The sequence below is a fragment of the Rhamphochromis sp. 'chilingali' genome (genome assembly GCF_963969265.1).
Source record: "Rhamphochromis sp. 'chilingali' genome assembly, chromosome: 22".
Taxonomy (NCBI): Eukaryota; Metazoa; Chordata; class Actinopteri; order Cichliformes; family Cichlidae; genus Rhamphochromis; species Rhamphochromis sp. 'chilingali'.
Window position 1 is genome coordinate 24,001,632 of NC_137950.1, and position 72,089 is coordinate 24,073,720.

At 40.5% G+C, this 72,089-nt stretch overlaps 2 protein-coding genes across 2 annotated transcripts in view; both read right to left on the reverse strand.

Moving 5' to 3' along the window:
* Positions 1-5,978, reverse strand: part of hs3st3b1b (heparan sulfate (glucosamine) 3-O-sulfotransferase 3B1b) — a 20,307-nt gene extending 14,329 nt beyond the window's left edge. Inside the window, exon 1 of the mRNA XM_080872985.1 lies at positions 5,099-5,978. Coding sequence (XP_080729111.1) covers positions 5,099-5,679 — 581 coding nt within the window. The 5' untranslated portion in view covers positions 5,680-5,978. The remainder of the gene's footprint in view (positions 1-5,098) is intronic.
* A 3,584-nt stretch (positions 5,979-9,562) lies between these two features.
* Positions 9,563-44,388, reverse strand: cox10 (cytochrome c oxidase assembly factor heme A:farnesyltransferase COX10). Its single transcript, XM_080873785.1, has 7 exons — positions 44,266-44,388; positions 42,878-43,020; positions 42,296-42,692; positions 40,147-40,271; positions 17,104-17,174; positions 13,090-13,322; positions 9,563-10,602 (listed from the first exon to the last, which is right to left on the reverse strand). The coding sequence occupies exons 1-7, from the start codon at positions 44,294-44,296 to the stop codon at positions 10,169-10,171; spliced, it is 1,434 nt and encodes a 477-aa protein (XP_080729911.1). The 5' UTR covers positions 44,297-44,388; the 3' UTR covers positions 9,563-10,168.
* Between the last annotated feature and the right edge of the window lie 27,701 nt (positions 44,389-72,089).

Consider the following 72,089-nt stretch of genomic DNA (forward strand, 5'->3'; position numbering starts at 1 on the left):
TCGTTCAGCCCTACACGGAGGCACAGTTTCAAACTGCTTGTTTTCACGTTGGCCACTGCTATTGAGGATTTGAGCAGAGGATGTGAACCTGCTGTCAGCTGTACGGTTGGCTGGCCGGGCGCTCATTCCCAGAGGAACTGTGGAGTTCCAGGAATCAGGAAACAATCAGAGGGCCAAAGTATCTAATCATGAATCTGGCATTGTCTTTACTGCAGCTCCATCTGAATGAGAGCCACTTAAACTTTCAGTACTTGATTTTTATCAAACACAGTTTAAAAATAATGTTTTTTTTTAAGTCTTCCTGTACATAACTCAGTAGGTTTTCTGCTGTCGTGCGATTGTTTATGAAGCGTTGTAAGATCCCCTGTGGGGCTTGTAGCTTCCAGCAGCTTTCTGTAGCTCTGCAGATGGTCAACACACAGACCCTGTCAGCAAGCAGACGTGGGTCTGACCTCAGTCAAAGGCTCTTAACCCACCTCTACACATTACCTCCAATCAAGCCTGACCAATCAATACTGGCTATCCCAGAGGGGTCAGGCCATGGAGACATTTGTGTATGATGTCTGACAGTTTCAGTCTTCTGTGACATCAACTGAAGATTATTTGTGGTTTCACAGCTGAGCCTATTACAATAACGCTGTATGTATTGAATGAACAACACTTCCACGTACCCACTGACTTTCCTTAAAACATCCCGTGTATGCAAACATTAGCACTCGATGTTTTGTTGGTCAAATGATGCTCTATAGAACCAGGTGGCCCTTTTGGCCATTCAGAGGAAGAAAGGAGGGTGAGGTCAGTGGCAACAGAAAGTGGATGGGTCACCTACATGGAAATAGGAGCTCCCCTGTGGCGAGCAGATAAAGGACGTGCACCCATCCAGAACCGTCTCTGACATGGTCAAGAGATGCAGTCTGACTCCACCTCAAGAACTAGCAGTGGGGGTAGAGATAAATAACGGCTTTCAAACAGTGCAGACTTCCGCAAGCATCCTAAGTCTGATAGAGGAACTTGGTTTCTTTTCATTTTTTTTAAAGGAAGTTCCCCTTTCAACAATGCTCCACTTGTCCTTTTGTGGTGCTGTAAGTAGCTTTTACTGACACTGCTTTTTAAGTCCGTTTACCTCCACGGTGTTTTATCACAGACTCGATACAAAGGTTGACCAGCGAGACATCCTGCTCAGGGAAGGCACCTATTCAGACAGAGCAATCTCTACAGAACTGGAATCACCTTTGATTGCAAATCACATGAAGTGTGCGATCCAACTGTTATATTACTTTACTTCGACACACCACTTCTTTAAACTCACAACCAGAAGCAAACCTTTTTAAAAATTCTCATGCGGAGAACAAACAGCTGACAGCCTCTGATAGGTTCTAATTAAAACGAGCTTAGTAATAGCACAAGTTAACACCACAATATGAAAACCTATGACACATACCACTATATGGCCGTAAACTATGTTACTGCACCCTGCCCGACATGTGTACAGCTTCTCGTTTAATGCTAAAGCCACTCCGAGGGAGGAGCGACAGCGTCAACAGTGCCTGGGCCTGACAGTGAGCTAAGACCAGAGCCCGCGACACGACAGCAAAACCACAGCACAGTAATTACATATCAAAGCCCCTTCATAGCAAATACGGCTAAATGGGATATGAAGAGAGCAATATGCACCACAGACTGACAGGGCGGGATGAGGACTGTAGTCAACAAGCGTTAGGAATAAATAAAATACTGCAAGTTGAAGAAAACAAAGTCGGTGTGGAAGGAGAGAGGCCTTCAGCTAATGTGCATGAGTTAAAGCATGTTTCAAGGTGACATACAAGATCATACAAACTGAGGGAAAAAACTGATTTAAGCTATTCGCAGTTTCTTAAAAACTTCAATACAAACTTCTATAAACTCTCAAAAAAGCCAAACCACTCCAACTTTTTATGAGCGTTCCTGTCACTTCTCTCTGATTGTTTTATTCCATCAAGTGAAACACAGTTACAAACGTTTGCTTGCTAATTATCTTTGTTCTACACCAGTCTGTGAAAAATCACACAAAAATGAAAGTGGTTAATTTAAAAAAAGCACTTGCACTGTTTTCCCTGTGCTTATTCTTTGGGAGCTATTAGTTTTTTATTTTATGAATGACCTTACTGCAATTATGCCATTAATGTGTGTGCTATAGAGAAGCATACATGTTTTTAAAATTATTATCAGATAACACCGGTTTCGCTTACACTACTCCAGGGAACAGGTGCAAATAGAAAATAAAGAACCAATGTTCCTCTTCACATTCAGTCACAGTGGCCTGCTTAATTCTGAGTCACTCTTTCTGTGTGTGTGTGTGTGTGCGTGTGTGTTCGTCGGGGCTAGTTCATGCATGACCTCACTGCGAAAATGTGTACCTCCTGATACAAGGACCCCTCGGTCAAAAGCATGAATCATGTGTTTGTCTTTGGCACAACTAAAAACTGTCAAAGAACATCAGAAATCCACAAAAGGACTTGTTATCTCCACCTCCTTTCATTTTGAAACTTCTCTTCCCGCTGCCTGCCCGAGTCTTTTCTGCTCTCTCTATCTCTCTCTGCGGCTGCATTTACTTGGTGGAATTCCAACGCTAAATGCGTGCCCATTGGGGGAGGCGAGGATGGTGCAAGCTAGTTACAATGGTGCATGACAGGGAGATTGTGCAAATCAACAAACAATGAGAGGTACGTTACACAACTCAGACACAAACATACACACATAACTGTCTCCATAAATGACCATGATCTCTGATCACATTCCCACAGAAAATATTTCAATGCCACACAATTTTGCTTCTGTCTGGAAAATGTCAGTATTCCCCTCCCAAATTGCCAAATCGTCTCCAGTATTTTATTCTAATGGGACAGTGAGGGGGATCAGCAATGAATTAAGTATAATTTCCCTTCTCTGTCCATCCTCACCCTCGAAAAAGAAACCCTTTTTTTCACTACAGGGACTGCTTACACCAGCTGTTTCACTGTAATGTTCACTCCTCACTGCAGTTCTTTAACAGAAGTATTTCATAACAGGTTTTGCTGTTACCAATCTGAATGAACTTGAACAAAAAGTTCATGGATTTTTGTTTAACATAAGCGCTGTTTAGATGTGCCTCCAAAGCATAAAATGCCTTTATCACAAAAAATAAAACACATAAAAATAATGTGGAGTGTACACTGCTCCAGTGCTGTCGAATAGCTTGTGTTTCCAATGCAAAATAATCAACAAATAATAAAATTCTATCACAAAACCTTGAGTCCTGATTTCTTTACATGGTTTTGAAAAAGTATTGAATTTCATAGTCTAAAAGCTGACTGTACTTTTTCACATTTCCCCATACAAGAAAAGTTGGGCATGCAGTCGCTGGAAGTCAGTTAAATAACCGCCTTCCCAAACCAGTTAATCTGGCTGCAATAAATCAATGATTCTATCAAAGCGAGCACATGAAAAACAAATCACAAAGACGTGATCACAATTTAAAGTGTAAAATCTTTTGATGAACTTTGCTTTTTTTATATTCATACAAAACTTAAATACAAAAAATAAATAAATAAAGATGGTAATTAACCACATTGGGTAAATGTTTTTGAAAGCGTGATTATAACGTAAACAATAACATTGTATCTGTAGGTGTCATTTTATCAATTAGTAAATGATAATAAATCAATAAAATCAGTTGACCATTGGTAAATGAACAGCTGGAACTTTACCTGCATTTTAAAAATAGCTTAAAAAAATACCTGAGCACTGATAAAAATAAGATAAGTAAAATATAACTAAAACGAAACAAAATATGTGTAAAACTAGTATTAGAATATATTTTTAAGTCTGTCTGTGCTGTGACCTGCCAAGTATGGTCATTAAGCTCAATAGTCCCTCAGCTCCTTATATTAACACTTAAGTGACCAGGATAATCTCAGACTGGACCTCTGAAGATGGTAAATGGCTTTTGTTCTATAAAGAATCCTTTCATTGTCTTTTACATGCCATTTACTTGCATTAAGCCCATTGACATAACAATAGCTGAACCCCTTTCAGAGCAACAAACACTATTAGGTAAAATATTCCACGGGACAAACATGTAATAATATTGAGATTTTTTAATTTTCCAAACCTGATCTAACAAATCAACTGATTTTTTACCTTTTTCTTAACTGGGTCTTAACACAGTGAGGTTGGTCAGATTTTCTTGAATTGCGCTTCAAGACTCTTTTCATAAGGCGTTGTAGCTGAGTAGTCTGAAATTTGTCCGTATTTGCTCACTATAAGCGAAGGAGAAAGGTCGGTCAGGACCTGACTGTAGCCCGTACAAACGTAATAAATGAGAAATAATTTAATTAAAACCTCTCCTTGGTCGTAAAATAACACGACTCAATCAAAGAAACTGGAAAAGTAGGTTTGAATCTGACATACAAGCCTGAGTACGCATCCCCGTGGAGGTGCAATATTGCACTGTGTCCAACAGAGATCACTGCACATCGCAGAAACACGCCAATCTCACCGTAATCTCTATCAGGCTACATAATGCGCTTTCAATTCTTCGATTCTTTCAAAACAAAATTACGCACGCGATGGAAGGGGAAAAAAGCAAGCCATTAACCCTCAAAATTAACAGTTAATTAAAAATGCCTAATCTGTGCTGCCGACATCCAAAAGGACGTAAACATACAGAACAAAGCGGAGGTAACAACCCGTGTGTTTATTTAAAGGTTTAAGTTGTGAAATAAACTCAAAACGTGCTGGATAATTGTTAGAATTTGGTGTGCTTTGGTGGGCTCCAAATGAGTGACATATAAATCAATTTATGAGTAAATAGATTAAGCTGTGTTTAAAAAAGAAAAATGACTTAAATGTTGTTGGATTGAAAAATGAACAAGCTTACAAAAAATTGTGTGCAACCTCTAAATCTGACGCACTTTAAAGAAAATCTACAGCCTTTCCGACCCTTGTTTGTCTGGCTTACTAAATAAATTCAGCATCGCTGTTCTGCACTGCATTGCAAATTCTTTCGTACAGTTTCTTCCCCCGGAAAAGTGTATTCGCCCTGCATCCAGATAAACAAACGCCCGGTGATTAGTTTTACCTGTACCACTCCAGCCCGTTGTCATAGTTGCGGTCGAAGAAGTGAGGCTCCGCTCCCACGGCTCTGATGTCAGGATGGACCCGGAGAAACTCCAGCAGAGCCCGGGTCCCTCCTTTCTTCACCCCGATGATGATCGCCTGCGGCAGCTTCTTGCTCCCGGAGCCGTTGGAGAAGCTGGACATGGCGCTGGGCTCCGGGGCTCTTTGGTGCTCCCCGTGCATCTCGTCCCAGTCTTCGGCTCTGTCAGAGTCCAGCTCGTTATTGAGCAGGTCTCTGGACGCAGCGGTCCTGATGGACGGCTCCTCATAGTCACTCTCTATATCCTCCCAGGGCTGCGGTTTGGCTAGCAGTCTGGACACCAGGCCCGTCCTGCTGCTCTCTGTCCTCTTGCCCACCGCAGAACCAGTCTCCTTGCCCCGGTAACTCTCCACGACCAAACTTGGCATGGTGGAACAGTAGCCCACGCATGAGTACAGCATGTATACCCAGATTAAAAACATGATGCTGAGCAGTATTAGTTTCTTCTTCACGGGGCTGGACCAGAAGGCATACAGGTTGTGGAAAATCAGGCTATATTCCATAAGCCTTTCGGTTGAAAACCATATCCCAGCGGCGCATATTGCCTAACTCACTCCCGGTGGCACCTTTGCAATCCTTGCAAAATTAAGCACATGCTCATGAAAAAAACTAAAAATAAATAAACCCTACAAATAAAACAAACAAATAAACTAGCCTAAATAAAAGCGGATGGATCGGTGCATCCAGGAATGAGAAGGCATGGAGGAAACGATAATCACAAGGGTGCTTAAATTTGGGGAAAGTGTTGAGTTGCGACAGGCGCAGCACAGCCCCGCGTGAGCCTCATCTCAGGTTTGCACGAGCTCCTGGGTGAGCGCGAGACCTTATACAGAGACGCGCGCGAGAATGACGGCGGCAACGGCCAATAGCCGCGAGGGAGATAAATATGCAAGGCTTATGTTGATACAAGCCGGCCAATCAGGTGGGAGCATGGGCGAGTCCGGCCGTGGGATCCTGGGTATGGAAATGAGGCGTGTGTGCGGGACTCTGCTGAGAGTTTGGAAAACTTTCACACCGGGCAAAGAGTTCAATTAGCTGAAGTTTTAAATGTTTCACTCATCGTTCACACAGTTTTTTCCCCCATCTATTTTCAAAATGGTTTTTTTTTTCAACTACGAATTCCAAAGCTAATGTTGTCAGAAATATGAAAAAATGGTGGTGAAAAAATGTCTATAGGCTACATAAACAGTGCAAAAATAATCTCAGTTCACAAACCACATAATTTGAATGACACAGACTGTGAGTGAATGCGAAGAAATGAGGAGGGCACAGTGCTGGCGGTTAGAACTGGAAACAGGAAGCGTTACTTCATTATTTAGTTGATATTTTGTACATATTATCAAAAATTTCAATCCTCCCCCCCCATAAAGAGCAATAGAACCTATTAACAATGACATACTAAATAATAACAACAACAACAACAACAACAACAACAACAACAATAATAATAATAATAATAATAATAATAATAATAATAATAGTTAGCCTATAACTCCCAGGTATATTTCCTTTGTATTAAACGTGTGTCTTAATTGGATTTTTTTTCGCGCATTACAATAACTTTGCTTAGTTCTCCAACTTAGTTTTGCAGTTTTTTCAGTACTCAGCACGTTAATTAACGATGCAAAGCAGGAAACAATACTTCGATAATCCAACATGAGTGCTCTCCCGGGCTTTGTTATTCTAATATCCTGCTTCTGACAAAAGCTTGAGAAGCAGAAAATCACGATTTTAATCTGCATTTATTAATCTTTTTTTCGTGTGTTTATTTATTTATTTTACTTTTAAAGAAAGTATGCCATGAAGGTGTCTTTATTAATTTATTCTTGAAAAAAGTATCCCTCGCATTAATGTAGGCAAACTTTTAAAATATAGTTTGTTTGGAGAGGTTTTTTGGTCATAGTTCAGCCATCTTCCAAACCAAGGCATGCTTTTTATTTTATTTATTTATTTTTTATTATGATTTTGTTTTTTTATCTGAGAACTTCCAAAGCTCAGCAAACTCAGAAAATAAAACGCATCGAGTATCGGAAACATGCATTAAATTTTCATTTTAGAGAAAAAGAGAGGAGAACAGGGACACCGAGTGCTTTTCGATTGGAGATGACTCAAAACAGATCGATGATTTAAACCTCGCGGTATTTTAGCCCCTTTTATGAAACAGCCAACCCACTGATAAACTATTGTGGGGTTTTTTTAATGATTTGTGCAGCCTTCTTTTTCATGCGTGTTATTACACACGAACAAGCACGATTCATTTCCCCCCCCCCCCCCCCCCTAAAGTTTTGACTGCAAGAGTCAAAGCCACGTCGCAACAACGGCCTGAATTGTAATAAGAACTGAAGATAATATAATCATCCCGAGCCCGCAACGTGACGCACAAACAGAGCATTTCTAAGAGCAGATCTATTTTTTTAAATATATAAATATGAGTAATTTTCCTGGTGGAAAAAAATATGGCATTGCAGTAAAAGGACCTGTTGCTTGTGTTGATGCTCCACGGCGAGTTTATCGTAGCCTACTGAATATTTTCTCCCCATGGCATCAGAGTCACTTTTTACTCTAATAGCATATTCCTGCGGGGACTTTTTGGATGTAGTTTTACTGCGCTGGATTTATAGTTTCACTCTAAATATTTCTTTAGGATTAATGCAGCTATTTGGATTCTGTTTTGTAACAACCAACCTTTGAAAAGAGGCCAGAGGTCATCCTTCATCCTGAGATTTCTGCGCTTGAAGAGTATGAAGAGTCCTGGAATCCGAGCTGTTGCACAGCATTTCCCTCCTCCTCTGATCCGAGTCTCAGTCTGGATATGAAAGCTTTCTGCACCGGGCTGGACTGCAGATTGCTGCTCAGGGAGTCTCCCCTGTTTACAGATGCATATTTCGCTCTTCACTTTGTTGACTCTGGCATGAAAGCTCCCACTCGCGCTGAACTGGCAGATCACATGAATGATTTAATGGCTGATATCAGCAATGGGGAAGAAGAGAGACCTCCATGTTTTTATGCATGGAGAGGAGTGAAATAAGGGAGAAGAGTACTCATAAAATATTGTTGACTTATAAAATAATAATAGACACAGCCTTTTTTGAAGTTTTTCTTCATTCTACATTTGAGTAAATGTGATAAATCTAAAGTTTAAAATGCCCCGTAACATAGGAGTCAGCTTTTATGTACTCTATTATGTAATATAGGAGTCAGCTTTTATGTAAAGTATTATTACTAACAGAAGCTTGTGGTGTCCTTGGAAATCAAATACTTAAAGAGCTGCTCTAGCTTCGCTTTAGACATCTTAATTCTCCTGCTTTGAACAGTCTTTTCTTTTTTTATGTCTACTGTAAGTTTTACCACAATAAAGTCTCCTTAAAGCCACCCTCCATTAAAGCTACAGCAATTAAACCCTACAGAACTTACATTATTGGATACAATCAAATATTTGAAATTATATTTAAGGTGACACACAGGAATGAAAAAAAAAAAGAGTCGGGCACATATATAATTTTGCTGAGAAACCAATAAAGTTCTTTTAAAATCTAGCTAGTAGGTTTATTTTAATTTTCTGCAATTTTAAATAGCTTCTATACATTTCCTCCTGAGAATGAACTTTCCCTAGATTTTCAGTGGTAATTACTATGATTTAAACAAAACATTTTTCTTTTCCTTTTACCTTAAATCTGAAGAGAAACTCAAAAACTGTTCTATACTCGGAGCAACGGCTGGACATAATAACACAAAAAGCAATAAGACTTCAACTATCTTGCCTGATGGTACAAGGCGAGGTTCACCACTCGATCTCTATATGAACACGTGTAAACCACAACAGGCCATCACTTTGAGCCGTGAGGTTTGGTAAAGACATTCAATCTCCACACAGGTTGTGTGCTCCCTCACCCCACCCCAACTGTAGCAGCTGGCTCAATCGCTCTCCTTCAGCCCTCTGATATGAAACTCTGTATCCGGTCAGGCGCTTTACGAGGATGTCGAGCCGTTTCAGGTCTCTCGGCCACGGCTAAATCCTACAGCCCCCTTTTATGGCAGGAGGATGGCAGCGAGAGGAAGGGGGCACTTGTTTCACCGACTGCGGTGATGGAAATGTAACCAAATACCAAAACTAGGGGTAAAAGGCGGAAGGGGAGCACATGCTGACTGACAGGTGCAGAGGTGGTCTGCTAAATGGAGCTCATTGGAGGGATGGCGATTTGTTCTGAAAGTGAGCATACCCACTAAGGCTTTAATTGAAACCTAAATCCATACATCATGCAGGCAGCAACACCTAACGAGGTGTGCTAGCAGTTCGTGTGTGTTCTTTAAATATGTATAGAGAAACCAACTGCATGCACAGTTATTAACACACAGTAAATGATGACACAAAAGACAGAATCACGATCATGGCGTATTTATTGTCAGAGAGCATTTGCCCTTGTTCCTTACAGGGGTGAAAGCCTTCCCTTTGTTTTGGTGCAGGCAAACCATGTGGAATTAAAGCATCGTGTTAACGAATCGAGACCCATCAGTGTAAAAGCAAAACGCAACAAGGCCTATTAACCGTCAAGTATCAGGGATCAAGTGAAAGTCGAGCAAAAATCGACATAACTGCTATGCTGCAGCTGCCGGATAAACTTTGATTCGTCCTGTTTTTATACACACTGACTGAAAATAAAACATTTCGTTTGATGATTTGATTTTTGCATTTGTACAATTTATACTCTACAGTATGTCAACATCAGTCATGTAAAAGAGAGATCAACTAGTGGGCCCCGTTATAAATAAATACAGAATATATATATAAAGTACACACACATTCAAATGATTACAACCTGATGTAATAATTCAGTGTGTTTTCTGTAATTCAGCTACCGCTTCCAGCTCATGTCCTGATATGAAGTCAGCACCGATCACATTCCCATCCAACTGAAGTAAGACACTAAAGGAGTATTGTGGTTAAAATGAGGGTCCCACAGCTGTCTTTGATGTCATGGGTTATCTATGAAATTAGCTGGCTGGAAATGTGAGGGGTAAAAAGGCCCGAGGTAGAGCGGCGCCCTCCTGATTACTGCTATACTTTTTACAAGTGAGTGCCAGCAGCAGCAGCATGGGCAGGTGCCAGAGGCTGCAAAAGAACAGCTTTCGGGCGCTGCTGCGGTCTCCTTTGTGGTAGAACCGGAAGGCCAGGTAGCTGATGTACAGGTTGATGGGTAAGGAGATGACGGGGAAGGTCCAGGTGGTGACATCCAGCACGGGCGCTAAAGTTGACAGACCGATCAGACCGAGGCTGTGCCGTAGGGCCACCCGCTTGCACATGGCAGGGTGGGTGACGGACATCATTCGATAGCCACCACGGGAGTAGTCTTCCCTCAAGTTCCAGCTGAGGGCGTTGAAGTGGGGAAACTGCCAGCTGTACAGGAAACCACCCAGCAACAAAGCACCTAGACGGAGTGATGGGGGGGGGGGTGAGAGAGACATGAATGTTTAACTGATGCGGTGCTTATTTAATTCACACTCAGATTACTCAATTGTGGTCAAGGTGTAAAATAAAACCACCTATTTTTAATCTTAAAAAAGCAATAAGAGACAGTACTTCCATGCACTTTATTAGGTACACCTAAATGTACTTCCAAAACACCGGGTGCTACTCCTGTCAGCTAAGAACCGGAAACTGAGACTACAGTTCAAACGGGCTCATCAAAACTGGACATCAGAAGACCGGAAAATGTTGCCTGGTCTGATGAGTCCCAATTACTGTTGTGACATTTAGATGATTGGGTCACAATTTGGAATGAAAGCATAAATCCGCCCTTATTTCAGCTAGACTGGTGGTGGCGGTGGTGTCATGGTGTGGGGATATTTGCTTGGCACACTTTGAACCCCTTTACTACTAAGTGAGAATAGTTTAAATGCTATGGCCTACCTTAGTATTATTGCTGAGCATGTCTAAAGGCCTAAAAGCAAAAATGGGTCCAAACCAGTACTGTATTATTTTTTAATGGCTTTTGCGTAAAATATATAAATAAATAAATAAATACAATTCTCATTTACAAGAAAACAAACATTCAGGCCTACGTCTAAAACAGAAACGAAGCTAACGGTTAATAAAAGAGAACAAAAGTGGTTTCTTTTTCTGCTTAGAGGCAGCTTTTCTCATAAGTATTATTCCATTTTGTCATAATTAGTGAGTCAAACCAGAAGAAGAAGTGCACAAACTGACAGGAAGGGAAAATACTTGATCTAATTCCCTCGCCACAAGACTTTGTTTTAGCGGCAGTGGCTTGTATTTTACATCCTGCACAAGTGTTTAAAAAAATAAAAATAAAAACATAAAAAAACAGACCTGTGGGTCTTTGTGCTTTCTCAGCACAAAACACAGTACAATACAAATTCTCTCTATGAGGTTAAGTCCCGTGATAAAAGAGAGCAACACACCTTTGGTATGACTATGAACGGAAATGAGTGCACTTTACTTTGAGAGGTCACGTAACCCCTTAAATAACTCTGGCCTATTTATTACTTCATGATGAATTACTTCAAACTAAAAGTAAAAAGACAGAAAAAACCCCAATAAGTAGAACAAATGTGAAGACGAACATTTCTAAGACAACAGAGCAGCAACATAACACCACATCTCACAAAGATGTCATAACCGAACACTTGATGTGTCACCAAACATGCTGAATAACCTGCTCGGGTTCCATCTTTCCAACATCTTCATTTAATACCGAATTCATTTGACACTTTGCATTTAAACTCCACACGAACAAAAGCACTAATAATGCTACAGGGGCCCTGGGCATTATGTAAATCGAGCTTTATGTGCTTTAAAATCAGGCCCGGTCTCACACTAAAATAAGTTAGCACAAGAGCTCAGCCACATGATCAAATTACCTACTGCAACAAATAATTATTTTCATCAAGATTTATGTAGTTCATGTAATGTTATTAGTATTATGAAGGAAAACTAGCAAAAAGCTATATTTCAGAAGCTCAAATCTGTTGTTTTGGGGCATTCTGGTTTAAATGGATGTAAGTGAAGCTATAATTTTGTCACGACTAAAAAACTTAGAAGACGGCAGTCCGGGAAGCCATGTCTGTGTACTGTATATGCAGCCTTTTTTCCTACAGACTGGCTGAAGACACGAAACAGCACGCGCCTTTAGTTTGGAATAACATGCTGGGTTTGTATCGCATCACAGTTTGGCACGAGTGAAAAGTGAACAGTGACGTTATGACAGTAATACTGAGGCGCAGTATGGGTTTCATTGTGCAGTAAGCCTGCAATTAATCTTTTAATAATTCCTCGATTAATTATTTAGTTATATCAAATGTCCCATAATGGGGGGGGGCATTATACTTGAGATGTTTTCAAATGACTTGTTCCATCCTGTTCAGCTGTCTAAAACCAGAACATATTTGATTTACAATGATATAGAGCAGAGATCTGCAGTAAATCGAAATCACATTTGAAGAGCTGTGTGTGCAGCAGATATTTGGCATCTGTGTTTGATAAATCTATTCAAGCTGCAGGTTTTCCTACAACTAACTTTAAAATGTCTACACTAGTATCAAAAATACAGATGCGACCTTTGACCTCGACTAAGTGACGGGATCAGAAGACTCGCTTATGCTGTTAGAGCATGTCGGACGACAAATCAATACGTGATGAAATATCTGCAGAGAGGAGTGGTCTCTACCAGGCTTGCAACGCGTCCCTTCATTCGGGGACATAACAGTGTAATTTTGAATATTACAACTATGTGAATCATATTTTCTGGGCTTCTTCTGGAGTCTCCAGATTTCACCCCAACTGAACACCTATGGGAAAGGTTGTAATAACAGCACCTTAAAAATGATAATATGGGTGTTATTTAAGAAGGGTAAATATGTAAGAAGCTCAGAACAGTACAATGCTACATTCATACCTGGCTCCAGACAACCTGTGGCCGCAGTCCAGCCCATCACAGGAGGTATCGCCCCCACAACGGCACCCACCCACGTGTTGGTGATGCTGAGTCTCTTGAGCGGTGTGTAGCAACAGGTGTAGAGAAAGATGTTGAGGGCGCCCAGGAAGCCTGTCAAGGGGTTTACTGCCAGCGTGAGCAGAGCGACTCCTGGCACTCCACAGGCCAGAGCAAAGGACACTGCGTGGAGGGGGCTGATATAAGGAAGGGAGACAAACAGAGAGGGAGTCAGCTATATCGACTATACAAAGCTCAGGTGAAAGCATGGGAACAGTGTGCTGATAATGTTTCCTAGGTCTTTCTAACAGACACCAGATAAGACAATAATAGCTTCAAATGTTCAGTACAGACACACGCAGACCCGTGGGGGCCAGCAGTCAGCAGCCGAGCATGGCTGAGTCTCAAAACGGGAGGCATGGAGGACACTCATCTGATAAGAGTTTGTCAGGGATAAAAGTAGCGCCGCAAGATGAAGAGCATGTGCACGCACCAGAGATCAAAACTAGCTGAAGGAAACCACTGTGGCTCAGGCTTTTAGCTGGATGAAGGCTTCCTCCTCCTCTTCCTTCACCCCTCATCTTTAACTGAAAGCAGCGATGGCAACGTCTGGTTCAAATTCACCAGTAAATGCTTCATAAATTAAAGAGGGAGGAGATTAAAATCTTGACCAAACGCAGGCCTTTTTCTTCAGAAAGCAAACGGGGCTTTTATTTTGGTGGTGTGGCCATACAGGGGGATTGGAGCATTAATGTGATTAGTGGTGTTATGTCTTTTTTATGTGGGCTGAGATGGGGCCGTGCAGGCTGGCTTTGGGCAGCTGACAGCCTGGCTCTGGGCTGGCTCAGTGGGGGTCAGGGAAGGGAGTGCGTCACATGGCCTGAGGTGGGTTTAGTGTCCTTTGCTTACAGCTCGACACAGCCGCAGTCATAACGTCAGGCTCTTAATGTCAATACAGAAAGCCCAACAGGTTTCCTTTTGGTTAGACCACAATCAAGGTCATGGATCCAAATGTAAAACACCCATAAGGTTGAAGAAACAAGATGAATCTACTTAAAGCCCTGTAATCTGTGAAGCACTCAAACGGTCAGAGAGCGCAAAGTAAACTGTGGAAAGCAAACCTTCTCTATTCAAGCCTGACCAGAAATAAAGCGGCTTGAGGGACTGGTGTAAAACTGGAAACTGAATACAGATTTATGGAACCTTCTAAGACTCAACACCACTCACATATTACTAAAAACAGCCTACTGATCCACTGACATGAAATCTGCCACAAAAATCTCAAGAAAACATTCAAAACCTGTTTTTCTTACTCGTTTTGTTGAAATTTACACACAAAAACTGAATATTTAGTTGAAAAAGCACTGAGGGTGACTACGCTTCAGTTACCTTGCATTTTACTAGCATTTAAATAAATGTAATACTGTATACTGTTCTGTAAATATGATTAAATTACTCAAAGTTTAGTTCACGTTACTGAAATAGTTGTTTGATAAAATCTGTTGGTAAAACTGAGATGCATTGATGGCTTTATAAAAGCTAGTAAGTATTGTTTGACGTCCTGGTCACTTGCTTGTCCAACAACACTTAAAACTATTGAAAACATTTATAAAAGAAGTTTAAAAATACTTGACAAAAAACAGACTTCCCACCACCACTGTCATGTGTTAAAAAAACATAAATTACTGAACTTCAATAACTTAGTGAAACTTAAAAGAGTGTGTTTAATATATAAAGTCTTACACTCCCTTGCTCCACCACCACTAAAGCAGTTCATTAGGCATAAAGAAAGCTCAGACAGGACCACTCGAGCTTCAATCCGAGGAGACTTGTTTATACCCCACAGACGGACAGCATTTGGGCAGAACGTCCTCTCTGTTAAGGGAGGCCATCTGTGGAACAGTCTTCCTCAACCCATTAGAGAATGCTCTACACTCAATTTGTTTAAGGCAAAGGTTAAAAACTGGTTATGGACAAATCAAGTGTGTGATCATGTAGGAGTTGTATAGTTTTAATGTTTTATTTGGGAACAGAATGGTGTGTATGTGTAAGTTTGGTGATGGAGTTTTTATTATGAATGAATGATGAATTTTTATGAATTATTATGTCTATTTTTTATGCTTAAGGACAACAGATGGAAATTAGCCCTTGGCTATAATCTGGTATCTTTGCATTCATGTAATTTTTTTTTACATTTATGTTCATTAACATGCACTGTCCTAAATAAATAAATAAATAAATAAGTAGTCTCAGATCCATTAAAACTTTGAACTTTGAAACTCTGAAATCCCACTCTGACTTAAGTATGTGCTGATTTCCACACTGTAACCAACTCTGGTTGTAACAGTTGCAATCTGAATTGCTCTCCTTAGAGATACTCAAAATGATCTACTGCCTCACCACATCTGGAAGCCTCAAATTTGACAAGACCACAACTAAGAGAGGGTGACTGTCATTCACATTTCCAAAAAGAAAAAAAAAAGGTGGGAAAGATGATATACTAGTATTGTCCTGATGTAACACAACAAACTACATCCAACACTGACATCACACTAGGCGGAGCAGGTTTTGCAGTAAGGACAAACAAAGCTGGGTAACACAATTTAACTCATACAAAGCGCTTTCCTAAAGGCAACACAGAGATGTGTAAAATGTGGCTTCCTGATGGCTTGTTTGACAGGACAGTCCGGCCTGCAATCTGCTCTCTGTCTCCACACGAGATTGTATGTGTGAATGAGGAGAAGGGAGACGTGCTAGAAACAATGAGCAAGAGATGCAGCTATTTTGTGAATCTCAGAGACAGACGTACACCTCCTCTTGTCAAACGAAGGCTAAAAGCCAGAGAAGAGAGGCTGTGTTTAGACAGAGGGAGAGCACTTCCAATAACCACCTCAGCAGCACCAGTACACTTTTAAACAGCATGTCAATGGAGAATTCCTTAAACTGGGATGAGATAGCTGTGGTGTGGGTGAAGAACCAGTCATGGTACTAACAGAATCTTTAGTTAAACAAAAAAAAAAAGATCGTGTGGACATTCAGTCTATATTTAGAGAGCTGCACATCAACAGGTTGCTTTATTTCTTGGGGAGCTGTTCATCCTGTAAGAATGAACGGCAAATGAGGCAATTTCCTGGCAATGATAATGGTTGAAGAAGACCTGTAGTCTGTTTGGGTTTATGCATCAGTGAAAATCCATGTGTTTGCCTGCTGCTTAAAGGTGCTAGTCTTTCAAAAGGGGCAAGCAGAGACCAGCATATCCAGTCACTGAGTAAGATTTGTAGGAGCGTGGCAATCCACATAGTTCACTGAGCACCAAAACAGAGGTTATCTGATATCTAAAGAGCAGAGGTAGCACAGTGAGGGTGGTTAGGTAACCTACACCTCATCTCAACCTCATCACCCTCCTTTCCAACCTGCTGACAAGTTCAAATTACACCTGACAGGTGGAGAGCAGAGGCTCATCAGTGCTGGCATGCATTTCTCTTCCTGGCAGCTAAGGTCTCTCTACATAACAGCTATTGCTCTGGTTCAACACCACAATAACTCAAAAAGGAAAGCTGGAACTGAAAGGTGTAAATTAATATGTGCTACTGTTTTATTTAAGCAGTAATCATCATATCGCCTGCAAGTGCGCAGAGGCTCTGACATCACAAGCTGCTAGATCACGTTTCACCCCAGGAAAAGTATCCAGCTAAGGCACAAGGTAAGGATCAGGTCAGTGAGCAAGAAAACAGTAACACACTTTGTCTTTCACCCAGTGAGATGTACAAGAGTTAGTCAGGGTGGCTGAGCAGCTGTCACACAGTGTCGCTGCACTAAACTCAACCCAAACTCGTGGTGAAGCTGGTGCACTTCACTCCTCATGTGCATTCTCTGGCAATTTGTTTTACAGTCTTTCTAAAAGGATAAAACGTACCGATGGTAGTTCTATACCAAATCAATCATACAGTGTTTAATATGCAGGAAGGAAAATATTACCTGATCTGTCCTCTGACGAGCGGACGGTTCTTTGTTCTGTTCATGTTGGAGTCAAAGGGCACCTCGAAGTACTGTGGAGACAGAAGAACAAGTGGGTTAGTGCAGGAAAGTGACAGTCAAGTTCCAGATACAAGACACCAGACAAGAAGAAACAAGGAGGAGCTGTCCTGTGAGACATTATCTTCTGTACGGCATGCAGCGGAGAATATTTATCAGTCTATGAAATGAGAACTTTTGCAAAATGTTTAAGGTAAATTCTTGCACACTTTCTACACTGCAATTCAAAAGATGCAGTTTGTCAAATTAAAATGAGTTTTCAATATATTGTTGAGATGCAAAGGTTGGGCTGAGACCCAGACAAACATGTTTTTATTTGTTTTTTAAGTCAAACATTATGCAGATGCAAAAAGGAGAAAAAAAAAAGCCTAAACCCCATACTGGTTAAGCTTTCACAGAAATGTACATAATATAGTGTGCCTCATAGAGCAAACATGGGAGACTTTCACTGTTACTGCCAATGTCAGCCTTTCTACTGCAGCATAGGAACAGAACCGATATGATGGGACCCGCTTTATGTACGGTCATAGCAACTCTCTGAATCGAAAGCTCACACTGCATTTTAAGAGTAAATGGACTGGAGGTGGAAGGTGGAGGCAGTGAGCTAGCTGTTGGGTGGGAGGTGGTAGTGGTGGGAGTGTTCTGGGATACAACTATGTGAAAAACTACTTATACTCCCGTTTTATGATCTGCTCTGGAGGAGTAAGCTTCAAAGTGCTCCCATGAGATTGGCAATGTGTGACTAAAACGCAAACATATGGGGTGCTTAAATGCAGGAACTGGCTAATCTGTGTGTGCGCGTATCTGTGTGCAAGTGAGAAAATGAACATACGTGTGTGTTTCTTGTCTGATAAAGCATCTGACTAACGAAAAAAGCAGATAAAGCATGTGAACTATGGAATATCGACGTCCATCTCTCCTGATATATGTTTCACATAAAATATCTAATAAACAGATAATCCACTTTTCTCATCTTAAACCCCAGTTACCAAATTTACTGCAGTCATTAAAATCATATCATAAAAAACATTGGAGGAATGTGCCACCCTTGGTATCATATAGATTTTCTTTTCTAATATCATTAGGGAGTGGGCCACACCATCAATCTCTGATACAGAAGATCTCTCATAATAGACAACTGTAATTTGGAGTAAAAAACACTGATGGAAAGATCAAACATCTTTGTGGTCCCCTTACATCAGTTTGCACTATGTTTGGTGTTGGGAGGCACACTAAGCCATTCAGATGAGGGCTGCGAAATGCTACACACATGTCAAATAGTACAATATAATACAAGTACTTAATTTCGCCTGTTTGCACATGATACAGCTATTCTTTAGTCACAATTTTACATCCCATCTCAAGATAAAAGAACAAAACTGGAACTGAGGGTAAAGTTTAGCTCCTTATTTGGATGCAGTTACTGCTAAAATTGCAATGCAATAAAACTGTCCAATAAAAACGTTTAACAGTCAAGAACAAGTTTCTTACACTTGGATTAGGCCTAGTCTGAAACTCAAAAAAAGGGACTTGGACTATGCTTAATCCATGTCTGGGAAACTGAGCCTATAATTAATAATAATCCATCTTCATGCACTCAAAAGAAAACTTCTGTCTTCTGTTTTCCATCTTTGTTTCAGCTTTACTGGTCTGCTTGGTTTTGGACTGTACTAGGCTATGGCACAGCTGCGTATGCTGCTGTAGGACCCGAAGGCCCAGGCCAAGGTGTTAATTCTATTTCCTGGGTCAGGAAATGCGTCAGGTCAGGGGCCGCATGAGAGAGAAATGCACTTTGCGGCCAGGCTAGAACATAACAGGACTGAAGCTGGCCTCAGGCAGGCCCAGGGCCAAGCTCACTGCAACACTGCTCACATAAAAAGGACCCACTTAGTTTCCAATAACATCATCCCACTTGGTTTAAAAAAAAGAAAAAAAAGCACAAATTCTGTGCACAACAGGACTGTCTTTTGTTCAGCCACAGGCGTAACAACACACCTGTACTGTACATATGAAGTGAAGTAAATTATCTCTCTCCCGTTGCTTGGATCATGCTGTCGTGCGCATTTGCAGAGACTGATACGTAAATGTCACGCGGCCGATCCTGTTCCGTGAGCCGTGTTGTCATTTCACAGTTTGTCCAGTCCTGCTCGTGTTCCTCCCTCTCTGCCTTTTAAGTCGAATTGCCTCATCTGGTTCGCATTAGCGGCCTTCACAACCCATGTCATTATTTCCGCCTAACATCGCCATGTGTTACAGTGGTGGCATTAAAATAACTGGGCCAGTTGTGTTTTGTGTGTGTGCGCGTGTGCTGCTACAGGTAGGTCCCGAGTTTGTAATGATTTGTAATTGTTGACAGGTCTTCAATTACACCGAGACCTTGATTGTGTAATTAACTGACTGTGGATGACGGTTATAGCATTTAGAAACCGTTTCAAACTCCACTTTAAGACCAGAGTAGGGTTTATATTTAAAAATAAAAATGTGTTTAGTGGCGAGATATATAAAAATACCCTGCTTTGAATAAAAATGTATGCCCCCCAGATTAAAAAAAAAAAAAAAAGTGAAAAGAAGAGTGTTGATTGTTGTGACAAGGTTTGGAAAGGACTTTGATAGCCTCTTTTTATTTTTGGTATGAGCAATATGCTAATGCATAAAGTACATTTTGAGCTGTGATGCATGTGGACAAAGCCTCAGAAGAAGATATAAACAGATCTTTGAGTTTTTGGGGGATTTTTTTGTTGTTTTTAACCTCATGCAGCTCTGCTCACATCACTCACTGATACACTATGACGTCTAATTGAAACGGATGGTTTCTGTTTATTTTAAGAGCGCCACTGTTCACTCATCATTCATTTCCTGACAATGCTGAACAGTGTAGGAAAATAGGCCATTTATAATAATCTGCGTAGCTGCAACAAACAAACTGCATCTTTAGCTCCAGCTAAAGAAATGACTAAACTGACAACATTTCCAACCCTATGGATCAGCTTAGGGATATACAATAAAAGACTGGTGTAGGACCGGAAGCTATGGACATGAGTGCTGCTTTCAATTATGAACGCACACGCACACACAAAACCCCTAACTGTAGGGACAATTATCTGCCAGACGATGAGGATGGAGAGCAGGAGAGACCAAAGAGAAAAAAGGCAAAGGAGAGGGGGTGTTCAGCTGCCAGATCCTTTGAGCTATCAAAGACAGAACGTGATCCACCGCCAACCACCAGGGCTCAATTGATAACAGGCTTGGGGGAGGCATTTCCTATTCTTGTGCAGAAGTGTATCTGTTTGATGACTGTAATTTAAACACTCAGGCAGCATAATTTAAGGCCATATTTTAACAAAATGTGCAAAAAAAAATCCTTTCATGAAGTTGGCCTGTAAAACAATTAAGAAGAATGAACAACAGAGGACAAATTTAGATGTTAACTGACCGCTTACACATCTCTGATCTGAAAGCAAAAACAACAATAGGAAGTGCAGCGATGGTTAAGAGAGGAGTGCTACAGTAAGTACACTCTGTTTACTCAGGAGGCAAAAGTGTGCCTAAACACAGACACAGGGCGAAAAGACACAACTAAGCAGCTGTATGGCTTTGGCTCACAGAAACATCAGCTGGCCATCAACAGCGTCTCCCTCTCTTGTTCTGGCGAAAAAAACCCAGGTGCACGGGTAAGCCCAACAATCGCAAGTCATCACTTATCAAGACTGTCACCTGTTTGCGCACTGCAGTTGAATAGCAGAGTCAAACATCCACAGGGGTGGGTGGTGCTCCGCTGCATGCGAGCCAAGTCTACTTTTAAAAAAAAAGAAGAGAAAAGCATCAGAGCTTTTAAAAGCCCTTTCAGCACCAACTGTGAACTGTCTCTGATCAGCCACTTGACAAACAAGCAGCCAAAGATTTACATAGATTAAGCTTTCCTCAGAAGTCAATTCAATGTTTCTGGCAGACGTTCGTGATGTTTGGAAGTCAAATGAAAGAAAGGAAAAAAAGCAGACAGGGCATGCGACCTGACTAGTCACAACACTAAACAATGGTATGGAAGATCAAGGTTATTTCAAGGGGTTTCCACTTCTAGCGAATGAGCTGTGCTGTCACAAAAAATGCAACTGAGAGGCAAATAAAGTGGCTTGGAACTATTTGAGTAATGCTCTAATTTTACACTGCTTCCCTGAAAAACCTGTTATACACTGCCAAAGTACTTATTAGTACTGCAAAGATGAGCCTTTTGTGAATGTCTGTGAGGACAGCAAAGCCTCGATACAGATGGGTTGTTGGTGGTTTATAAGTGGTTGGAAAAAAAAGGTAAATGAAATGATTCCTCTATATAGCACTTTTCTACTCTACTTGAGCACTCCAAGTGCTTTATACAACATGCCATTCACCATTCACACAAGCACTTCTATCTAAGCGCTTTCTTTCCAACATTCACACACATTCATACTTGGAGTTCAGTGTCTTGCCCAAGGATACTTTATGCATGCAGACTGCATCAGCCAAAGATCAAACCACCAACCTTCCGATTAGTAGATAACCTGCTCTACTTCCTGAGCCACAGCCCGAGGTGGCAAAGGAGACACACCACAAGAGACAACTGTCCTAATATGAATTCAGCTACACATGTTCAGCTAGAGAAAAGATTTGTTTCCAGAAAATGTAGATGCAGGATTTTCTTTAATGCTAAAAAAAAAAAAAAAAAAAAAAAAAAAAAAAAAACTGCTTGAGAAGCGCAGCACTTTTAATATTTGCGTCACCTTAGGGCATCTCCCTTACTCCATTTCTGTATATAGCAGTATTTAGATCACACTATCTGCAGTGAAAGGGAAAGATAAAAATGTCTTCCGGAGTCTGGAATGCTGCATATGAACAGCTGGCAGATGTGTCTGAGGCTCTTCATGTGATCAATGGCGCTAGACGAGCTTGTCTGATTAAAAACAAAAAGCTCTAATTGCTTTCCCTCGTTACACGTATGTGTTCAGAATTAGACTATTAGCTTTAGCCTTCTAACAGCATGCAACTACCTGAAATGAAACATCCCATAATTCTTAGCTTTCTGAAATCCAGCCGCACTCAGTGCTGCTGTATAGCGTAGTCTCTTCCCACGCACCACTTTAAAGACTGCAGTACTCTGTCTGGCCAAAGCGTGGATCACGTCTCCCTTTCAGCTGTGTGCTGAACCCACACCTCTTCCAGCTCTCTTTATAGTGGTCTGTGTGGAGCTGTTGGCAGCGGTTCAGCTGGCACAGCATCCCTCTTGATTAATGGGCCGAGTGTGGGACAGTGAAGCGCTAAACTGTCCCCATGTTAATCAGCCAATTAATGCCGGGCAGAGCTGCATTACCTCTGCCCTGCCGATAATCAGTCCCGTTGCCTGTGAAGATATGGGCAGGATCTGGGAAATCTTACTGCAGGGCAGAGGCATGCTGTACTCAGTGCCTGGAGCATGAAGAAGGATGGAGTGCTGCAACTTTAACAAAAAGAAAGAAAGAAAGGAAATGCAGGGGATTTTTCATACATGTTTTTCTTCTAATTCATTTGATCAAAGGAGGGTTTGACAGCTGCTGCTTTGCCTCCAGAAGGAAAGTTTTTGCTGCACAACTAAAGATGAATGAGTTATCCATTTCTGTTGTGCGCAGGAGACCGGTTTAAGCTGCTAGGACCCAGCATTGTGGGAATATGGGTTTAGAAGTGATGCCATAGTTCATCTTACTTTCCCTGCGTGTCATAAACTATCAATATTTTCATCTTTTACACTGTATTATGACTAGGCCACAGTGCCTCCTAGTGTGAAGGAGGGCTCAGATTACAAGACTGACTCTTGCGGGGAGACGTTGAAGAGGAGAAAACCTTTGGGATTAAAGCATCCACTCTCACAAACAGATTTCAGAAAGAGTGCATAGCACCCAAGATCAGTAAACTTGCGATTTTAGTGATACGTTCAGATCATTAAAATATTATACAATGTAAAATCCTTAAACTTGGACTTACGGCTCTATCCTTTGATGAATTTCCCAGTAGTTTTCCAAGTAGAAAAGTAGGAAGGGGTCGGTATAATTTCTCACAGAACTAGATATTGACCACGCTGGGTGAGATCCTTACTTTCACTCTACAGTACACACACCTATGCAAACAAGGGGAATGCCTTTGGAAAGCTGGCCAGCCATATCGCTAGTCTCAGCTTGATAAGTTAACATTCTTACTAATGAGGGTATTTCAGTCCAGTTTCTGATTACCATTAACTTTGGGCACACTTGACTGCTTTCTATTCAGTCTCACAAAGTGTGGGAAAATAAAATAGTGAAAGCTGAATTCATAGAACTGGGCTGTGTGTGTGTGTGTGTGTGTGTGTGTGTGTGTGGGGGGGGGGGGGGGGGGGTCGTCTTGTTTAAAAAGAAATAAACAGTCCTTTCCGCCATCAGTGTGCATTTGGAAGTAACTGTGAGGGTGTGACTGACATGACATGCAGTTTGAAAGCCTCTCAACAGTTCGGGTGCAGTTGAAAAAGAGACATGTGCATGACCATGTGTATGTTTGAGAGAATGTGAGTGTTTAGATTTTTCGTCCGCAGCTGTGTCTGACCACAGGAAGACTGGAATGAGTGTGAATGGGTGTTCGTGTGTGTGTGTGTGTGCGTGCCTGCTTCAATATGGCTCAGATACGGCTCGATCTGGAAGAAATACATGCTAGGAAAATAGAATAGGGAACGGACACATATGAAAGCCCTCGCTCTTCTCTAAAACATGACAGAAGCCATCACCGCCTCTGATAGATTTGTATTTGTGGCAGTGACCTGTGGTAAAATCCATTCTTCATCTCTAGACAGGCTCATTCAACAAGCCTTTCAAATCAAAATGAGGACGAGAAGAAGACAAGGCTGGGTATAGACCTTTATTTACAGCCGTACTTCCCTATTTACCCATAGCACTGTGGGTGGAAGATGATAAGGGTTTTAAAGAAAAACTTAAAACTGGTCACATTTGTGAAGAAAAGGCAGGATGTATATATATATTTTTAGTCTTTTATACATTTCTTTTTATCTTTGTTGGAATAGAACTTTGGAAAGAGGACAAGAAAGGTGAGAGGAAGAGCAGGGGAAAGACAGGGCCGGGCTGGAACCCAGGCCTCTACATTCACCTTACAGCGTATAGGTTGACAGCTATACCTAGTTAGCCATACCAGCGTCAATATGTTTAGCATAACTCAACTGCTACATACGTGCTTATAAACCACAAAAAGTTGTGGTTGTCAGTCTTAGATAACATCTGGCAGCCCCCCCTTTTCAGTTTGACATTTCTAAAGCGACAGGAAACACAATAGGAAAAAGCTGAACTATGTGTATTTGGAGGCAGAACATATGCAGATACACGCAATGCAAGGGATCTGACAGTAAACAGTGGCAAGAAGCAGCGGGACTAAATTATTTATCCGTGAGTGACAATCTTGTTTGCTGGAGCAAATAGGAGGAGAGCGTGTAAACAGGGTAACAAAGTTCCTGTCAGAGTCTGTCCTCCTCCACTGCCAGAGCTTTACCCCCGAGACCCATCCCTTCTCACTGTGTCTCTCTATCTGTGCCTCCTCATCTCCCTCACTATCCTCTCAAGTGGAAAAGCAACCAGTTAGCATCTTGATGGGTTAGAAGTGAGCTGTCAACTATCTGTCCTGTGAAAGCAACAAATATTCTTCCTGTCAGGATGTGGCACAACACAACTTGTAGAGTCTATGAGCCCTAGCACAGGTTCTCAAGGAGAAGTTAAAATCATGACTGCAAAAATGTGTCTAATTGTCTAACTGTCATCGAATTATCAGCAAATGTCAATTTACAGGCTTTAATTTTTACTAGGAAAGGGGGTTTAACATGTCAACTGGTACACAATATAAAGAAACCCTAGAATGAATGCTGCATAAACACTTGGCTGCAACAACTACAAAGCTGGTTAACCAAACAGACAGTATATCTGCTCATCAGCATTCAATTTTAGTCTTTTAAACTAATTTAAATGCTGTTTTTTTCCCAAAAAATCTGTCAGTATGTCCACGTGAGACAACCAGTCACTAATTAGGTGTCATACAGTAAAAGGCCAGATATGAAACTACTGTGCCTGACTCAACAATTGATTTGAATTTGAAAAAAAAAAAACACAATAGCATTAAAGAGCACAGAGTATGGATAATAAATTAAGCTGTGTTCAACATAAACACCTTTTTTTCCAACTCTGCTCCAAGCTATCTCAATGACCATATAGTTCATCTACAGACTAACTTAGTTAAGCTACTTGTTAAATTAGTTCTGCGATCATTGTGTGAAACAACTGAGGCATGAATGGGATCAGCTAAAACACTTGCTAATCTTCTCATTTAAACCATGGGTGGTATATTGAAGTATTTTAGTGATACTTTAATGTAAAAACACTGTCTCTCAAAATTACTTGCTATTCAAGGTTAACTTACTTCAAAGGTGAACTGATAAATGGAAACTCCATCACTATCTGAGGGCCAGCAGATGGCCAATCAATTTGCCAAGTATTCCTTTTTTACTAGCCCTGGGCCACTAAACCAATGGTTAAGTTAAAAACTGTAAGTCAATACCTATCATTAAAACCATAATGTTGAATAATAGTATTAATAAAATCCCAATGACACATTTAAAAAAGTGCCATTATGATTGTATGCTGGTGAAAATCAGACCCATATTTCCCCTACTCACCCTGTCTCATGGTAAGCAATTATTACCCCTATTACCGGGTATCATTAGTACCAATTCCAGCCTATAGATGTTAAATGTTTAATTCACTGGATCTGATACATTTTGCATGTAATGCACACACACATATAGGGTATAACCACCTAAGGGTACTTTTTTAGATGTCTATCATTCTGAAACTCATTACAGTTGAGTGGGTGTAAAATGAATGGGAACACAGCAGCTGCTACGTCCTTCTGCTTGAATGAGTCGCTACAAGGTTATATTAATGGTGCAGCCTTTACAGTTAAAAGCCCTTTTTTATGCATTCACATCTTTTGCTTTGGAAGCATGTAGGCACGCATAATCAGACACAGATAGACTCTTTGCTGAATTAAATCTGAACAATCAAGTGAGCTCTCTTATAACACAAACCGCCATGAGCATTAATTTAGGGGAACGTCTATGACAACAAAGCCTTAATTACAGAAGCCCCTTCAAAGCAGAGTTATGTTATGGGGGCTACATTGAGCGATTACACCAGTTTTGTTTGTGGGATGAAAAAGTGATGCTTACGGGCGAGACTAGAAAGAGAGAAAATGGTTATTGCGATGTACAGCAACACGCAATCAAGTGATATTATAGTGTAGAGATGATAAAAAAGCAAGTTTGATTTCACCATCCCTTTGTGATTCCCAGGTGAGGGGAAAACAAAAAGTGTTACCTCATATAAGGTGTTGAAAGAAATGAATGGAGACGTCAAAGCCTGAGCAAATATGTACGTATACACCCAGGGACGCACACTTTGAACTGTATTGTAAGCAGTAATCAGCAGTTACTACATGACAGAGTCTGCTAGGCTGCCGTGTCATCAAATGCCCAAAGATCCTTTTAACTATCACACACCCAACACAGAATAATAGCTTCCTCGGGTGAGAGGAATGACGGGTGGAGGATAAAGAGGTGAACTGACGCGTCTCTAAAATGTCATATCCGAGCACAAGCATGACAGACTTACTAAGTCTTGTGTCTGCCCTTGCAGTGCTACCACCCACATAAATCGTAGCATTTGCTGCGTGGCACTAGATACATGCCCAAAAAAAGCCACTTCAACTGCTTGTTAATGCAAACATCTAACCAACTTAATGTATTTAGTCATGTAGACATAGTTTAGACAACCGTATGAAGGTCAAACGGAGCATTTTGTCCCTCGCAAACACGCTCAAGGTGTGCAGACCATTGTCAGTAAAAACGTGAAAATGCATTGTGGATGCCAGAGCTCAGAGGAGATTGGCCAAACTGTTTCAAGCTGATAGGAAGGCAACAGACACTCAAACAACCACTTGTTTCCTTGGAGCAGATCGGCTACAGCAGCAGAAGACCACAGCAGGCACCACCCCTGCCAGCGAAGAACAGGAAATTGAGGCCACGATTTGCACGGCTTACCAGAACTGAAAAATAGGAAAGCACTGCCTGGTCTGATGACTTCTGCGGTGACATTCAGACGTCAGGGTGAGAATTTGATGTAAACAACATGAAAGCATGGACCCATCTAGCTTTTATCAATGGTTCAGGCTGGTGTTGGAGGTTTAATGGCATGTGGGATATTTTCCTTAAACGCTTTAAGCTCCTTAGTACCAGCTGAGTAGCATTTAAACACCATAGTATTGTTACTGATCGCGTCCATCCCTTTACGATCACAGCATACGTACTGGAATAACAGTCTCCAGCAGGATAATGCACCAAGCTCAAATCATGTCAAACTGGTTTCTTGAACATGACGAGTTCACTGTACTCAAATGACCCCCAGAGCCACCAGATCTCAATCGAACTTTGGGATGCAGTGGAACAGGAGATCTGTGCATCCAAAACATCTGTAGCAACTGCGGGATGCCATCATATCAATAGGAACACAATTCTCTGGAGAAAGTTTGCTGCACCTTGTTGGGTCTGTGCTAAAATTAAGACAGTTTCAAGGCAAAAGTAGCTCCATCCCAGCAGTAAGTAAGCAAGAAGTGGTAAGTGATTGTATAACATTGTCAATATCCATGGATTTAAAAGTATACACAAGCGCTAATGAAGTTTATGTACTCAAAGGCTTTCCTAATTATCAGATCTTTTTCTCTTTTGTTTCTTGCCCCATATTTTAAGTTTTAGCATGGTAATAACTGTAATGACAAAGTAGACCTGGAGGATATTTCTGCTTTTAAATGAGACCATTATGAGCAAAACTAAAAGGGCAACCACGATCACATAAAACAACCTTTTTATATGCAAAATATCAGCTGTGGCATTTTTCAGCTGTTCAGTTTATCCTTTGTGATTACATAATGAAGTACTGAAGACTTTGGGTGAATATGGCCAGAATAACAGTCATTGTAGACCGGGCATGAGACCTTTTTAAATTTCAAATATGTGCAGGAGCTGAAAGCACACAAAACAATTATTCAAACTACAGAATAGTAATAAAAGACAGCTAGTCTATATCTGGGGTTCCTGATAATAATGCGACGTCTTCATAATGCTTAGCAGACAGAGTGCACTATGCAACAGCAAAGCAAAACGATCTCTGAGGACTTTTCTCCAATAGATGCAATAGTTTCTTTGCCGACAGTGAGAAGCAGAGCAACAGCTGTATAGGAAACGGTCCAACGTGGCTCAACTCAGGGTTTTGTAGACCCTGTCTGAGATGACTTGGCTATCTTTCGGTGTCAATCTGCATGGCACAGCTTCGTTTATCTTAAGATTAAATATAATAAATGTCTCTTTGTGAAAATGGCTGGAAATTGAACCCTCCGTGTGGCATTTAAAAAGGAAAAAAATTGCACTCTTCATCGCATTTAGAGAAAAATGCAAAAAAGCTGGAGAATGTAAGACAACACCATAAGCATAGGGGAAAATCTTGGTGCATGTTGGGAACCATTTTGTTTTCCAGCAACGATGCCCTTGCCCCAAAAGCTTCTCGGTTTGAATCAAATTAGCATGCAGTGTTGGCTCACGGGCACGCCATAAACAGGGCTGCTTTTGTTAATTATCCATGGATCTCAGCATTACAAAGAGTGTTCCTACTTGCCTTTGGCTAAGTTACGTTCAAATAGAGAGGGAAAACTTGCATTTAAAGGTGAAAAAATAGAACACACAAATACATAAATGTGATGTATTAAGAAAACAGATACTCTAAATATGCATTTCCCAAACTCCTTACTTTAATTAGCCTTCCAAAACAACAATTCTTTTTTTCTTAGCTGTAAAACCAGAAACAATCATGCACAAAGCAGTTTTTTAAAGAATTATTTCTCTGCCTTATGTCTAAATAAGACCAAAAGCCTGTAACATATTAATATAAAGAGCATAAATATCAGTGAGCTTTGGAGTTGTCTTTATATCCACATGTTCAATTATCCCTCCAGCAACTAAACACAGTAAGGAAAAGAAAGAAGAACAAAAACCCAACTGAAAACAGCAGGTCATTCCATCAAATTTATTATTCACTTCTCTGTCACAGTTTTGAAAGTGCTGCAGTACATATCACCACACAGTATGTTCTCATCTGACTAACATTAGCCTCACAAAAGACGTTCCACATCATTGCAAAGCCATTGCTTTTTCTGTCATGATACTTTCACTTGGTTCATGCCAGAATGGGTAATTTTGAGCTCAGCTTAACAAAAAACACTTGGGCTGGGGATAGTTGTCTCCGAGTGACATTACATTCAATAAATAGGCATGCAACTCTCTGGCCTCCAACTTGCAAATGTTCAGCAATGCAGAGAGGGTCATTTCTAAAAATGAGGAGCCCGCCAGGACTGTCTTCAATCTATTTCAGTGTGGTGAAACAGAGGAATGGTCTCGTATAGCAGACATATGAGACCTCTACAAATCAGGTGTGGTTTTTGATTTTTATGAATGCACATGACACTATCTGTAGTAGCACCGACACAATAAACAGATCTCAAGGGCTTCTTTTAGTTTCTTCTTTTCAGATACCACAGATACTACGATCTGCAAAAAAAAAAAAAAAACCCTCTCTCAACTGCAAGCATTAATAGCAACTGAGAAATTAAACACAACAGATGGAGTGTTACAGTTGGTGTTAAAAATATTTACTCTCGTGTTAGGTCTGTCACTGCTAAATGAATCCAAAAGTATGTGTGTGTGCGTGAGGAGTGGAAAAAGGCTCATTGGTGCCAGACGGTGTTGAGGTGTGTGTTTGCGTGTGGGTCTGTCTGTGTCGGCATCTTGCCATGTTGGTCATTGAAGCCCATAATCACAGTGTTTTGTTCAAAACTAAAGGATAATCAGGAAGGTGGAGAGGAGGTGCTCCACCTGCCCATCAGTTATCCCGTGGAGTGAAGTCAACTATTGTGGAGACGTGTGTTTAAACTAACAGGCTGTGGCACTGAAAGCTCTTCAGACGTGAGTGTTTGTGCATCACCCAAGTGTGATCTGGCCTTTTGTCCAGATCACACTTGTTGTCGCGTCTGCTAAGAATCTTTTTCTTTCATAGGTTGTTCACAAGAAGAAGTGAAGAAGTGAAATACATTATATATCAGTGTATGTTTGTAAGTTTTACTCTGAAGTTTAACTGTGATGTAGAAACTCATGAGAATTAAACCCACTATGAAGTCATTTAACTAAAATTTGATCAATACTCTGGGCAGAGAAATTCTTGTGAAAATGGAAAAGTGCCCATAAAATGACATAAAATTAACTATTGACTTGTGAATTGTTTAAGGATGGATGAAAAATGCCTGACCAATGTGTAAACTCACCGGTCTGTCAACCAGATAAATGTAAAGTTTTGGTTTTTAATACTGAATTAAGTCGTATTTGATTCAAGCATGAAAACAAAACAAAACAGACAACTTGAAGAAACCTGATACCAACAAAGAGATTTCTTTAGCTGCCTTCAGTACTTCTTTAAATTCACTCTTGCACTGATCTCCTTTAATGAGGCAGCTTTCAACTGACTCAAAAATGTAGTTTTTTAGGGATTCACATCAATAGAAAAGCACCTAAGATTAACACCCCACAAGTGCTTCATTAGAGTAAGGCTGTTGCCTGCCAAAGCCCTTATAAATGAACCTTTCCTACAGTTCATTTACTTCATTAAGTTTGGTTTGCCTACTTACCAATTAATTCTCTCTACAGCAGATGAAAGATACACAAGAAGAACAGAAAATGTAACAGCCACATCATAAATAACTTACATTTTTAAAGCTTCAGGCTAAATGTAACTTTAAAATGAGAAACACGGAGTATATTAGGCTTTTGTAATAACACAGACAACTTCTTGGCCACACGCACACAACGCAGTCAAGTTAAGCTTTTGAATAAAGGTACTGTTGGATCTGCAACGCTGGCAAATTCTTCTAAAAGAAAGGAACAAACTCACAAACAAACCGTGGACATTAGACACTAGAATTTTATCAATCCTTGTATCTAAGCTTAACAAATACTTAGCCTGGCAGCAGTATATGCTGGTGCCTGATCTCGTTCATTATCTCTGGGGCATATAATAGATGGATTTAGCCTTCGTGACTTTATCAGAGGATAGCATCTGTTTCCCATCTGAGGCTACAAGAGATCCATTTGTACAGTTTGAAATGGACTGGCACCCCACAGTTGACAAAGACAAAAGGCTTTAAAGAAATTAACTATTAAACAGGGCTGTCTAGTTAAATATTCATTTTAATCCAGCGCTAACAGAGAGAAACCCATCTAGTCCTTTTGGTCCCATCTTGCTAGGCAATTAAAAAGGAATTTTCATTCTTTCTCTCGGGCTGAATTAACAGCTTGGAGGGGACCGTCGAAAGGAAAAGCCAAAAAGTATGTATGTCAAAGATCAGCTTTCTCTTTTGTCTTAAATGCACTGGTGGAAAACAAGATCTTACGAATGGCAGCTGTGGTTTATCTGCGGGGGGTGTCTTTCCACTCTTGTTAAAATGCACACTTAGCAAAAGCCTCAATGCATTTGACCTCTACCTTAGTAAAAGCAGTCAACAAAATGTTACAAACTAAATCATTTGACAGACAATAAATGAACATTCAGCCCATACAATAAATACAATGAAGCTACAACTGCAGTAACTATTGTATAACTATTATCGTTGTTGTTTTTAGCAGATGACGATATAAACACAAAGTCACAATTCTGAACTGATGCAGAAAAGGATGACAACTCATCACAGGATGAGAGAGATTAAGGCTCCTCTTCACCTGTATTGCCAAAGCTATCAAGCAGATCTAATGACCGTCAGCTGAGTGTGTCACTGTTTCAGTCATACTTTCAACAGAGGAAAGATCCTTTGGTCTATCCACCCATCATAAAACCTGCTACATGGCACAGACAGGAGAGCAATGCTTTTTCTGTGTCGACACAGCAAAACTAATAAAGGTTATACCAAGTGGAGTCCACTGAACCACAGTTGCATGTTTACATATATGGATAAATGTTTAGGCCTCTTGTAATTAACAAAAATAAATGGACAGAAATCAGTTTAACAACCGAGGGTAACCCTGGGAAAAAACAGGTTCGGCTGCTTTCTATTTCCAATCCTCGAAACTGGAGGGATGGAACAACAATCCTTGCAATTTCACCCGACGTGCTACACTGTGTTTTAGGAGTATTCCACTTGCAGCTACACATTCTGTCTTCTTAAAAATAGGAGACTTTTGCCTTTCTTTTCTTCTTTTAAATACGTGTCACATCTTGCTGCACAGGGCAAATTAGGAAGACAGGAAGTCAGACACAGAAGCACAATAAAACAAAAAAAAAAAGAATCTGGTCAACTTTCAAAATAAAAGACCACCTGCAGACTATATGCTTTGCTTGAGCAATGCTCACTGTGTGATTTTGAGATATTTTTATATATTTAAGTATAGCCCATGACAAGAGTAGTCTGATAACATGTCTAGCAAATATCTTAAAATTACATTTAAAAAAATTCCCCAATCATTATACCCAGCAGGCAGTTGGACAATGTATCAGCTGAAATCCTGGTATTACAACCCTTCTGACACACAGACTTAGCATTCAGTTATGTTGGCTACAGCGATCCTTTCAAAGAAAATGCAAGAATGTACTGGGACATAAAGGACAAGAGGACAACTTTAGTTTGTTCTAAAGTTTAGAACTGCCCGATAGTTTTTATTTAGGGACTCAAATCTACTGATTTTACATAACTACAGTAATTTGTCTGACTGCTTTCTGAACACTACAATAGCTGGACTATGCACAGAAAAGAGCTACATGCTCTGCAAAATACTTCCAAGATGGATGTAATTATAGATTAGGAGCCAGCATTTTAAACTTACCCACTGAGTGAATACACTGTAATAAATGCATTTTTTTTATGCTGAGGTTATCTGAATTTAACTAAGTGCAATTTCAGGACTTTAACCAGGACCAGCTTGAAAATATTAAATCAGAGTAGTTCAAAAACTCAGATTACATTATGGATTACATTAGATATACCACAAAGCAAGACCTAATATGTATAAAGCAAGGGAAATTCCTGGTTTGATTCAGATCACATTACAGGTGACAGCATACCAATCTGACATCCAAAGCTTTTGATAAACATGATTAAAAAGATGACTGCCACTTCAAACAAAACACAGATGCTAGCTACAGAATAAGACTGCATGTAAGAACGCGTTTGAAATAGAGGGCTGCGTTGGAGTTCTTTCATTGTTAAAAGCATGTGCTTCTGCTTGTTACGGAGGGTTAAAATGACGACGCTTCATTGTGTAAACAGATCATTTAGAATCAATTCCTGTTATTAAAAGGTACATTTAGAAACGTGAAAAGGATCAGAATAAGCTCTCACCACTGTCATATTACCCATTTCTTTATATTTTGATAGTAAAACAGGAAATAGGTGCAGCCATTTCTTAAAACGTCTGAAAACTTGCGTGGAAATACATATAACAGTTTAAACTCTCATAATTTCTTTAAGCAGCCTTCAGGAACAGTTCTTTAGACTTCTTGAAGGACATTCAAAGCTCTTCTTTGGATGATGGCTGCCTTTAATTCCATAATGAGAGGTCTGGCATAGGTGGAGGCCAATCCACGACTGATGGTGTTTTTATATCCGGTTCAATTTTTACTGCACTGGCAGTGAGACTGCCATGCTGAAGCTGTTGTCAGGCAGACACTTTCCAGATGGTACTGCACAGCGGATCAAAATGATTGTACTTTTCTGCACTCAGAATTCCATCAATTTTGACAAAATTTCCAACACCACTGCACTGAAGCTGCAAACCATGACAGAGCCTCTACTATGTGTTACAGATGGCTACTGTGCCTCTACAGACCTCTTTTGTAGATGTAGATGACAATTTGAAACAAAAATCTCAAATTTGGAATAATCATTTCATAAGTTTCATCAGTTGCCACTGATTTTCAAGCCAGTTCTGGTGTAACGGATCAAACTGACGGGACAGATTCATCTCTCAGGTCCCCTGTCAGGATTTCTTCTTTCAAAGGCAGTTCATCTAGTGCCCTGGGAATCACCTTGTTTGTGCAAAAAAATACTATTTTATGCTGGTCAGACTGTGTTATCCTCTAAAATTGGTCAGGTACAAGGATGGACTAAAATGAGCAGCAAAGAAAATTTCTGGAAGAACTTCAGAAAGACAACAACGACAAATGCCAAGAAAGTCTGGCTCCTTGGAATGAAAATATAAAGAAATGACTCAAGTGGCTCAAAACCTTTAACCAGTATTGTATTTTAAAATTTTTAGGAAAAAGCAAACCAAACACACCGCTACACGGAAATGGAAATAGACTGGAATTTATATAGTTTTCTTTTAGCCTTTCTGACCAACTCAAAGTGATTTAGACCGTATTTAACCACATATTCATACACAGCTGTATTATATACACTGGTAACACATGATTCTCTGCACAGCCTGTGCGTGTGTTCAGTCATGCACCAATCTACTCTAAAAGGGCTGGCCAAGATGCATCGAGAAGGAAGCATGCTGCGAGGGTAAATAATGCATGCCTACACAGGACATGAGAGAAGGATGTAGCTTCAAGTGTGTGGAGTGCATGGGCAGGGGGCTTGTGGGGGCTCGCTTGTGCGTGCCAGCCTCAGACAGCTCACCACAGAGCAGACGCGCAGAAACGAAAACTCTGTGCCTTCTTAACAAAGACAGAAATGACACCAGTCAGCCGCAGAGAAAGCCAGCTTGAATTTTCATCAAAACAAACACACAAAGTGACGATGCTGCCAAAATAGCTGAGCAGTAATTATTTGACAGTAAAAGGCCATATCGGGTTATATTATTTACACTGCCGGGGACTTCAGACCACCCCTCGGTATTTTAGGCTCTAGCCTCAAACTCTCATCTGACCCAATTATCCAATTAGCTGAAGTAGTGGCCAGACTAGAAGCCGATGACAGCTGGAACACCTGCAGTTGCTGCTCTCGGTGTGGGGTCCAGGAGTTACGTGACCCCGGCAATAAGCATATTTTAACTAATCTGAGCTACAGTGTAAACACCACAGACACTCTGCTCAAGAGGAAGCTGCAAACCTCTGAGGTAGTCATTCCTTACAGAGTATAGTCTGTGTGAAGCATTCCTCATTTTCAGACTTCATTGGAAATCTAAGCTACTTTAACTGGAAGGTCAAATAATTACATCCCTTTGCTCTCGGACCACACTGTATGACAGACATGACAGCATTAAGCCTTTTGACTGTGGCAGGAAACTCTAGATGACAAAACGCCATTGTTACGTGACTTCCAGCGCTTACACCCTTCCGTCAGTTTCCTAAATAGAGTAACATCTTAAAAAGAAACCACAACATTGCAGTTTGCCCTACGGGCACTTCCAAGTGGGACAAAACCCAGCCTTGCTTTTGATAGCTCAACTCAAGCTCTCTCTGCCAAAGCATTTCTTTCTCCCTCGGGGCACTTTCCTCCTTCCCTCAAGGTGGTTCAACAACTCTGTGGTCATACTGCTGTGCCTCTTCAGATGCTGAACATTAAGGGATTAGGGCGGAGCGGCAGAATCCATCGGAAGTGATCTTCACAAGAGTTTCTATCTGCTTTGATTTGTCTGTCAAGCTTTTGTTTGATTTACTTTTTGTATATTAAAAAAGTTCTTTGATCACAGCTAACCACACTATTAGTGAAGTCCCAGTATTTTTAAGATGAAAAGAATTTTTTTAAAGTCAGGAGATCAGAAGATGGGATGTTTGTCTTCTCCATTCCTTGATTTTCTGGATTATCAATAACAAATGCATAACCAAGGTGTTGAGCTCAACTGCAGCCAGGTGAGGTTACATCTTAGAAAGAGGTGTAAAGTATGACGGCAGTGACAGTGCAGCTGGCAATTATATAACAAACAACATCCCAGCTGCTTCTGTGCATATAATTACATTCTCCTCCAAACAAAGCAAAACAAACAACAACTGTTGGATTGTCTGTAGAAGGCCACATACTTTTTATACCAGCCGAGCCGAGGAAAACGAACACAAACCACACTAAACAGGTTTGCTTTTCTGACAGTGTTTCTTCTTTTAAATCACCTTTTAAGGTTTCCGCTTGCATGACTTTCAACCTACTTCAAAGTCAACTTCCCTTAAAGACAGGTGGTTAATTTGTCTGAAAAAATAAGCTCATCGCAAACTCCTTCCAGTTAAGACTATGATGACATGCAAAATGTGCCCACAGAGAACAAGGGATAAAGAAGGAGAATGAATCCAACTTGTGTGGGGGATCCGGCTCACATACCCAGCATCTAGCCACAAAAAGGGATGTCTTGGGCTCAAAGTAAACACTGATGGATTTCAGGCTTAAATACTCAAGGCCATTTGTGAAAACAGAGAGGAGTAATATTGCCACCGGGATCTCCTTACACGACATTGTGTATTTATCTTCAAAAACCATGTGAAGCATTCCTAAAATACTATACGTTCTTCCATGTGACACTTTTTCCCACATTAATAAGGCAAAATGAACTGGGAGATGTGTTACGACATTTATATCAGCCTCTTTCAAATTCACAATTAAGGAGTTATCATTTTAAATCAACAATTAGTTTGTGTTTTTGTAAGGGTATGCTGCAGGAAAAATAGACTAATAGAAATTGACTATCTGGCCAATTAGATTGATGGGTAGGAATTCAGCTTTCTATTGGGAGATCAGTTTATCATAAGGCAGTCAGAAGCAGTGTTTTCCATTCAAAATAAAGGACAAAAAGGGATTGCCTGCTATGTGTTGCGGAAGTAAATACAAGGAATGCACATTCAAGGTCATGCTGAAACAGCTGAAAGCCACAATAAAAGCAATTACCTGGAATGCATGACACTTCTGAGACCGTTTTATCCTTCCATGCAGAGATATACACCCCACATACCTCTCATCTATCAGTCAGAAGCCACTCAGTAGGGAATCCTAGGAAGAAAAGACTGCAGCCACCTGAACCTGTGCAGCCATCAAGCTTACAAGGGGTATTCTTGCTCCACTCACTGAACATAGTGCTTGACAATTTTCCCTGTCATCCTTGAATGCATCTCTACACCCTCTACATCTCTGCAAACCTGTAGTAATGGGAGTAAGGACTGTAACATTATGCAGGGAAATCAACGATCTCACTCAAGCAGTGGCACACAAAGACAGAGGGATCAACTACAGTGATGCCACTGTTTTTGATCATCAGGTTCTTGTGTGAAGTTAACCAGACAAAGTCCCTGAGCCACCTTTGAATATACATGAATAGTAAGTCAGAGGTTCTTTAAAGTCAAAGGAGCTCAAAAGGAGATTGAAAACAGAATGAACTCTGAACTTGAAAAGCATTTTCATGGTGTGAATAACGAATAGGCCTGAATGTTTAATGTACGCTAACTGGTAGCTTCATTAGTGGCCTGTTCATCTGCTTGTTAACGTGAATATGTAATCAGCCAATTCCACGGTAGCAACCCAATGCCTTTAGTTCAAGCTAAGCATCAGAACGAAGGAGATGAGGGACTTTGAAAGTGGTATAGTTGTTGGTGCACAGATACAGTAACAGTAACTCAAATAACCCCTGTCACAAGCAATATATGCATAAGAGCAGCAAGGAGAAGAGGAGAGGCTACAGGAGGAGAATATCGCAAAGGGTGCTACGTCAATAATCAGTAAGTCAATAAGAAAATAAAAACTGAAGCTACAATTGCCACAAGCTCAGCAGAAGTAAGGAAAAACTTCACCTGATCTGATGAGCCTTTCTGCTACAATATTCAGTGGTTCATACTGGCAGTGTATAGTGCATATTTATATTTTCTTGGCACACAAATGAGGATTGTGTAAATGCCATCGCCTGCCAGACTATTGCTGGTGACCATGTCCTTCCCTTTATCTTCTGATGGCAGTTTCCAGCAGTATGATATGTCATGTCACAAAGCTCAAATCATCCCAGCTGACAAATCTGCAGCAGCTGTGTGATGCTATCATGTCAACAGGCGTCCAAATCTCTGGGAAAGGTTTCCAGCACCTTGTTGATTCTGTGCCACAAAGAATTCAGGGAGTTCTGAATGCAAAAGACTAAGTGCCTTGAGGTCCTACCTGAACATTAAGCCAACCAGAGATACACCTGTGGTGTCAACGTAGAATGAGAAAAAAGTGACTCATTCATTAAAAGTAAATGACTGATTTTGGGGGCGTGATGTGGATCCAACTGCATTTTCTCAGGTCTAGGGTTCAAAAATGACAATACTAGGCTGCTCCTCAAAATTGTGATTTTTATTCTTTGCTTTTCCATTTTTTTTTTTTTTTTTTTTACAATAGAAACCTTAATTCTATGTATTTTCAGGTCTTAACACACATTTACTCAATTTGCAAGTAGATCGAGGCACTAAAGGGAAATACCGCAGTTTCAGTGAAATATGAAGCCAAGTTGTAGCCTAACCTCAGGCCGAGTTAGTGGAATAAATGAAGATTGACAGGACGGATGTCAAGGAGGGCAAACAAATACAGGGACTCGCGTGGCACGAACAGTGGCTGCCGCCTCTTGCATCACTCAACGCTATGAATGTCTAGGAGTGCAGGCCTGGGCTCAACTATTTGGCGTGGAAAGAGGGAGACATTTTTCAAATACCTCAAGGATATTTACACACCTGCTTAGTGTGAGGTGTACCGAGGAGTCAGTTCTGTTTCACAGACAATATGATTTTAACCCTAGCAATGGACTGATTGACTCTATTCAGGCCCTAGTCCCAGCAACAAAACCGTGTAAACATGTGCACATTCATATTCATAGACATCTGCACCTAAATGGCACAATGCAAGTTTACGTTCAAGATGATCAGTGTTATTACAAACTCATTGACTTCCTGGCATTTCACTGTTGCAAAACAGTGAACACATGACTGAATCACACTGCTAGGAAGCCAGGGTGGGGGTAGGGGAGTCTGTTTCAAGGCCATGAACCTGCAGGGTAATCAAGGTCTTTGTCAAATTATAGGCCAAGAACACCACTAACCACAGTTCAATCCAGGGCTGAAGAAGAGGTCACCCATTATGTGAATATTATTAAGTCAGAGAGAATTCCGATGTACAACATCAACATTAGAGAGCAAGAGAAGGCCCTACTTTAGGCATTCTAAGTGTCTAAGTACACTAGCTCCCCTTTGTTTAAACCTTCAAAAAAGCTTTCAGCGTGGAACTAATAATAGCATTACAGTTAGCTCAATGCATTTTTGAGATGCGTAGCTAAAGAGGAATGTAGGCTGGGTAAATAAGGGGATGTGCTGGTCCGTTTAGCGTTTTTTGGAACATCTCTTAAAACAACTTAAAAAGAAAACTGTGGATGTGGGTCTCGGTCAACAGGCATGTTCATGTTGTCATAATATGTCTACAAAAAAACTATATGACACAACTTCAAGGCCAACAAATATCAGGCCAGTTCTGTGACGGGTCACTTTTGTTCCAAAAGGAAATTGGTACTAAAAATCAAAGTGATTCAAGACCACAAACATCTGCAATGTTTACTGCGATTCTTGAAGCAGTTAAAACAGCCCATGTGTTTAATATTTCTTGCTTTCTGGGACTTCTGTATTTGCAGGAAATTTAGCTGAGATTAACACAGGAGTAACTGCTGCTTGTTAAACTGCATACTCAATGACAATTTATTGACGAGTTGTTGGTTAAAATTCACTGCCAAACTATGAAAGCTGATACAATGTTTGTTTAAGCTCAAATGATTTTAATGCATATATGATGACTAGAATTTCTTAGTTTGTGTAAAAACCACATGCTAATATGTACAAAGGTGTGTATATATATATATATGTTTGAAAGAAGAAAACAAACCTGGTTAATTGAATTGGCAGCACAAGAGGCAAGGCCTGTTCCCAAAGATGACACGAAAAACATGACTGGATCAAAGGGCACCGGAGCCATTGCAAAGCCGGCAGCTGCAGTTGTAACCACCAGAGCTGAAATAACGAAGGTGATAAAAAGAAAAGAAACAACATAATCCATTATAGTTTCTCAGAGTATTATCTCTCCAAAATAATATGTAAAACATTTAACATCCCTATAAGGTTGATTCAGTGTAAACAAAGGAAAAGCACATAGTAGGACAAGACAAACTGCAACACATTAGATTTCAGCTTAGGCCCCTTTCCATGCACTTTATCTAAAAACTAATAGAATGACTTTAAGTTCTTGTATTAAAACTACTGAATTCCAATTGCTCCAAAGCTCCACTTAAATATGTAAAGTGACGGATTTCTTGTTATAACCCATTCCGATACAGAGGGAAATGAATTATAGTGAATCTCATGAAGACGATCAGTCCCACTGACTCACTCACTGAATGACTGGCACGAATCCCTGTTTATTATATTACTAAGCACAACAACATAGTCATGTCTATGTGCACATTTAACCCATCCACAGTAATCTTGTACATTTTTCTATTTATTTGACTGGTGTTCTCTACTTACTCAATTTTTACACAATGTCAGTGATTCTGTTTGCATGTCGGGTAAGTGTTTGCATGTTATTTCCTATAGTTCATCATCACTGATATATATATATATATATATATAAAAAAAAAAACACCCAGCACGCCCCTGCGGGCGGTTTATCCTTCAAGCTCGGGTCCTCTACCAGAGGCCTGGGAGCTTGAGGGTCCTGCGCAGTATCTTAGCTGTTCCCAGGACTGCGCTCTTCTGGACAGAGATCTCCGATGTTATTCCCGGGATCTGCTGGAGCCACTCGCCTAGCTTGGGAGTCACCGCACCTAGTGCTCCGATTACCACGGGGACCACCGTTACCTTCACCCTCCACATCCTCTCGAGCTCTTCTCTGAGCCCTTGGTATTTCTCCAGCTTCTCGTGTTCCTTCTTCCTGATATTGCTGTCATTCGGAACCGCTACATCGATCACTACGGCCGTCTTCTTCTGTTTGTCTACCACCACTATGTCCGGTTGGTTAGCCACCACCATTTTGTCCGTCTGTATCTGGAAGTCCCACAGGATCTTAGCTCGGTCATTCTCCACCACCCTTGGGGGCATCTCCCATTTTGACCTCGGGACTTCTAGGTTATACTCGGCACAGATGTTCCTGTACACTATGCCGGCCACTTGGTTATGGCGTTCCATGTATGTATTCCATGTATATATATATATATATATATATATATATATGTATATATGAATAAAGAGAGCGAAACATCCCATTGATATTCTGACACTCTGACACTTGCATTACTTAAGCAAGTAAGGTTTCAGGCTCAGGCTCAGCTCCCAGACATAATGTCATGCATGCAGTGCCTTGTAATCAATATCAATAAAATATTCTGCTTGCAAATGTTATCAACTCTTTTCAATGTTACCCTCAACTAAGGCAACCTAATTAGTTGGATGACCTCTTTTAGTGTCTAAGAATAATTCAGAATGAATAATCAGACGTTTCAATCTAATCTCCATGTTTTATGGTGGAGCCTTTGGTTATCAATCCTGCAAAGGCTCAGTTATTAAAGAAGTATAAAGAAAGAACTATTTAGAAAAAACAGATCAGATAAGAAACATGCACATTATTTCAGTCTCTTAATCACATAGAGGCAGTCCACCAAATCATCAAGCACATAAAAAGTAGCTTTATTCATTACAGACGCTAGAAAATCACCCTGCCTTCTAGCTTTGCACAATTCACAGTAAATAATCCCTTTATCTTCTTTATACTGGGCCTTGGTGGAGCCAGTCAAGCCATTTTAGTTCAGCTTTCTCCCGATTGGCTGCCCCTATCAAACAGAAGGGTCTCAAAACCAGATAGGTGAGTTTGCTGTGCTCAAAACCAGAGTTGTGTGCCTGAGATGACAACATAAAAATCCCTCCTCCCTAATATGAATCCAACAGTAGGAAAAGCTTTTTAAAGTATTTAGAACAGCCTGAATATTGAGTCAACTAATATTGTAATAATAAACTATATAAGTAAGTGTTGAATACTCTACCTGTTAGTTTAATTTTTGAAAGTCTTGCATAGATATCCGGTAAGTCAGCCCTATCAACCTTCAGCTGCTTCCACTGTCTATCTAGACGTGCCTGTTTTTCTTCTTCAGTCTCAACCTGGACATGTGGAGGCTCATCTGGAGTTCCAGTCATATGGGAAACGGAAACATTCTGCGCTGCTGCATTTTCTGCAGTGTGCTTCAAGACGGAGAGTTTATCTTGAGCCTTATGGGTTGCATCCTCTGCCTGTGGACCAGCATCTGTAGCTGCAGGATTGATGGTTGGTACTCGCTCCACTTGTCTTTCAACGCTGTCATCTCTCTCATCCACAATAGTCAGGACGGGTGCTTGTTTGGGGATGGCTCGCTGGTGAAGCTCACTCGTGTTCTTTGAAACATACTGGGGGGAAAAAACAAAAGCAAGGAGACTTATTGGGTAAATATTTTCTAATGGCAAAAAAGAGGCAAAAGAAGAAACTCTGCTAGCCTCAGAATACTGGGATAAATCAGCATTAACGATGAGCAAAAATGTTTAATAAACTGATTTTACGAGATACAATACGTTCGAAGACGACAAGATGATACCTGACGTTTGAGGAAGTTAAAATGTTGATACGTCAGCCAGTTTGAAGGATCTCTTCTGTGCAACTGAATAAGGCTGCGAGCAATCTGGTTGCATCGAGGAACATTTCGAGCTAGTTTCTGTTTCACACTTACACCAACAAAACCTACAAGAAACGCAAGACATAAAATTATTAAAAGTGACAGTTTGGTTAGATTTTCTTGGTCATTAAAAACTAAAACATGCTTTAATCAAAATTTTTCCTACATTTGTTGCCCAGATACATTTTGCTGCTCATTTCAGCATCCAAGAGAACACCACAGTCAATTTACTACTGCACAATCCCATTGCTCTTATTTGAAAATTTAACCAGCTAGCTCATCCCACCTCATGTGTCTTTCTCTGGCAAGGTAACCTGCTCAGTGCGGTGGTGATCTTTGTCATTCAGCTACGTGTGGTCATATTCGCTTGTCTGGTGGCTGTAAAGATCAGAAGGTTTGCTGCAAGCTCTAAGACCACTAAATTGCATTTGCAGCAGGTGGAGACTTGGTTTATATGTTTAACCAAGGCTGCAGAGCAGAAAACAACCTTGTTGCTACATGCAGTTCAAAAAGGATTTGGAGATTAGCAGGGAAACTGCTTAATTGCTACTTATTTTTTTACTATTTGTTTTAAAAAGCATGGGTGTTCATCTTTTTGTGCTCACACCCTACTGCCACAAATACTGTGAGAAATACTAGAAACCATGAGGAAAAAGCACATTTACTCTATGGACGGGGGGGGGGGGGGGGGGGGGAAATGACCAAATAAAATGGATGGACAGACAGATAAAATAAAACACAATCAGCAGCCTTTGACGTGGTTTTCATACCACTGATGCAATGCCACAACTCAGAGATATATATTTCGTTATGCTACTAGCCTTCCTAAAACTTAATCCGACCCACCAAACTTACTTTCACATTAGTGGTAACACTTTCACTGTTATTTTCATTAAATACGATAGCTCGAACACAGCAAATCCAACTGTGGATAAAACGTTATCCTAAATTGCTGTTGACAGTGTCCTTAGACCGACTGGCGAAGCATCGAAGTTATGTCCAATATTGACTCTTCTTAAGGGTAAACGTTCGGTATTTTGACACCGCAGGTGCAATAATAGCCACAGTCGCTATATAGCCTTTTTTCCCCTTTGTAGATGCGACCGACTTCTGCTTGGGGCGCATACCCTCTATAAACAAGGTCAATGCTAGCCTATTGCCTACAGCTCAGTTGCATCTAGTTAGCTAAATGCTAAGCTAGTGAGCTAGCTTATGCCTTAGCATCAAGAGCTGATTTAAGCCGCCGCAGATTAAAATTGCGCTGAAAATAACGTCCCTTTGAACCAGATACAAATTTTATTGCATGTTACCTGACAGCCTGCTACATGGTGTTTTATACATGATCTCGAATCATAAAACCGGTTCCCGTTACGACCCCTTCACATGCAGCGAGTCGCCATTTTGACCTCCTTAGATAAAAACAAGTACTTCCGGGGGACGAGATGTTAAACAGGGAAGTGAGATTGGACGAACCGCAGGCACGTAAGAGGTTAGTATTAAGACACCAACAATCTCACCTAAAACTGGTGCAGTTATTATAACAAATAATATTTAACATATATTACTTGTAACATATTTTTAAACTCAGGCTAATATATATATATATATATATATATATATATATATATATATATATATATATATATATATATATATATATATATATATATATATATATATATATATATATATATATAAAAAAAGATAGAACTTTATTAATCCCTCGGGTGGGTTCCTCTGGGAAATTCGATACGTGTATATATATATATATATATATATATATATATATATATATATATATATATATATATATATATATATATATATATATATATATATATATATATATATATATATATGAATAAAGAGAGCGAAACATCCCATTGATATTCTGACACTCTGACACTTGCATTACTTAAGCAAGTAAGGTTTCAGGCTCAGGCTCAGCTCCCAGACATAATGTCATGCATGCAGTGCCTTGTAATCAATATCAATAAAATAGTCTGCTTGCAAATGTTATCAACTCTTTTCAATGTTACCCTCAACTAAGGCAACCTAATTAGTTGGATGACCTCTTTTAGTGTCTAAGAATAATTCAGAATGAATAATCAGACGTTTCAATCTAATCTCCATGTTTTATGGTGGAGCCTTTGGTTATCAATCCTGCAAAGGCTCAGTTATTAAAGAAGTATAAAGAAAGAACTATTTAGAAAAAACAGATCAGATAAGAAACATGCACATTATTTCAGTCTCTTAATCACATAGAGGCAGTCCACCAAATCATCAAGCACATAAAAAGTAGCTTTATTCATTACAGACGCTAGAAAATCACCCTGCCACTCCATAAATCTGTACACAAAGCAAACCAGTAATAGAGTTTTTTCATATTGAAGTTTTTGCATTCATACACACCCTCTTTTTATTATGCAGACTCAGCACAGAGCATCATGTACCCCAATTTCACTAGTGGATAATAGATTTGTAGTTGTTACATTGCCTAATCCTACATAAAGTGACAAAGAGAAAGGCATGTTATCCAAAAACTTAGCATAATGTGCTGTGGAAACTGAAATAGGAAGAATAGACCGAGGTATGCTAGGTCTTACAAAGTAATGAAACCAGATTTGAAACTTGAGGTACCATCAGATTTTGAATCCCGATGAACAACACCATGTGGCAAGTGTCTGACTGGCAATTACTTCTTTTTTGTCAGCATGATATTGATTCCAAACTCACTGCCAATGCAGTAAAACCATATCTGGAAACACACTGGGGAATACTATCACTCATGGATAGGCCTCCCAAGTACCCAGATCTAAGTGGAATCATCATGACAGAAAACTGAACAAAAAAGCTTTAAAAAACTTTAAAAATTGCCAGATGCACTCTTCACTGCCCTTATTTTTCAGATTGGCTTTAGTCAATACTTTTTAATAAAACAGTTTTAATCACAGAGGAGGACACCGATTGGTCAGTGGATTGTAGAGCTCATATTCAATGTAAAGAAAAAACATTCATTGTTGCTTAACAGTTTTGCACTATAAGCAGTTGTGAACTATACAAGACCAGGTCATTATCTGGAGTACATCGACTCATCTGACAAGCATGTTTTCTGTTATGAATGGCCTTGATGCGAGTATTCTTTGCAGTTGTTATATTGTTGAAGGACTGAAATCGTACTGCAATCCAAGCTAAGCATCCAATTCTCCTGATTCATCCCAATCATTTCACTGTACGGCCAACTCCTCTTTCCCTCCTAAGATTATACAGTGTAATCTTCATGCACCATCAAGATGCAATGGCTGATAAATGCCAATAATACACAAGGCCATTCACGTACCAGCATGAGAGCACCTTTATTACAGGATATAACCGTTATGTTCTGTTCTTCAATATTTCCCTCCACAATGACCCATCCTACAGCTTTACATTTGGTTTCGTTGTGAGGGGTGAAGACGAGGTTATTGCTTGATATTATGGCCTATAATTTACATCTAGGTACAGTTATACAACTCTAGTTTTCCATGCCCGCTTTATAAGAACACAGATGCTTTAGGTATAGAGCTACCGAGTTTATGGCAAAGCAGGGCACTGCATCCAAATTCAATCTTTGGAGCAGCAATGTCACAGATGCCACCAGTGAATAGCGTTATTAATAGAATATAAGGGACTAATATTAACAAATAGGCAAGCAAGACAAACTGCTCTTCTGGACTGGAACTGAATAATATTTTTCATTGCACCTGAGAATATTAAAGATCTATCAGTGAGTACAAACTCACAGATACAGGGGAGTAACTGCCAAGGAGCCAGCTCGCATAGCCTTCTGCCTAATCATTAGTCTGGCAGCTAAATTTGGCATTTCTTAAAGGTAAATACAGGCTTTGTGTTAAGATACTGAAAAACAAGACTGATAAGGTTTTATAAAACTTTGGATGTTGTTCTCTTAAAGGCAGAAAGGCAGGAAGCTTCACTTGTTTAGATAATTGCACGGTGCACTCCAGTGGGTAAAGACAAAGCTAATCATGCTTTTAACTCCTTCTGTCCATAAGGCAGACCAAAAGACAGGATCTTAAGAACAGATGGGCAAAGTGGAGTAGAATAGTTCTGAAACAATAGGTTTCTAAGGGTTTTTTCAACCTACTGGGGACTTTCAAAGGATTTTCTACTGTTATTCTAGCCCTGATGGTGGTCTCAGTATGAGGGCTTTTGTCAGGATGCTTTCACTGCTTTTTGAAAAAAAAGAATGAAGTGGCTGTAAACATCTTCTCCAGGGAGAAACAAGAAAACAAAAGGAGTCAAGGCTTGCATTGTCAGAGTGACATAGTTTGTCAGAGAGCAGGCTGATGTCAGCCAGAGAACATTAGGCTTCAAAGAAATTACTACACCCACTGCAACGGGGTTTTGTCCTGCAATGCTATGCAGACTATAATTCCTGATTGAATCAGCTGCAATTACAGCTTTTAGGCTCTGACCTTTTAAGCCAGGGATAGAGTACAATTCCACGTACATGGAAGGAAAACAATTTGGAGTCATCTATTAACTTTGTTTGGCTGGTGTCTGATCATCAGCAACCAGAAACATTAAAAATGCTATGGTGGTTGCACTACTGTAAGGGTAAAGAACACAGGATATGCTTTCAATACTCACAAACATGAAAATTGACAGATTAATTGGAAAAAAGAAAATTAATAGACATTACTAACAAAGGGCCAGTTGCTCCTTACAAATAGGCCTGCTGGGAAAAAAAAGTGGCCCTGGTTGAACATGTTTCACACTGGCGCACGAACTGACCACATATAATGAAACACTCTCCTTCCAAGCCTCAATAAATGGCCTAGTCCAATAACAGACGTCTCACAGACCTGTCATCAGCTCAGTTCATCTGCTTGGATTTATAAGCACTGTCCCAGAGGTTTTAGTGCCATCACTAATCCCACAGGAATAGCCATCTGAATGACTGTGGAGTCAGACCTTCTAAAAAAAATGAAAAAGGCAGACAGTGCTACATAACTCCAAGCAGAAACAGATGCAGAGACGCTTTTGTGTTTATAATTGATTTTCAAGGGCAACATTTTGTTGTCATAGTTGGTCTAACAAGCTCCTGGCTGGCGCCCAGTTGCTCGTCAACCACACAGTGTAAGACGTACCAGCCATTCATTGCCCTACCCCCAGTGGGATGGCACCATGCTGGAATACTGACATCAGCCATGGAATTTCCCTTTGGGACAGACACTTGTTCCATTTTAAAATACACGGTGACTCGGTCTGAGTTGGTGAAGCATCCAAAACCTCCTCAGATGAACCGGTATTCATCCTCAGCTGCCTCCCGGATGCCTGCCCTCTTTCCATCAACAACAGGTATTCTCAAGCCCTATGGCCACCAGTGTTTACGTTTGAAATCGCGGGTGTCTTTGTGGGCCTCCACAGTTAAGCTTCTAATTGGCCATGGCTCATCAATCACACAGCGCAACCCCGTTCACCCAAAATCTCATCCAAACAGCTAAGAGGAATGAGACCCATGGAATGGACTCTATGTCTCCCAAAGGCCTAAAAGTAGGCTTAGGGAGGGGCAAGTGGTTTGTGAGAAAACCACGCTTTTTCCAAGCTCATGTCAAGCAATGTATGTGTCTGTCCTTTGTCTTTCCTGACATGCACACATTCCTTCCCCAACAATAAACTAAATCTTATTGTATATTTACATTTGATTTCAATCAAAACAGATGGGGATGTCTGTGGCTTTACTTTTTCTTCCTTGCTATCTTCTATTGAACTTGGGCTGAATTGTTAACCAGGTGTTGACCAAAGAACTTTGTTTTTTCACCTAATTATTTAGGAATAGCAGTGCTTGAAAAGTTAAAAGCCCAGTAACGGAGCATCCAACTACTTGATGCTTGGTAGTTTAGCGGTTCATCATGTCTGGGACCACAGTTCATAAGCACACTCCAGACAGGGTCAAATGGGTCATCTCCTTAGTCAATGTGCAGCAGTTATTTGGTTTGGCTGAACTCTCAAAGTCCATGATTTGGCCACAGTGTAATGCAGAGCCCACAAATTTGTCAAGAGGGGAAAAAAAGGCCTACAGTGTATGCGGTTTATGGGGTCACAGCAGAGCCTCCACATTTCTTCACAACCACAGACAACATGCGCAACACTCAGTGTGTTTTTTCCATTAGTCCTGGTGTGTTATTTATTTATTCCTCCATTTCCCTTTTCCTTTTTCCCCCACTAATACTTTTCATTCATTCATTCACCACAACAAGCTGTCTTTCCTAATGTTCGTCCCTGGGAACAGATGAAGGTCATGGTGATTTGCTGAAGATCAAGTCTGATAAGGACTGCAAACAAATCTGTGGTTCCCCTTGCCCTTTTAAAAAACACAAACATACTAAACACCCCTGTAGCTGGTCCATGTCCAATTCTCTTCAGTAACCAAGAGTAATCAGCCGTGTCATCCTTGTCGTAAATCTCCGGGCAGTAGCGGCTCCCAGCCCAGACGGGAATAGGCCTTGTTCAGTCGCACTTGCCTTCGCATCATAAATCCATGCCCGTCTTTGCGGGATCAGTTTCCTGCTTTGTGTGTATCTCCCAGCAGAGGAGTATATGGGGGAAGCGAGGATATTTCAAGACCACCGTCACCTGAAGGAGTCAATTTGCAAAATGGACTGTCTCTTCCTCCCTGCTGATATAATGCAGGGTTTTAAATGCTACTTTTTAACATCAGATGAAGATTTGAATCTTAGTCCTAGACTTGAATCCATTTCTGAAGTATAATTATTAAAAACAAGGAATACCATAAAAATATACCTAAAGCATATTTTATATATTCAGGACTGTGAAAAAGTATTTGTTCCCCTCTTCTTTCCCTTTCATTTTTTTGCATATCTGTCACTTAAATGTTTCATCAAACTAAATTTAGCATTTAACAATGATAACCCAAGCCAATGCAAAATGTAGTTTTTAGATGATTTCATTTATTAAAGGAACAAAGCTATCCAAACCTATCTGGCTCTATGTGGAAAAAGTTAACTAAACCTAATAACTGGTTGTGCGAGCCTTGCAAGTAAGAACTGGAATCAAGTGTTTGTGATAGTTTGCAATGGGTCTTTCAAATCACTGTGGAGGAATTTTGGGCTGCTTTCTTGTGCAAAATTGTTGTCATTCTCCCTCCCACATTCTTCCCTTACAGAATGCCTATCTGAATTAAAATCTTGGTTCATCTCTAATTTTCCAAAGCTCAATGAGGATAAAACTGAAATCCTCCTTATTGGCAGTAAATCCAACCTAATGAGGACAAATCATTTCTCACTCACTATTGATAACGCCACAGTTTTCCCTTGAGCCTTGGTGTCATCCTAGACAGTTCACTATCCTTTAAATCTCACATCAATAATCTCATCCGTTCTGCCTATTTCCATTTACGCAACATTAACAGATTACCTCCTTCTCTTTCTGCCCAGTCTACATCCATTCTTGTCCACAGTCTCGTTACCTCCCACCTTGACTATTGTAATTCTGTCTTGCACTGTCTCCCCCAAAAATCCCTCCATAAGCTTCAACTGGTTCAAAACTACCAGAATCCCCTCCTACCAGCATATCAACCCTGTTCTTCAGGAACTTCACTGGTTCCCATTGAAATTCCGGATAATATACCGACTTCTTCTGCTCACCTTCAAGGCCATTCATAAGCTTGCACCTCCTTACCTTTCTGACCTGTTAAGCACTATCTTTTCTGCCCGCTCACTTCAATCCTCTTCTTCTATCCAGCTTGCTGTGCCTTCTTTCCGCCTCACCACCACGGGAAGCAGAGCTTTTAGCTGCTCACTCTCTACACCCAGATATAAGAAACATTGGTTCTCTCCCCTAGTTTAAATCTCAACTCAAAATCTATCTGTTCAAATCTGCATGTTCACTGTGAACCCACTGTTTGTTAATTTTATCTTGTGCTTTTGTTTTATTGTTCTTCATTTTGTCATTGTTCTATTATGTGTTTCGTTCTATTGTTAAGTGTCCTTGGGTGTCTTGAAAGGCGCTTTATAAATAAAATGTATTATTATTATTATTATTATTATTATTATTATTATTAATTCAGCCTCATTAAAGGGTTTTTAAGCATGAATCGTCTGGTTAAGGTCATCTCAAAGCATCTCAATCTGATTTAAGTCTGGACATTGAGCCAACTGAAAGATGGACTTGTTGGTGTATTTTGTCCTCCTGCATAACCCACAAGCACTTTAGCTTCTGGGCACAAACTGATGGCCGGACATTTGCTGTACCATCATTTGCGGCAAATCATCCAAGTTCTTAAGCAATCAAGCAGCCAGGGTCCATCACATTACAACTATATACTTTTTCACCTAGGGCAGCTAAGTTTGGATATTTTTTCCCTTCATAAATGAAATCATTATTTGAAAATTGCATTTTGTATTTACTTGGTTATATTTATCTAATATTAACATTTATTTGATGATCTGAAACATGAAAGTGTGACATGCAAAAATCACGAGAAGTAAGAAGGGGACAAATACTTCTTCACACCACTGTATCATTCAGCATATTCCTTCTGAATTGTTCAAAACGGTCATGCTCGTCTCTTCATTTTCTCTCTCTCTCTCTTTTCAGATCATGTAAAGTGGCTTTATCACAATCTCTCTGCCATAAAATGGCTTAAACTTTCAGTGTTTAACCTTTCGTTTGTCTTTTTCATACACTTTCTGTAATGACTATCACCCACTCTTATTCTCCGAGAAAACGTTCTTTTCTCAGTGGAGACGAGCTAGTTTTACACACACTGTGTGATGGCCTCAAGGCCAAAGAAGGACCTTCCTTTCTGCAGGTCAGCGTGCATGGCTGGGTGTATGACAGAGTCTTGGCAGCTGTGGTCTAAGTGGTTTTGTAAGGCAGAGAAATACTGAACATCCCTGGATGCCTTTCTTATCTTGTGGGGACAAAGTTGTTTCACACATTACACTTTCCCTCTCAGCTACTCTGGTGGTGGTCTAAATGTCACTCACCCAACCCCTAACATTATCCTTACATGAATATAGCATTTGATTGGATTGGATTATACTCTTAATTGCAGTCATCGTAATAAAATGCAATATTATTAAAATTACCCAATTAAATCCTAATTATAACTCTCTAATGTGTTGAACTGAAGCCTCGGTTAAGATGTCTTGTGATCTGCCTGCACTGCAAACATAGCGTTAGAGCTCTTGTATTAGATTCCAATCGGGATTACGGTCCACTGCAATATTCTATTACTATTATTTGTAAGTAATTTGAACAACAATAGAAGGGCGATTCTCTTTCCATAGCTGCTTTCATTACTAACATACCCTCCAACATGACTCCCCCTCCCTTTTTCGGAAAGTGCCACAATGACAAAGTGCATAAGAAAAGCATGGTGGCAGAAAACGAGGGAATCCTATCAGTGCATGAATTTAATTACCACTCAGATGGCGCCACATAATGAGGAAAAGGTGGATGTGCGAGAGACTTGCATAATTCATTTCGCCTTTCTCATTTCAACCTGCCCTAGCCTCCTCGCCCCTCCTCTGTATTTCCTACACGGTGCCACATTTCTCTGATCGATGATCAATAATTTCTTTTCACCCAAAAAGATTTGCATAGAGGGAATTATCTGTTCTCTGTGTACCATTGGGGGAAAACTTGCACGGCACTTTGGAATACAGGTGGCTGAAATCAGCTTCAGTGTTATGCCCTCTCTCCCCCACTTGGCCTAATTTGTCATCTGCTGTTGAAATAAATGGCAGAGGAGCACCACAGCCTGCCCACCAGAGCCCAGATTACAGTGGACTACCTTTACAACAGAGTGCAATAGCAGACAGAAAGCCATTTTACAATTGCACAGAACTGACAGACCCTAGCCAGACATTTCTTCCACTCAACCATGTCTGGTTCTTGACCCTTAGGGAGATTCTGTAAGTTGAATGCTTGTTTTTTAATCCAAACCAGTTTGGATGGAGATGAAAGCAAAATGGAAGCCTCAAAATAGCAATCACAGAAAGGATTCGAACTCGTATGTCTTGACATGAGATTCATTTAGTCTGTGCATCAATTTTCTACTGTAAATGTGCAATCGGAAGAAAACTGGAGATATTAGCCACTGCTGTGGTGTCAGATGCCGATACGGAGAGAGAGAGAGAGGAATGTTCTAGCCACCAAAAACAGACACATTGTCAATAGACCACTCAAGTAAGTGAGCACCAAGCTTGAGTAGTGTCCCTGGACTATAAGTATGCAGTTTTTGGATTTGCAAACAACACATTCCCAGAACAGCTAATGTTTTTATACTGTCAAGCTTTAACACTATAGTCGTCTATCTCCTTAACTTCCTGTTCTTTCGAAAGCTCAGTGGGTTCATCTAATTTACAGACTTTTAAAGAGTGTTTACAATCGCCTGATATTAAGAGGTACATGTCTCCAGCCTAAAGACATTTTACACATGGTGTCCAGTGGAGTATATTTTGTGTGAGCCTGTTTGACTGTGCATCTTAAAGGGAAATGTGTGTATTCACAAGGGTGTGTGTGTGTGTGTTTGAGTGTGTAGAAAGACGGGGATGGTTGTTTGAAACTTGATCTGAGGGCCAGTTGGATTCATGAAGGGTCTCTTTTATGTCCCCTTCCCATCCGGTGTCTTGACTTGAATCACCCTGCCTGAATCAAGTGCTTCCTTATGCCAAACGCTTGCTCTGCTACTTAAAAACAAATGGGCGGAAAAAAATGATGTGCATGTATGTGTCACAGTGTCAGTCAAACACTTTAGACGCTCTGTTTTGTTTTTACTCCTTCCTTCCTAAATCTCCCCCATCTGACAGTCACCAGTCGCAGATGTAGATTTAAGAGAAATCCATATGAAATTGCTTAATACCTTTAGATTCTGTATCAGCATCGGCATAACGAATCACACTGATTTATTTTTTCATTCCCAACTTGATTCTGCTCCTTTTTAGACCATTTGTGCCAGGTGGAATAGTCATTATATAGTTACTTGGGCGGAAGGAAGACAAGAGGATTAGATGGACATTCCGTACTCAGGAATCCCAGGAAACTTTATAGGACTTGAGAGCTGTTGCGATAGGTCTGCTGTGCTGTAAATAAATGTTAAACCATCAGCATTCCTGAAAAAACAATGCCCAGAAAACGAGTTGTGAGTTATGTAAGGAAAAGAAAAGAACGGCTGTGAATCCAAATGGTTTTCAGCTTTATCCAGAATTCTGTAACCCGACAAATCACAAGAGGTGACGTAGACAGCACACATTCATGTAAGCTGTATTTTTCTTATGTAAATGTGCCCAGGAAAGTCATTGCATGCTCCATTTTATGTCTGTGCGCAGTTAAAAATGTCTGTTATCCAGATTCAGGTGTACGCACACTTTGAAGGGCCTATAAATACTGTCGGACTAATTTGATTTAAACTAAAATGGAAAACATGTTTTGACCCCTCAATGAAAACCATGTGTGTGCTCGATGTGGTAGCCAGGTTGAGAAGCAATCTTTTTGTGTGTGTTTTTATTCGAATGCCTCCAGTGGCACTTCATTTCCATACATTTTTAGCACAATACAGACACTTTTGATAATCTCGGCTTTCTCCTGGTTATAAAAACTTAAAGAATTGCCAGTCGGTTCAGAATACACGCACATATCCAGGTATGCCGCTCCTATGTTAATGAATAAAAATGGAGCTGTGATTTATACTTCTCCATGTGACGTTGCTGTTTTACAGTCTGTATCCTTTAAATCTGAGAAAAGACGAGCGTTCAAACATTTGTCATAATCTTCCCCCTTAAAACAAGAAGAATGATGAGCTGCTGATAAGTATGCAAAGACGAACCCAATGTCACGCTTGTACTGTCTGGAACTGGAGACATGAATCTACTGCATGCACTGTTAAATCTCCCAACAACCTCCCAAATAACTGCAAAATGATGTGAATCCACTGAAGCATTTACATAAGCCAATCTAACTAACTTGCTTCATGCCTGATATTGCCTATTGATTTTAATTCTAATCTAAAACCTTCCACAAAATTAAATTTGCTGATAAAATCCTGAATCCACCATGGCCATTTAACACGATAAATTAGATTTATCCATGTCCAGATATTAAGATGAGAGAACGTGTGTATTTATTCTCCCTCCAACTGCAGGCCATGCGGGACATTATGCCCTTATGGGACCTTTACTGGCCTGTAAACAAGTCATCAGTGATGGGACGCACAAGCCACAATCATTCATATTTTGTTAAGATTTGTTTTGACCTTGCTGCTAAGCGAGAGTAATGTCAGTCATTCCCTCGGTGACAAGTGTTGCTAATCACACGCAGACCATCGCTGTTTCTCAGCCACAGATGTATGGGAACACATTGATTTCCTTTTCCCATGGGTCATGTTTTTCTCTGAAATTGGAAAGACAAGATGATGCTTTTATTATCTTGCATTATCTCTGGAACATTTGTATACCTAATAAAAAACTTTTGTGCTATTTGTAGCTAGTCATATCGAAGTCCAAAACCATACTTTATTTTTCAACAGTTTTACTGTATAAACATTTACTCACTAAGTGGTTCTCATTGCTACACTCATCTAAGAGTATTTCCATAACCAAAACTATTTATTGGAAGAATTTCAAGTGTAAAAGAAAAGAAAAAACATCCCAAGGTCACACCTCAGGCTGGAGAACAAAGCAGGGTGTGATTACATGCGGCATCTTCACAGATGCAAAATTAAAATAAGTAAATACATACAGTTTCTACAGGGTTTTTGGATGGAGAGAAATGAAAAAGACAAGGTTCAACCAAGGGCAAGCTTGTTTGTAAATGGGTATTACTGGATCAGTTTAGCCTGTTTAATTGGGCAATACTGCAGCTGGAATTCCAGCTTGTTATGGACTCGCCCGTCATTAGGTGCTGGATGAATCTCTGCCAGTGGTTTGTATCACTTTCAAAAGGGAGGACTACAGAGGTCTGGACAAGGAAATGAAGATTTTAGTTGATGGTTATGTTTAAAGTAGAAACAACAGAGTGGTAAAGAGCTGTCTGCTATATAACCTTCCTCCCATGCTGACACCTGGCTTGTGTAAAGTTTTGCTAGAAAGTTGGGGTTAAAACTGGCAACACCAAAACTGCTTTTGGGAGCTACGGTCGTACCTTCGGATAAGCAACATTATTAATAATAATAATAATAATTGCAACATACTACACCACCTCCAATATTTCCAGTATGTCTTCAAACAGAATTCTTTAATTTTGATTAATTTTTATTCCCTAAATATACATTCGTTTAATTTTTGATATGAAAAATACTTTCATGAAAACGTTTGTGGTGCATTTTAGCCTCTTTGAGGTTCTTGTGTTGGTTTTCTGCCCCACATTTCTGTTTAATTCTTAATTGTCACGGTAATTTTGGGCTTTTAATGATTTCTTTCAATTGTTCCATGGCGGTATGAATGTACAGCATACGTCTTTAATTACTTAAGAAAACAACAATTGGGTGCACAACTTTGAATTTATTTTGGATTTTTTCCGATCCATAAAGGGTCAAAAGTATACACACAGGTTCAAATATGTACATACACTCACTTAAATCTTTTAATAATTGGTGCAGAAGGTTTTTTTTTTACTTTTACCTTGACACAGCCTGGGTCTATTAACGTTTCATTAGTGATTATGATTGACTACAGCTTGTTCATTCCCTTTGCCTGAAAAGGATTTGTTTGACAGCACTCACTGGACTGATGAATACTCAGATCAGTGGGATAGTCCAGAACTCAGACATGATGTAAGAATTGAGAATTGCGAATTTAAATTTTTGACCACAAATGTGCATGAGGCATTTTTTTTTATCCAAAATCCAATGATAAATCCACTGTATGCTATCTGCTTAAATTCAAATTGAAATTGAAATTTTATTTGTCACGTACACAGTACGATATGCAGTGAAATGCTTAGACAACTGCTCGTGACCTAAAAAAAAAGAAAAAAGAAAAGGCTATGAATAAGATAGGAAATAAATATGAAAATTAAAAAGGGTAAATTTAACTAGGAAGGAATAAAATAAAATATAAAAATTAAAGTTAAAAATGAAATAACTGTACAACGCAAATTAGACTGAAGGGTAAATTTAACTGGGAAAGAATAAGATAAAATATATAAATTAAAGTTGAAAATAAAATAACTGTACAACAAAATACACAATACACAGTATAGAAATATATAAGAATGTATGAAGAAATATAAATATTATATACACAATAACAGCAGCTGTACAAGTATTATTACATAACAACAGACATAAAGTCAGAGATTAACTGTTGAACACTTTCCTCAGGAGTTTAAAGAAATAAGGAGGTGATGGAGAACAAACAGAGCTGCAAGTGGACAGAATTTTGGACTTAAATTCATCCAGTGGCCAGAAATGTGTGTGAGCATTGATGTTTCTGTGAGCTACATAGGTAAATGGGCTGTGTTATTTCTAGTAAGTCATGAAATCTTTACATTATTGTATCCATATTTTAATATTGTATTTGTTGCTTGATTTGCTGCCTCCAAAATTAAAAGACAAAACAGCAACAATTACTAAATTATTACTCTTCTCATCTCAGGGCATTAAATACAACTGTTACTGTCAGAGTAAATCACAAGACTGTCTAACAGTAGAGTAGAGTTAATGTTACGTTTTTGAGCTGTTTGTTTTGCACAATTTTTCTTTTTCACTTTTTTTTTCAGTTAGTATTAAGTTTAGACACCAAAAGTAGGGTTCAGAAAAAAGTTTATAGCTTGCTTAAAAACCATGGTTCCAAGAGGCCATGACCAAGTCCATATGTCAAAATATTGTGTGTGTATCTAAGATCAGGACATGGTGCTACCAATTGTCAATCAGTAAATGGCAAAACTAAGCGAAAACTTAAATCATCTCTCTCATCTGTGAAAAAGTATCAGCATCAGTAGTGGCCCGCTAGAGGTCATTTTGTAGCTCTGGCAGTGCTCACCCTGTTCCTCTTTGCACAAGGTTACAGATACAGGTCCTTGTGATGGGTTAAGGACCTTCTACAGCCCTGTCCAACTGTATTAGAGTAACTGCCTGCCTCCTGGAATCTCCTCCATGCTCTTGAGACTGTGCTGGCAGACACAGCAATTCCTTCTGGCAGTGGCATGTATTGATGTGCCATCCTGGAAGAGTTGGGCTACATGTACAACCTCAGCAGGGTCCAGGGATCGCCTCACCATTCCAGTAGTGACGCTAACACTAGCCAAATGCAAAACTAGTGAACAAACAGTCAGAAAAAGTAAAGAAGGAAAAAGCGTTAGTGGCCTCCACCTTTTAAATCTTTCCTGTTTTAGGGGCTGTCTCATTGGTGCACCTGTTTACCTTCCTTAACACCAAAGCAGCTGAAACTGAGTTGCAACAGCCCCTCTGCTGTTTAACTGACCAGATCAATATCTTAGACGTTTAATTGACTTGATGCTACACTCTGTTTAGAAAGGGTTCCAGTTTTTAAAAATATATGTACATATATAGTAAGAAACTCAAATAAATTTTTTTACAGACAAATAAGAGCAACATTTGTAATTTCACAAGAGTTCCTTCTATGTATTCAATATTTGCACATCTGCACTAGTGCTCACTGGGCCAGATATCGATTATGCTCTAAGAGCAGCACTTGCATGCTAAACGCTCAGCACATCCTCATGACGGTGAGTCTTCAGCCTTCTGGTTGTTCCCCCCTGGTTCATGAATAACTCAGCCAGTCTTCTCATGTTTAATTCAATCTCCGAAAAGTTGTTGACCCACACTTTATGCCAACTGTCTGTTACTTTTATTACCCCTTTATCACCCATTTAAGACACACTTTGTTTTTGCTTCAAGTTTCGCTGCATGTTCAAAGTGGGACCATTAACAAAGAGCTTTGTCAGCAATGAGAATTAGTGCCTGTAATTTCTGCCCCTGCTTGCTGATTGGAATCACGTTATGTTAAACATATGTAAAGTAGCTTTCAGGTCTGTTTTCACATTTTCCATAATTACAGACACAAGTCCTTGTAAAATCCAGGCATTTTCCTGTTTACCGTGTTAACACTCTTAACATTTGACTGCATGAGTGTATGTATGTGTGAAGCTGCAGCCGTGAAGACCCAGCTAATGTATAGATATTGTTCTGCCTGGGTGGGCCAAGGACTGCAAGGTAATCTCTGTCACGCAGCTGCCACCAGCAGCAGATAAACTAGCGATGGTTGAACCCCAGTGTGGGAGATTTGTTTCTGGCACAGGTGTTATATTTAATATGCCCATATATTAATACTTGGCTGGAAAAGAACAGGCAGGAGTCATACATGCAGAACAGGCTCAGACAGATCCCTAGAGATAATTGTCTGCACATTTAAGTCCTTTAACTATCTCTTAGTTCATTCTCTTTGGGCAACTAATAAAATAACCAATATTAATCAGTATCACATGGCGCTGGTGTAATTCTTTAGACATTAAGTCAGTGTAACTGTTTATTATTCTTCTGCAAAGATTATATTCAAGACGAAGTTCTTTTAAAAGGCTGACATATTTAGACATGATTCAGTGGCAGGTATTAAAAACAAAACAGCCCACAAACCAAATGTATGACTTTCTTAGCTTTTCATCAATAATGACCTCAAAATGTCCACTGGAGGTTGGGATTAAAGCCTCAGGTCGACTATGCAGAAAGGAGATCCCCTTGTGTCAGTTGTCTCTTGACCAGATAACGAATGAATTTAACAGCATGTAACAGCAATATCTTCCCAAAATGCATGCTGGACTTGCAGTGTTCCCGGGTTGGACGCTACTTCGCTATCACTCAGAGACTAATTACACTGTCGATTCCCCTTCCACCTCTCCTCCTCCTCACAGATTTCTTTTTTCTAAACGCACATCTATCTCTCCCACGGGCGGTTAAATGCATGAGTCCACACACACACACACACACACACACACACACACACACACACACACACACGCACACAGTCTTATTTTTCTTATCTGCCTTCTAAGCTGAAGGGACTGCACCTCCCCAGCCACACTTGCAGTCAGATGTGTGGCAGCCTCAGTCGCTTACTGCTATTTCTCTCACTAATTTAAAGCTACTGTATGGATTCCTTCAATGTCCTCGGGCAGCTTTCCTTCTTCTCGCTCTCCCCAATCAATCAATCACTGCTAATTGCTCAATTACTCTGGTGAAAAACTAAGGAAGGACAGGACTTTTTTCCCCCCCTCCAGCTTGGATTGCTTATTCTCCTTTGGTAAACAGACACAGACTGGAGTGATAAAGTGTGTCCTCCTAAAGGACGCCAAGGGATGAGATTCCCTAATTAATCCAAACATTAGGTAAGCGGAGGCTTTCCACATGCAAGACACTCTCAGTATTGCATGGAACTGCTCTACTTATCAGCAGAATACAGCACACTGTGATATATTTTCAAAGTTAACTTGACTTCAGTGCAGAAAGAGCAATGTTAAGTAAATGAGAAGTGACTTAAACTCTGATTTTACTGATAAAGTGGTTTAATTTCTCTTCTTAACATCTAAACGTTCTACTCAGCATCAGGCTGAAGTGATTAGTGTACCAAGACAGAGCTGACCTACGGTTTTTTAAAGGCTTACATTAAATATATGTTATGGCTGCCCCAGTGGTGGTAATCAGCCTCCTTCACTTTTCCTCTTCACTCCATTTTCCCCTCATTTGTCTCCTGAGTGAAACTGCCCATTTGGGACATGACTAAGAAAATCCTTCCATCTGTGGACGAAGGTCTCACCTCTTGCTCTCAAGTCGGTCACATCTCCTGCAAATTAAATGAAAAAATTCACGACTCTGCTGCTTCTCACCTGCCTGTTCACTCTCCACTCCTCTTGCTCGTTGGATTCTCTCAGCCTGTCAAATTCCACCTGTGCCAGCTGCAAAGGAAATACAAGTAGGAATTCAAAATATCTGCATAAGAAAAATATTCTGACTACTCTTCCTGCATGTCATTAACCTGTCTTTTCCTGTCTGGCAGTCCCCTTAACATTTCCAGTCCCACTTCTGGAAACACTTATCTGTTCACCAGAGAAGTTCACCAACTACCAAGTTCTGACTTTACTGATTTTGTTGTAAAAAGGGAATATTTAAACTGGCCATTGGTCTCTGGGTATATGCAGTATCGACAGGTTTTCAAATCAAAGTTCAGGTAATATATATGAGCTGAAAGCTCAGGTTTCAGACTGTTCTAAACACTTGGTTGACAACAGTTTTTTCTCAGTTTTTTCTGTATGATGAAAGAGAGGGGATATCTCTAACACGTCATGCTGGGAAAATAATTCAGATCCAAACACTGACTTCTCAATGCTTCTCTTTGGGAGAGACAGCCAGTTTGAAAAAAAAAAAGAAGCTTTGCTTAAAAGGAATGGTGCTAAATACCTCGTTACATACAGTGGATGAACTGAGGGACTGTACCAAGGTCCAGTCAAAGAACAGCTAAATAAAGATTCTTTTGAACTAAATCATCCAGTTCACAAACAAAGATTCAAAACTCAGATCTTAATTAATCAGTTTGAAGTCACATGGGACTTGTATTAGCTCGGAACTCTTAGAAATTTCTAAAAATTGCAAAGTTCATCTGTATTCTTTATCTGATTTATCATTTGTAAAGCAGATTTTCTACCATGTTTCACCAAACTCAGTGGCAATAAGAGTTTAGAGCACTCTCATTGATAATTCAGAACATTCAGGTTGCTAAGTAGCATGTAAACATATTTATGGAAAAAATAAACTCTAAAGAACAGAATATCAGAAGATGACCATCTGGATTATATTTATGGAAACATGCATCAAGGAACATTCTGCTGTCTTTTATCATTTGTGTATTTATAGTAGGCTCAGGTTAGGTTTATAGATAGCAACTGCACGCTCAATATTTTTCATCACATCTGAGGATAATGTGGATAACTTCAAGTTAATAACAGACTCTATTTCTCCCATGTAACTGTACAACATGAAACAAAAATATATCATCATCCCCTGGTAATGCTAATCACATGTAAACAGGGCTTCATCATCTCTAAAGCTCAAAAATGCTTTCTAATGACGACTAACTGGCACACTGCATTTTGGTTGGTCTGTAATCCAAGCACACAAATAGAAAAGTTAATAGTAAAGTTTTTCTTTCACTGTGACGTCAGTAGATCCAGACTAAATGGCCTTTTTAAAATTTTTCATCTCACCAATGGAGAGTCAAATAAATGACTGCATTTTTAGGGTTGCAGTTGTGCTGTGCTTCTCGCCATCCGGCTGTCATCCTGAATAACCTCTGGGCAGTTATGTTGAAGCCCGTATCTAAATTAAAATGAAAGAAGCCTCAACTTAAACAGACTGGGGCATAAAAATTACATTTATAGAAAAAATAACCAGGCAAATAAGTGTGCCTTGCATACTTAGTCATACTTCTACTAGCTTGCTCAAAGCTACAGAGCTGGGGCCTGTTCTTCGTACCTCGCTAAGTAAGTTAGCTGGATTAGATTGTTGACGATTTTGCGTGATCCTGGATCGTTCGGTTCCCCGAAGCTCATCCGGGACTTGCTGTCATAGCAACAGAGCCGTAAGCGTAAACCTGCTCGGGAGCAGGTTTACTTTATGTAAACAGGATTAGATCGTGGCCACGCAGGTATGTCCGCTTCATTTATACGAAAGCAACAGCGATATTCCACCACTGTTTCACCATAAATAAATAACATCAATGTAACTAAAGATAATGCAGCACTTGATCCTTTTATTGATGTCACACAGATACATACAGGTCATTTCCTAAAAAAGGGAAATGTACTATTAACATTCTATTACATGTATGTGATTATTACAGATGTAATTCATATTTCAGAGTAGTAATTGTAAATTACTTCGTGTAATCAAGATGAGAGACCACGGCTATAAAAGCGAAGGTGGATTTGGGAAGCCTGTCGCAGCCATGTCCTGTCCGTATACGCGAGCCACCCATTGCGGAAGGTGCAAGATTGATAAGGAGAGTCCTCAGAATTCAGCGTATATTGCGGGACAGACAGGATCCTTTAGCTCAGCGCGACAGTGTGCTCATTGAGAGATATCGATATTCCCGTGAGGGTATTATTTACTTAACCAACTTGTTGACGAGGGGGTGCAGGACCACCACCTGTCTTTTTTTCCTCTGCCCTTTTCTTGGTTGCTGTTATGAACAAACTAACAGAGTATTACAGGCCAGTATTACCTTGCCAAGAGACGCAAAGCAATCTAAGAGATAAATATTACCATTCTGTAGAATACTCCTGTATTCCACTTTTACTTGTTCCCATGTTCTTGTGGGTCCTGTTGTGGCTCTAATGTGAAAGGGGATATAATATAACATATTATAATATAATATAATGCCATATGATATTGGACAATATAGTGTCATATGATAGATCTACCCTACCGCCTACTGGTGTTGGCCAGAGGGGCTGATGGCGCGATATGGCAGCCTGGCTACAACCGTAGCTGCCTCCACCAGTGTGTGAATGTGGGAGTGAATGAATAGTGGTATCGTAAAGCGCTTTGGGTGCCTTGGAAAGTGCTATATGAACCCAATCCATTATTATTAGTATTATAATTAAATTACCTACGAGTTTGATTTGTCAGCAACTTTCTGCCAGCCCTCTCTCCTTGCTTCTGCAGCCTTTGCAGTTTTCTCTTGCGTTTTAATTAAACTCTGAAACTCCTGAAATCCCTCACTCATGAGTTCTTGCTCTGCTGCCGGAAAATACCGAGCACGCCCCTTCGACATTTTCGCCGACCAATCAGCGGGTTGCCGATCAATGTTTCTACTATCGATGCGTAGCCCCTTTTACGACACCCAGTGATGTCACATTACTGCGTCCAGCTGTACTAATCGTCAACAGCAGGCGTGTTCGGGGAACCGGATTAGCGAGCTCACGGTTAGCGCGATGGTTTGGTCTTGGATGTGTCATTTGATCTTGGATGTAGTAAGCGATGTACGAAGAACAGGCCCCAGGTCAGCCACTAATCAGAAGGTCGGTGGTTCGATCCCAGGCTGCCTCCTGGCTGCATGCCAAATATCCTTGGGCAAGATACTAACTCCGTGTTTGCCTACTGGTGGTGGTCAGAGGGCCCGGTGGCGCCAGTGTCCGGCAGCCTCGCCTCTGTCAGTGCGCCCCAGGGCAGCTGTGGCTACAATGTAGCTTGCTATCGCCAGTGTGTGAATGTGTGTGTGAATGGGTGAATGACTGAATGTAGTGTAAAGCGCTTTGGGGTCCTATGGACTAGAAAAGCGCTATACAAATGCAGGCCATTTACCATTTACACAATGCTATGGCTTCATCAGCAACTCATATTCAGTCTCAACAGAGGACTTGAACAAATGCTAAGCGCTATTTTGCTATGGATACAATTAGCCACGAAAAACTTTACTGGTACACGTACCTATAGATTTACTATTATAACAAGCAAAGACACAGAGAATGAGTTTTAACATACAGTCAGAACAACAATTTTCTTCTCTCGTGTTTATGGGTTAAAATAAAAAACATACATCTATGAGGGCGAAATGTCTGTAAACTGAAACTTGATAGTGCTGCATTATGGGTAGTGCAGTTTTGGTTACTTTCCGACTGTCATCAAAGACAAATGTTGTCGCAGAAGAGACTGAGTCAAGGAGGCAGCTGGGCTTCTGCCTGAGTGGAGACGTCATTACGGCCGTTAGCATGCCGTGTCAGGCCCGAGTCCTCCTGCAGTTTGATGACCCTGTTAGTTCTTTTGCAAGGCTGCCAACTGAGCTGGCAGTGGTACTCTGAGTCTAATGAGACACTGGCACTTGCCTTTATTAATGGCAGCATCCCTTCTCTCATAAAAATGACACTTCCAAGATAAGCATCCCTGGTGTCAGCGAGGTCATTCAGCTCATCAGCGACAACGTGTGGCTACGTTAGCCTGTTTGTCTCTCTGTTATGTTAAGCTGTTATATATTACGGTGTGTTACACAACACTTTGCTTCGCTTATTTAATTGCTAATTTTCACGCAACACTCTCATTTGTCATTTACCCATTAAAAAGCAGCACAAGCTTTTTCCCAACAGATGAACATCAGTGAGTAAACCTAAGGCATTGTGCGTGTCCTTGTCTGTTGCTCTCATCGAGACCCATATTAATCCGTTGGGTGATATGATTTATCTCCTGTCCGTCCTTCACTCTACAGTAAGTGAACAACCCATTGGACTGAGGGTAGGATTTAAGCAGCCCTTCTTTCCTCGCACGACCTTCTTTTTGAGTCCCTCGGTTCAGCACCAGTTCTCCTGGGCGAAGGAAAAAGCGGTGCATATTGGATTGGAGAGGTGACAGAAGACAGAGGAGATGAGGCATTTGAGTGATTGAACGTGTCAAGTGAAAATGGCTGGATGGGGAAAATCAACACTGATTGTCGGATTGGGGTGGGAGGGTCTGTGAAAATATCTTGGTACATTTTGAACCATAACACGGAAAAGCATACAATGCCCAAAAGTACAAGCAGAGTATAATTCTTGTCTGTTTAGAAACAAATTAAGAGGCTTGGATGGCATTCAGGAGTCTTCCTGCACTGTGCGATTGCAGCACTTACTAATTGATTTTCAGCCAGGCACAACGTTAAGGAAACATTACGCAACAGGATTAGGGCCAACGAGAGGCCTGGGGGCACTTGCGGTTGTAGGTGGGGAGACCTCCAATTAAATCTCTCCTCAGCAAAATGGAGTTTGGCGGCCAGTGTTAATAATATTCTGCCTTTCATATGCGTCACTGGTGCACTCAGGAGGATGTTAGAAGAGTTTATGTCTTTGCAGGTTTACTCCCCTTCCTCGTCTAAGCTTATTCAACTACACTGCTTTTACAAGAGGCAAATCTTCCGGAGCAATTGGTGCATCCTACTGACACGCAAAACACGTCAAGTGTTTATAGAAGAATGTGAAATTGAGAAGAGGATGAGCTATGTGGTGTCTGTAGTCTCGCTACTACCATCATCATCTCTTCTGTGGTCATTACCGCCTTGGGAGTCTGCTGTCTGGATCACGCCGCTGATTGAGGGGGCCAGTGGAGCAGCTGCACACAAAGCTCATCCCACTTCTGCAAGCTGTCACTTCGCAACGGCAAGACGAAGAAGAGGATTTTCAAAGGGGAGAAGAAAAAAATCCCAGGAAATGAAGGGGGAAAGTGTAAAAGAGAATGGGTTAACCAATCACACCTACATAAGCTGTCGGCGCTAACATAAATGGGAGGACAAGGAGGAGGGCGGTAAAATTAAAGAGTCAAAACTTAGCAGTGAGGAAAGAGAAACTACGAGAGGGAAAGTGAGAACGAGGACCTGCGAGGAAGAAAATTACATGAGGGGATGGCTCCATTGTGTTTGCACTGAACACACCTACGCAAGCTTTTAGTAATCAGCGAGAGGAAGAGCTGCTGGAGCAGAGTGGGGGAGAGAAGAGCAAATTAAAGGTGGAGAAAGAAGGCTGAGGAGGGCAAATTGTCTGTGGTACTGTTGTGTTTAGCTCAGTGGTCCTTGTTTTTATAGTCACTTGATCCTTGTGACTGTCCAGCTTGCCGTTGACAGCATGACTACAAGATGAAAGAAAACCAAGAGCTTCAAAATGCTCTCTCGAATGCAAATGAAACCAAAACACTGTGATGAAAATCTTCTAGTATTCGTGACACAAATGCCTCGCACGAACTGCACAGGGCTGTCAAAGTCGGCCCCGTTCATTTGTCTTCATAATGAAAATGTCAGAATGTCATAATGTTGTTGGGTTGGACTATACAAGGAGGCAGGCAGAGGAAGTAATTAAGTTAGAAAAGGGAGAAATTATGTGATTTACATGACCTTTTTAAGCACTCAAAGAATGGCACTCTCACAGAGCGCCATGCAGTTTATCAGAAGCAGCTGATATCACAGATTTATGAATCTGCTGGTATTAATTCTCTCTGCTTGGACAGTAGATTGTGGCAAAAAAACCCCATAAACCTAAATAAACCAGGCACAATTTCATTATTCCCTTCTTTTTACTCTGCTCCTATTGGTAAATTTATGGAAAAGCTGAGGACAGTTGTTCAAAGTGCAGCGCCTGGAATCTTGCAGGCGCCACAGCATCTCAACAAGTTCAGCAACTCTCATGTATTTCCAAGACATACACTTCTGAGTTGTTTCCTCTCTACACGCTGGAGGAAAATCTAAGAAAAATAGCTTGGATTCTACTATAAAATAGAGTGTTGATGTTGGCAGTGTTCACTTATGTGGTACTTTGTCTCTCTTTCCCTTTCTGTCTGCCGTTTCCCTTTCCCCACTAATCTTGTTCAGTGTTCAATAAGTTCTCCATCTTCCAGATTAGGTTTCACTGTAAGACGATAAGTTGGCCCGTTGTTTCACTGGTCTGACTACTCATCCACAGCAGACTAGCAACATTTATTTCCTCACCTTTCTGGCGTCTTTAAGGACCATTTCCTTGTGGTGTTGCTTATTAACAAAATGTGTTCATATATAAAACACCTTGTTATGTCCTGGAGGCCTGACAAATGTGCTAAAATGTATTTTCTTTACAGTTACAAAACCGAACTTGCATTGTTTAACTTTGTGAACACACACAACTAGTTTCACCTGTCCCATTACTACCAATAACTGTCAGCTAACCAAGCATCATTTTGAGGTTCGTCACTCAGTCCTCGTTTCATTTGATAGCTGAGGTTGCTGGGGCTCATGAGGTAGAGTGGGTGAGCCCATTAATCAGAATATTGGCAGTTTAATCCCGACTCCTCCAGTTTGCCTGGCAAAATGTCCTCGGGCAAGATCCAGAAGCTCGGATTGTGTGTGTGTGTGTGTGTGTGTGTCAGTCCATCACTCAAGAACATTATTTCTTTATTTTTGACTTTTGAATATGATATTTTCCTAGAAGACCAAGAAAGAAGGAAAAAATAAGTCATTTTAATTGTTAAAAAGTAATGGATTCAGAAACAAATTCTAAATCTACAACAACTTGTGGTAGCAGGTGCTAATTCAACACACGAATGGCCTGAGGATAAAAACTCCTCTTGAGCCTCTCTGTTTTTGTTCAGATGGTGCGGAACCTTCTGCCTGATTTCAGAAGCTGGAACAGTTCGCTACTGGGATGTGACGAGTCCTTCAAAATCTGAGTTGCTCTAGTCCAGCACCTCCTCATGTAAATGTCCTGTAGGGAAGTGAGAGCAGTCCTGCAGCAGCATTCTGCCATACGGATCACTCTCTGAAGACCTTTTGTATCCTTGACACAGCTGTTTCCATACCAGGATGTGATGTTCTGTGTGAGGATGCTCTCCACAGTGCCTGTATAGAAAGTCCTGAGGATCACTGGAGAGACCCTGAACTTCCTCAGTTGTTGTAGGTGGTACAGGCGCTGCCTAGCCTTTACAGTATTAAAAAACATATTTGTAGCCTGGGACCAAGAACCCTTTTTGGACTTTATGGATTGCTGCCTCCTAAATAAAAACTCTCAGGAAGGGAATTTTGTTTTTGTTTTTTTTAAATATAACCCATCCATCTGGGTACTGGAGTTAGGGGTGTGACTGCTTTAATTGACAGGGATCCTGACACAGGCAGCTAGCTGCCTGCTAGCCTGCTAGGCCTCACCTCTACTATTCAAATCATTAAAAGTGACTTATCCACTGTGTTTGTGCTGTTGGAACCTTCTGAAGCAGTTTTAATGGAATTACTATCTAATGAATATAATAGCTTATAGTGTGATAGAGACTAGCTGCATCAGTTTTAGTGAGTTGCATCAGTCTTTTAAATGTAGAGCCAATTCAGTGGGTGATATCACATGCCTATATCCATATTTAATATGGTCTTTGGTAACAACCCCTTTAATAAAAAGAGTCTAGTAACTGATGAGATGTTTTCAGCCAGATTAGGTCGTACTAAAAAAGCAATCGAATTTACAACTCAAATTTGCATCATGCACTTGAATGTACAGGAAAACCAAATATATTCTTCACGACCCCAGTAGTGGTTAAAAACTCAGCACGATGTCTTCGATTATCATCAGCTTTCTAAACTAGAATGATCGTCAATTACCTGTAACTCAAGTGATAACAGATGCCGATTCTTCTGAGTGTTAACTAACTAACACCGGCACACTGCTGATGTGTGTATTCCCCAGTCAGTGCCATAATGTTCACAAACAGTGTGTAATAAAGGACTTTATGGGAAAACCTTGAAATAGCAAAACAATTCTGACACATTCAGCTGAAATACAGTTAAGCGCCCCGGAGTTCCTAAAGCACCGCCATGAACAATTCCGCATCATTTTCCTCAGACTAATGCCTTATTACACGGGTTTGTGTGGGGCAGCCACCATTGCCCTCAGTTTATTTTTTACCTTCGCTATGGATTTTTTTTCCCCACTGGTAAATGCAAGGCGATTGTGTGTGTGTGTGTGTGTGTGTGTGTGTTTTAATGTAACAGCTGACATTGCATGTGCACCATAATATACAGTATTTGAAAAGGCCCTCAGCTTTTTGTAGTAAACATTTTTATAAATGCTGGGAATGTTTTCATTATTTCTGCATGAATTATTTTTTTTTATTATTATGCTGAGATGAGTTTTAAGGTAAGAAATGCCTGACTTTTTAACCTTTTTGTGGCCTGTATTTTCCCATGAAGAAAAACACAATTTATCTGGTATTACAAGTTGTCGTAAACAACGTCTAAAAATGCAATTTGATTTGAGTTTAGAGCCCATATGTTTTGCTGATGTTTTTGTCCCACCAAATCAGAGCATCTCTGTCAATTTCCATTCACTGGGTGGCATCAGCTGGTGAGTTGCATAAAGCCAATGGACATGAGCACAATGTTGGTACAACGCCGCGGTCCTCAGGCAAAACAGTGTGGCATCGAGCCTAATAGAGACATCGCGGAGGCCTATTAGCACAGATGGTTGTCATATGTATGCAAATAAGGAGCAAAGTGAATCACGTAGCCCATCAGCACCACCTGTCTGCCTCACACACCGACACCAAAATCCCCCCTTCGACACACAAATACACACTTATGTGCACACGTTCTACCTTCCAAATCCCTTTGGAGGCATGAGTCTGTTCTTTTCAGTCCGCAGCTGTATATTAATTAGAGTAAAGACATTAATCATCATTTTGGTCTTTTTCAACAGCAGACAGGAGAAGGAGGGTCTGGTAGAGCATGGCGATAAACAGATATGAGCACAGTGGCCAGGGAAAGGGCAGATCAGTTGTTCTTTGTCTTTGTTGAGATTGTGTAGTGGGTGTGCTTAGCAGGGGTGAAGCGTCAATTGTGGGTTTCGTGGTCAAGGCGCAAAACACCCAAGGGAGTTGGCGTGTTGCCAGTTTCTTCTATTTGTAGGCGTTTTAGGAGGAACTGGATGTAATTAGACCCTCCTATAAGTGCAGTGTGGCATAAACAACTGAAGGTGTGCTAATATTTTACATCTCCCAGCCAAGTAGAAGAAAGTTCGAACAGTGTGTTTGGGTGTTGTGAAATTAGCATGTTAGCATACTGATAACAAAGGTATTAATATTCAGATAATTGGGATAATTGGGGATAAGCACTATAACAAAGAAAAGGTGAAAGAACACAACAGAATGTTGATGGATAACTTCAGACAAGGGCAGATGGAGTTGCACTAGGTGGATTTAGCATGTTCAGTATATGATAGGGTGCCGAGAAAGGAACTGGTAGAGAAGTGTGTGATACGTGTGTGAATAAGGGGGAGACTGCTGTAACAGTGAAGGTGCAAGAAGCAGAAGTAGTGATGGTAGATGAGTTGAAATGCATGGGACCAACCATCCAACTCCAACAGTGCACAAAAGAGATGAAGAAGAGAGTGCAGGTAGCTTGGAGGGGATAGAGACAAATGACAGAAGGTTGAGCATTTTGGAGACAAAGGTAAGCAAGGCTGAGATGATTTGAACACGTGCAGAGTAGGGATATACTGGACAAAGGATGTTGAATATGGAACTTTCAGGCAGGAGGAAAACAGGAAGACTAATTAAATGAAATTCAGTTTTGTTTATATAGTGCTAAATCACAACAATGGTAAAGACCCTACAATAATACAAGGAAAACCCAATACGGAAAGTTTCAAAGCTAATCTTAAAAGTAGAGAGTGTCTTTCTCCCGAATCCAAACTGGGAACAGGTACCAAAGAAGAGGCGCCTCAAAGCTGAAGGCTCTGCCTCCTGTTGTACTTTTAGTTATCCTAGGAACCACAAGTTAGCCCGTAGTCTCAGAGTGCTCTATTGGAGTGATATGGTACTATGAGGATGGGATGATGAGACAGAGTACCGGGCTGTGGTCGACTCCTTTGTCACGTGGTGTGAGCAGAATCATCTGCAGCTCAACGTGGCAAAGACCAAGGAACTGATCGTGGACTTCAGGAAGACCAGGAAACACTTGACCCCTGTTTCAATCCAGGGGGTCAGTGTTGACATTGTGGAGGACTATAAATACCTTGGAGTACACATTGACAATAAACTGGACTGGGCTAAAAACACCACAGCACTTTACAGGAAGGGCCAGAGTCGTCTCTATTTTTTGAGGCGACTGAGGTCCTTCAACATCTGTCAGAAAATGCTGAGGATTTTCTATGAGTCTGTTGTGGCCAGTGCGATCCTCTATGCTGTTGCATGCTGGGGGAGCAGGCTGAGGGTCGCAGATGCCAACAGACTTAATAAACTGATCCGTAAGGCCAGCAATGTTGTGGGGATGGAGCTGGACTCCCTCAAGGTGGTGTCGGAGAGGCGGATGGTGTCCAAGATAAAGACAATGTTGGATAACACCTCCCACCCACTCCATGACATGTTGGTCAGTCACAGGAGCTCGTTCAGTGAGAGACTGAGATTACCGAAAAGCACCACTGAACGACACAGGAAATCATTCCTGCCTGTGGCCATCTCCCTGTACAACGCATCCACTTAACACACTGTTTGCTGCTACAGCTACACATGTTTCTTTTCCAACTATTTATTTATAAGTGACTTATGTATGTATGTATGTATATATATGTATGTATTGTCTGTCTTGTCTTAATGTTGGTTTAAAATGGAGCACTGTAACAAAAAATA

Coding starts and splice junctions, on each gene's coding strand:
- cox10 (XM_080873785.1), bottom strand. CDS start 44,296: ATGTATAAAACACCATGTAGCAGGCTGTCAG. Junction 43,021..44,265: donor ACCATGTAGCAGGCTGTCAG/GTAACATGCAAT, acceptor CGTTTCTTGTAG/GTTTTGTTGGTGTAAGTGTG. Junction 10,603..13,089: donor CACAGGTTGTCTGGAGCCAG/GTATGAATGTAG, acceptor CACTCCGTCTAG/GTGCTTTGTTGCTGGGTGGT.